Here is a 72,089-nt window from a genome sequence, read left to right as displayed (position 1 = left end):
ATCCTGCTTCTAATTGGCCTTCAATCCATGCAGAAAAACCTCAATCCAGATCCCAGCCTCTCTTTACAGCTCTCTTCTTGGATGCTTCTGTTCATGCCAAACTCCTGATCTCTTCCGTATACTTGGCAGGTATCTCTAAGAAGGGCGGATATTTGTTGGCAAACCTATGTAGTCCAAAACACTGAGGAACCACTGAAATAATACTAATTCTTCTCCTGTCGTATTTCCCAGACACAGCTTCCAGGAGTATTTCCAGGAGTATTTCCCATGCAACATGATTTACTTCCCAATGAACCTTGACTCCCAGAGTGTGCAGCACATGTGTTTCATGGGTGGAAAACCATGTGAGCATCTCAGACACACATAGTAAAATTGTGTCTACATAAGTAGAACATGAACACTGCCTGCTGAATATAAGGATATATATGTTCAAATGGCACTTCCTCACTGTAGGCTCTCGTTGTAATACTTTGCACTACTACACTGAAAGTGGAGGAACCATCCCAGTAATGGCAGGTATGTCTCTTTCAGTGACCCCAAAATCTGCAAAGCCAATGCTATTCCCACAATGACCCACATCTGTGATATGGGCTGGCAGCTGACTGACACAGGTAGAAGCCTCAGTTGCTTGAATGAGGGACAGGGGAAAGGGCTTGGTCTTGTTCCTGCCACCATTGCCATTTAGATTAGATTCTTCTCTGACCCAGGAGGCTGATCAACTGCTGTATAGGTCAGAGAGCAAGGTTTCCTCCAGAACAAGAGAGCTGCCCAAGCAGATTATGCAAAGCTGAGATGTTGCATCAACTATGGGGCATCAGCAGGGCCTATATCCAGGGCGTGTATGGGCTGTAGTTTCTTGCTGTTGAAGAGGGATCAGGGGAAGTAGGCCTTGAAATTCCAAAAAAGCCTTCAGGTGTGGACCTCTGCTCAGACCCACACTCTGCTGCCTGTGCTTCTGGTGACAATTTTATATAAGAAGAACTTGGGATGAGTCAGGATGTAATGGGAGCCCTGAACCTCTCAATTTTCCAAGTGATGGACTTCTATGAGTGGTGATCTCAGGAAGCTTCTCCATTTCCAGTGACTCCCCTTGACCCTCAGACTCACTAACACTAGCAATGGGGGTCTTCCGCCTCTGATGAAGTCTCCCCTGACTCTGGCTCTTGTCCTGGTAAATGAAGCTGCTTGGTGCATCTGCTCCACTCTTGGATTGTTACAAGGATACAACCTAACCGGAGAACTTGCCTTTGGAAGTTCAACAACAATATTCTCTGACCATTTCTTCCAAAAGACTTCACTGTATCAACTAGCCTACTTGTACTATTAAAATTGAAGTTGTCATGAGTCATTTACAATGGCCTTTGTTTAGTTTTTCTGAGGAACTAGGAGTGATGGTTTGCTATCCATAGAAGGTTAAAAAATGTACTTCAATAGCCGGTTGGATTTCAGCTAGCTGGTTCTTGGCATCTCTCATCGCTGATTAATGATGCTAAGAACAAAGTAATCAGAGGAGCCAAGAGTAACGCAACTGTGAACAAATGAAGTAGGCCAGAAAATGTTTCAGAGTCTAAGGACTTCTATTTACTTTTCCCCTTCATTGTCATAATCGGCCAGCTTCTTGTGTGATGTATACAAATAATGAGTTTCCTTTGATATAAACAAAGTCTGATGTAAACAAAAACTAAATTAAAAATAGCTAAGCCAAAATGAGGAGGATGAGTTGTGATACAGATAAAGACATTCATACACTAAAAATGAAAGTTGTCATTTCTGTAAACATGGAGCTTGGTGAATGAATTACGGACATGAAAAGAGATGTTATGGAAAGGAAACTTTAAATCCGTGATTCCAAGGACAAGCATTTGTGTCTTAAAGCTGTCAGGGAAAGAAGGATGTGCCCTGAATTTTCTGAAGAATTAGCAGGGACTCTTTATTAGGCAATGCTGACTGCCATGAAGCGGCCTATATTAACAGATTACTAACGAAAAGCAAGCTGTGCTCAATTTCTATACAAATGTAAATTTCTCTGGAAATACAGCTCTCTAATTTGAAAGTCCTTCCTCTAATCCCTGATGGGCAAGAATTCCCTGTAGATATCGGCTGGTGACAAAAATGTGCTCTGTGTCTCTCAGAAGGAATTTAATATATTTTTATGTGAGGTATTCTAGCAGGAGGTCAACTTAGGCCCTAAATGCAAGGCTATATACTCCATGTAGCTGCTTGCCATGGTGCAGGATGCTGTGTCCATCCAACACTAATGTGGATTGAGACAACTAAGGACCTTCTTATTCCTGACCAGATGGTCTGAAGGAGAATGGAGCTAAGATGGACATTTACCCGTCAACAAAAAAGAACTAGAGGAGACATATAAATATACTAGATACAAATCTTTATTTAGTGTAATTACTTCACCTTACTGTGTGGCTGTTCAGTCTGCAGCCTTCCCATATGGTCACCAATAGGATCTTTGGCTGCATTCCTCTACCCACTCCCCTGAGTTCTAGTGTTGCAGAAGAGAGAAAAGTGTATCTCCACTATGCATAGACCGCCCCAAAGCTTCATTTAAAATAGAGGGGTGGGAGAGAGAGGGGGAGAGGGAGAGGGAGAGGGAGAGAGAACATAAACCCTCTCCCAACATCTTTCATCATTGCTTGCAGAAAAGGGGCCTCACCCCTTTGGTTATTTTAATTGTCTCTTTTTGCTTATTTTTCAGCTCCATGAAGTTCTAGTTTCAGATGTAGTAGCAATGCACACCCATCAAGGAAATGTGATCAGGATCTCTCTATATCCTAGTCAATCCCTCAGTAATGTTTTGCAGTAAAGCCGAGAGAGTCATTTCCAGTTGCATTTGCAATATGAAGGTTTGCTGGCCCCATAAGCACAATTCCACACTATATGAGAATTCCTTCTCATCCCTTTCCTATTGCTTGGCTCTGACAATATATTATTTTCTTCATCTTTTTCTGGGTTATATAGCATATGCTGAGCGCAAAATCTGTCCTTCCTTGCTGTCCACATGCACAAATGATGAAATATGTCAGGTTTTCTTCTATTTCCCCCCTTTTCCTAACATTATTGATGTGTGAGGCATATGGGGTACCTAATTCTTTCCCAAGAGAATCAAGGCCCCTTCCAGGTGTCCTTTTCATAGCTGCCAAGTTTTCCCTTTTCTCACGAGGAAGCCTATTCAGCATAAGGGAAAATCCCTTAAAATAAGGGATAACTTGGCAGCTATGGTCCTTTTTATTGTGCATTCATGATCATTTGTGGTCATCAGGTGGTTATACGCAGTCCACTTCTGATAATGTTTGTGCTTGCGAACGTTTTGTTGTGGTTGTAATGTTCCAGATGATTTTTTGTCCTGCTTTTGTGATGCCCCTCCCAATGGCAACAATGCATTAACATTCAGGAAGCATCACACTGAGGAAACAACTAATAAGGTGGAATGATGTGCGGTCCAGTATATATCTGCCACAAATGCACTAATATCGCGTCATTGACATGTTGCAGAACACAACCACAAATATTTAAAGAACCCACAACTTTAATTCTAGGACAGAATCATCATCAATCCTGCTTTTGCAGAATAGGAAGTGAGGCTAAGACTGCGTACTAATTACTGGTTTGAAACACAGTGAGCTCTTTCTTTTTATCAATTTGGATTGAAACTGTTTTATGAGAAAGCACATCAAAGTGCAATATTTCTCAAAGAACGACAGGAACAGGATAGATATGAATTGTGGCTAATGTATGTACACTGCTTCCCAAACCAGCAGTGGGAGGGCAGTGGATGGAGTGTAAATAGGAGGAAGGATAAAAAGAAAATAATAGAAAGTAATTTAATGAATGACTACTCCACTTAACTGCTCAGAAATGCACAGAAATACTGCACCCTTAGTATCACTTGATGCAAAAAGAAAAAAGTATCAGTTTGGTTTATTCAAACTTTTAAATCCCTGCTAGCATCATTTATTTGTAAGTGCTGAATAAGGACCTAAATCCACCAATATTAACAAGGGACAAGCAAACATTATTCTGACCAGGCCCACGCGCCTCCGGAGAGCAGCCTGAACAGATGAGAGGCACGTCTAGGGCATCTGGCGCGCCTGGGGCGGCCTCCGCCGCACCTCTCAGCATTTGTAAGTGCTGAATAAGGACCTAAATCCACCAATATTAACAAGGGACAAGCAAACATTATTCTGACATATTGCATGTGTAATGTCATCCCCCCAGCAAGACCATACATTTTTAAATGATGCCTGTAATCTCTAATGTGTTAATGTATTATTTGCTTTGGTGTCTACCCAAATTATGGAGGTTTTAATATGTTCATTCACTGCTAATTACTCCCAGTAGTGCCTGATAACAAAATGGAACCATAACCACTATTTCCCTTCACGATACTTGAATAAGTAAAATAAATATTACTGTACATTTAAATGGATCTGTGGAAATATTTATGAACTGTGCATGGACATATTCAGTCGCAGGTTATTTTACACTGTAATCCTGATCATGACTCAACCCTCTCTCACTTCTCCTCCTGTTATTCTTTGTTCTTGTTCCATTGGGAACATTAGAGGTTATACTAGAATTGAACACAAGCTTCTACCCAGTGTTTGCAATAAGAACACCAGACATATTCTCATTCTCTCTTTCTCTCTCCATACTACAAAGGCTATGTACACATCATATATTTAAAGCATACAACTTGCCCCAAATAATTTTGGGAACTGTAGTTTACCCATCACAGTTACAATTCCCAGAACCCTTAAACCCCTTAACAAATTACAGTCCCCAGATTTGGGGGAAGTCATGTGCTTGAAATGTATGTTGCATAGACAGCCGTAGTTTTAGGCAAAATGGATACCTATTGGAAAAGGATAGGTACATTTCACAAATGTATATCCCCAAGAAACAAGAGAACAGGGGGAAAGTCCAGCTTCCTTTTTTAGAGTAAGCCGCCCCCAGACAAACCCTACATCAACCTTCTCCATCCCGATGCTGTCTAGATATTTGGGGCCACAACTCCCATCTGAACTTTAGACCAGAGCATGCCCTACATAATCACCTTACCTCTTGCTCTGGAGATACATTTGGAGAACTGGAGAAGGCCAAAGGCAGGAACAAAGAACATGTAATCTATGCTACAACAAAGGCATGTAGAATTGCTTTCCCTTCTACCTTCTGCCTGTGTTTTGTTGCTGCAGGAAGAAATAGTGCATTCCCGGCAGTTCTGGGGTTGGTCAGAGGGCAGTGTTATACAATATAAGCTATATGAAAAAGGGAAATTCTTTTGTGGAAGTTGTACTGCGCAAGAAAAGAGTTCCAATCCTGGTTGCTGGGCTTATGTGAACTGTCCAGTCAGGCTAGGTAAAGGTAAAGGGACCCCTGACCATTAGGTCCAGTCGTGACCGACTCTGGGGTTGTAGCACTCATCTCGCTTTATTGGCCAAGGGAGCTTCCAGTTCATGTGGCTAGCATGACTAAGCTGCTTCTGGCGAACCAGAGCAGCACACGGAAATGCCGTTTACCTTCCCGCCGGAGCAGTACCTATTTATCTACTTGCATTTTGACGTGCTTTCGAACTGCTAGGTTGGCAGGAGCTGGGACTGAGCAACAGGAGCTCACCCCGTCGCGGGGATTTGAACCGCCGACCTTCTGATCGGCAAGCCCTAGGCTCAGCGCCACCCATGTCCCTTTCAGGCTAGGAGGGAGTTAAACGCCTGTGTACCACTGGGATCCAGTTGTGAGGATTACAGCTGCCAAGAAAGGAAGAGCATCTTCAGCCAAAGCAGCCTGCTTGGGCAAGCGTCACTTATGGACATAAGTAAAGACCTGCTGAATCAGGCCAAGGCCTCTCTATTCTCCAGCAATCTGTTTTTACAGTGGCCAACCAATTCCCTTGGGAAGCTCACAAGCTAGGCATCAGGGGGAAAGCACTCTCCACAGCTAAGATTCACAGCAACTGGTATTCAGGGACATACTGTCCCCAGCAGTGGAGACTGATCATAGGCATCTTGGCTAGTAGTCATTGGTAGCCTTATCTTGCATATAACTTGTATGGCTGCATGTGAATTACAAATAATTCTTTCCCTAGTTAATACTTTGGCAGAATTGAACTATATTTTGTTCCTGTGGAGTCCAACACCCATCTTTCCCCTTATTAGGGGTGCAAGCACAGCCCATACAGCAGCCCATACACCCCATTGTGTCATCAGAGGACAATCCACGAAACATTACTATACTTATGGATTTATGAATACTGTAAGTGTGAATACGTTGTAAAACCTTCTCTCCTAACTCAATTGCTTTAGATTGGGAAGATATTTTGTTGTTACTGCATTACACTGAGGGAAACACATGGACATGCAGGCTTTAAACAAAATAACTTTCTACATTTTTCTCAAAGCTGGGTCTCTCTGGAATATCTCTTGTGTAACTATTTCATGAAAGCAGTTTTATGACTGTTTATAAATAATAGATTTTGAATAAAACTATTTGTTCCCCGATGAAAAGAATGGGAAAAATTAAATAAGGAGTGCATTCCTAGCATATATCAATATTATTTCTTAGAAGACCTTTCAAAAAGTTGTCCCAGTTTGTCTGGATGAGGACAGAAAGCTTTAAATCTGTGATGTAAGAAGTGTGTATTTTAATGATATTATCTCTAAAGTGATTAGCAAGTTTATGGGATAGAAAATATGAGGAAAGTTCCTTGGTTTTTGAGTATAAATCACATTTAGCACGTGCTCTTCTGTATCCTGGTGCTAGAACTGAACAAGATTATCCTATTTAATATGCCCAATAAATCTAAACTGGAACAGTTATACAATCTTGCGTCTATATTCTGATTTGTTAGCTTTTTGTGCTCGGGGTGAAATCAATATTGAAAATATGTCACTGCATTTTGTTGGCACTCTGGTATTTTGCCAAGCAATTTTAACAATAAAAAGGAACCAACTGTTAATCTGAAAACTGAATGTATAGAGTGTGATTTGTACTGACAAAATAATGACCTTATAGACTGGAAGACTATGTAATGGAAAAGATCACTAATTTATCCATATGATTGTACAGCCATACCTTGGGTTGCGATCGCTGTGGGTTGCGCGTTTCTGGGTTACAGACATGCCGAACCCGGAAGTACCGGAACAGGTTACTTCCAGGTTTCAGCACTTGCGCATGCGCAAAAGCACTAAATTGCGCTTTGCGCAGACGCAGCACTGCAGGTTGCGAATGCTGCAGGTTGCGAACGTGCCTCCCGCATGGATCACATTCTCAACCAAAGGTTCCACTGTATAGAGAACCCTAATGCAGAGCTGGTTTTATTTTCCTGATGAACACCTCAGTGTATGTTCATCCACAGAACTAGCAGGCCCTCCTGTTGATTCTTTTTGTGCATCCTTGACTGAGCACATCCCATATGCAATATGCATGCTGCCAGAATAGTGGTAGCATATCTCTGACCCCAATGTAATTGACATATGAGATTGCTCTACCTATTGCCTAACCAAAAAGATGATAAAGCGAGCTGCCTTGGAAATTATAATGATGGGGAGTGTATGTGTGTTTGTGGGAGGGTCAATATTAACAACCACATGTATGTCACAAAGTAAACTTGATACACAGATTTGTATTTAAATTAAGAACAAGGCAAAGAGAAAGGACTTCTCTTAGCAACAGAGCAAATATGAGCATTGGAAAAAAATATTCCTTCAGTCCAAAAGTAACATATTTTAAATAAAAGCAATGCAATTTTTACAACCACCATCAAATACCACAGGGTTAAATGATCCTGAAGCTAAAGTTCACCTGGAAGCAATATGAACGGCCTCACCCTTTGCCAAATTCAATTTTGCTGCTTCAGAAACCTGCTGGCCAGCCAACTGCACATTTCTCAACAACACTCCAACCGTACCTAAGGGATACATTTCAAATAGCAAGCTGAGTGTTTTTGGCACTCTGCTGGGAACTTGCATTGTTCAGGCAAATCGCTATCCAAGAGGCAGCAGGCAGGATCAAGAGGCACAATTAAAAAGAAATAGGCAGGCAGCTGAGAAAAAGTGCTGAAGGCCACAACCTGGCTGTATCCCAGAAAATAGAAAATAACTGGAACTGTATCTTCAAAAAGAATGGTAAGTGCTTATTGCAATGTGCATTCTGCAAAGCAAGAAGAAAATTTCCCTTGCATTGTGTTTATCACTAGCCATTGGTATCTTTTAGAGAGTAATAATCTGTGATGACCAGTTGAAGAAAAGCATGTCCACATGGTTGTAAGTTATGGGGCTATAAAGCCTTCTGGTACCTGCAGACCATATGTGAACGATACACCAGCTAACTGACCTCTTGCTGGTCCAACAGACCCAGTTCCAGGTGGTAGGATATCCTACACACAATTTGGAAAAGCAGAACCTTTTGGCTATAGACAATAAACACTAACTAAGGACCTAACTGAACATTACATTAGTGCTGTGATTGGCCATCACATCAAAAGTTTTTTTAAAAAAAATACCAGACCAGAGTGAAATGGGAAGGCATAGCTATCACTGCAACACATGAGTCTCTCTCTCTCCCCCACCCCATGCTAAATGATCACAGATGGCAAGGGAAGATGTAAAGTGTCCCTTCCTGGGCACTTTGGGCCCAGTGGCTACTGTGGCAACGATCACAAGCAAATGCACTTGGCATTTTATTTTTTGAAGCCTATGATGTGATTGCTGATCATACAGTGGTGCCTCGCTTAACGAATGCCCTGAACGAAATTTCTGCTTAACGAAATGATTTTTCGAGCGGAGCTTGCCTCGCTAGACGAATGCGGTTTACGAAAAAGTCGTCTAGCGAATCGTGGTTTCCCATAGGAATGCATTGAAATTCAATTAATGTGTTCCTATGGGCAAAAAAAAATTCAGAAAAAATTCAATGCATTCCTATGGGATTCGCTAGACGAATTTTTTTGCTATAAGAAAAGACCCGTGGAACGAATTAATTTCGTCTAGCGAGGCACCACTGTATTGTTAATGTAACATGTTAAGATCTGATCAGCACACTTTGTGTAGAGGTGCATGTCTCTCAGAGTGCCTTGTTTTCTCTAGGAAAAGCTGCTGCTCCAACGACGGAGGAAGTCAAAAAGAGAGAGATGGCTGCTTGCCTTGTCCTTTTGTGTTACCTGGACAGGTAAGGTCACACCCACATCTAGTCACATGCAAAGGAAGTATGTCCTAGCCAGGAGGAAACAGGAAGTTTTTTTACTGGATGGACCAAACATTCCCTCGCATGTCCACTCTAGGAAAACAAGGAATGTTGTACTTGACTGCTACTTATGTATCACATCCCACACAAATGGTATGACTCGGGACAAGGAAGCTCTTATGATTTTCCTCAGAACTGAAGCAGGGAAAGAAAGAGTTAAATCCCTCTCTTTGTCTGGTGTGATTCCCTGGCCCCTGCCAGCAGATGCACTTTTGCACTAGATCTACACTTTCTGTAGAAGGCAACCAGCATCTATTCTATTTCAGGCAAGCTATTGTGGCTTTAAGGACTAGGAAGGAAGGAAGGAAAAGTTCTACAATGATGCTGTTATGCATCATTTCTCTCAGCAAGCTTGGAATAGCAGAGTGGGGAGCTGCCAAGGCACGGGAGAATCCAAACTGTCCAACAGCAATGAACATTGGAAGACAAACATCAGGTGAAAACAGATAAGCACCTGTCATTGTCATCCATTTATTTGTCACTTTTCCAACAAAAATGGTGCTCACAAAATTATCTAGTGGTATTTCCCACAAAACCATTTGATTACCGGTATTCCAGGTTGCCAGGTTTGGACCAAAGAGACTGACTTATCTATCAGGTGGTTACATGAACGCAGGTAAATGGCATCTGTACTCATCCATAGAGTTCCGGATAATAACTGGGATGTCAGAAAACAGAGATTTTGTTCCACTTACTGTATGCTTCTGTGTGAGTGTGCTCATGTGTTAAAAGTCTTTAGATTTGGGAACACACTGAAATTTGAATAATTTCACCCTTTCAATAAAAACCTTTCCACATTCCTGCCAAAGAAGGGAGTCTTCTTTAGAACATAAAGTATCCTTGGCTTGACTGTGATCTTGATGACAGCTGACCTCCCCATACATGAGCAGGGGAGTTTGTTCCATTGCCTGGAATCTTCCCACTTTTTTTGAAGTTTGTATGTTTTATGTCAGTACTGGAGCTTATTTGAATAGCCCAGATAATCAAAGCCAGTCTTTGATCATTGGAAGGACCACATTGTGGTTTGTTCGGTCTAATATTAATGAGTACAGTGGTACTTCGGTTTAAGTACACAATTGGTTCCAGAAGTCTGTATTTAACCTGAAGCGTACTTAACCTGAAGCGAACTTTCCCACTGAAAGTAATGGAAAGTGGATTAATCTGTTCCAGACGGTCCGCAGAGTACTTAAACTGAAGCGTACTTAACCTGAAGCAAACTTTCCCATTGAAAGTAATGGAAAGTGGATTAATCCGTTCCAGACGGGGCCACGGAGTACTCAACCTGAAGCGTACTTAACCCGAAGTATGAGTATAATTGGTTCTGGAAGTACGTACTTAACCTGATGCATACTTAACCTGAAGCAAACTTTCCCATTGAGAGTAATGGAAAGTGGATTAATCCGTTCCAGACGGGTCCGCGGAATACTTAAACTGAAAGTACTCAAACCGAAGCATACTTAAACCGAGGTATGACTGTAATTAGACTGTAATTAGATCCCTGAACAAACGTGTGTTAAATTTCTTTACCAGCTAATCTAAATGACCTCAAAGTAGTTTCATGACAGCTATCCAGTTAAAGAAGAGCAACATTATATATTAACAATCTTATTTTATTTATTGGGGAAGCCAGGGAGACACATTTTAATAAGAATTTTATAAAATACAGTGTCATTTACAAAAGGTTATATAGGTATATAGACCTAAAGAAAGAACACCATGTAGATCTGGAAAGCTGGGATTTTCATGTAACCAATATTATTATTTATTTATTTATTTATTTATTTATTTATTTAATCCCATTTATGAATCGCTTCCTGTGACACATCTTAAAGTGAATTAACATGCAGCTCTATTTCTCCATAACATTTGAGTCACAAATGATTAAGCATGATCTGGACCGTCATGTGGATGCAGTGGTGGACTGGATGAGTGCCAATCAACTGAGCTGGAACAGTGGGAAGAGGGAGGCACTATGTGATAAGTAACAGGAGGGAATTTCAGAGGGTAGGTGCAGCCAGACCACTCAAATTCAAATGGAAAGATTGTATTGTTTCATTGATTCAATATATATTTTAGTTGCATCAGTTTCAAACTTTCACTTTCCTAGCAATTTATTTTATTTTATTTTCTGTATGTACCCTGCTAACTTGACACTTAATTCATTCTCACATGAGCCCACTTAAAGTTAGCATTTTCCTACCTATGCAATATTTTATTTTTCCCTACATATAATAGACATAATTTAAAATAGCTGTTGTTGTTGTTTATTGCTGATTTGTCATGTCTACTGTGAGCTGGCTTTCAAAAATTGGCTATATATATCCACACTCTACCGATTAACTAATAATAATGTGAAAGGGGCAAACCTGTGCACACTTGCAGTACAAGTGTATGTACACAAGTGTCTGCTCAAAAGCAAGTCCACTGTATTGAAAAGGACTTAAACTGTATGTATAGTATGTCTCAGTGGACAAAATGGCTTTCATTGGCATGCATAGCATCAAACTACAAAAATAAAATTTTAAAATGAAAGACTGTTGTTGACAACATAAGGTAGCATTTAACTAGACCTATTGAAAGTAATAGACCTAACTTAACTATGTTCATTAATTTCGGTGGGAATACTCTGAGTAACACCACCCAATGAGTCCATTTTCAGAGCAGTAATTTGTCCACCCACTCAGTAAGATTCAAAATGTTCATTACTTTATCTATAAACCAGAAAAACTCAGCAGTTATAGTTACAGGGCAACCCTATGCCTGTTTACTAAGAAGAAAGTCCCACTGACTTTAGGTAAACGTGTATAAGGAATGCAGCCCTAATCTCATTGCAGTCAAGAAAACTTTAAGGACTCTATCAAGGCCACACAACAATTCAGCATAAACAGTGTATTCCAGTAATATTGGTATTAGTTTATGATGCCAATCCTTCTCAAAAGGCTCATGGCCTGCTTAGGTACCAGCTAGTATTGAAGATGAAACTAAGGAGACATTGATCTTTCCACCCATTTTTAAGATTTTAAAAGATCTTTGGTGCCTTCATAAGCTGAGGAATTGATTTCCCTACTATTTTCATGAGACATGCAGGAAGATGGAGCCATTAGCTTTGTGCATTAGAAGGCTAGCTCAATCAATATAAAGGGGCAATATGAGTGGAGAGAGGAGACTTCCTGGTGAGAAAGACAATGCTGGTTTAAGAAAGGGATTGCCTGTAAAAGAGCTGAGAAATTATTTTCAATTCTTAAATGGGAGTGAATGTTTGCCTAAGTCTCTGATAACCATCGAACCATAATAAACTGGAAAGATAAGACTCCATACAGTTGCTAAGACACAGTCAGGTTTATTATGTTTAATGCTTCCATTTAATGCCTCTCTCTCTAGTTTTCTAAAGTAATAAGCGTTACTTTTCATTTATTTCACGTGGTTACTAAAGCAACGCCAGCAAACTGCCTTTGTTAAATTTTAAAAAAAAGAAAGATGGGAAAGAAATTTTAAACAGAGATTGAATTTCAGGCCTCTAGGCCTGGACATTTGTGGCCTTTCGCATAGAATCAGAAAAGTGCTAATGAACTGGGCATTGACAACTGGCACATATGGCAAGCTGAAAAATGGTCAGGTGGCCTGCATATAGAAAGAATGACATTGGGGTTCAAGCTGCAGTTCATCCTTTACTGTGCCCACATTTCTCTCTTCCTTTGAAAAAAACACTTGTATATAATAATAATAATAATAATAATAATAATAATAATAATAATAATAATATATTATTATTATTAATAATAATAATAATAATAATACCCCGCCCTTCTGGCTGGGTTCCCCCAGCCACTCTGGGTGGCTTCCAACTGAATATTAAAAACAGTACAGCATCAAACATTAAAATCTTCCCTAAACAGGGCTGCCTTCAGTTGTCTTCTAAAAGTAAAATAGTTACTTATTGCCTTGACATCTGCTGGGAGGGTGTTCCACAGGGCGGGTGCCACTACCGAGACCGCCCTCTGTCTGGTTCCCTGTAACCTCACTTCTCGCAATGAGGGAACCGCCAGAAGGCCCTCAGTGCTGGATCTCACTGTCTGGGCTGAATGGTGGGGGTGGATACGCTCCTTCAGGTATACAGGACCGAGGCCGTTTAGGGCTTTAAAGGTCAACACCAACACTTTGAATTGTGCTCGGAAACGTACTGGGAGCCAGTGTAGATCTCTCAGGACCGGTGTTATGTGGTCCCAGCGGCCACTCCCAGTCACTAGTCTAGCTGTCGCATTCTGGATTAATTGCAGTTTCCGGGTCACCTTCAAAGGTAGCCCCACGTAGAGCGCATTGCAGTAGTCCAAGCGGGAGATAACCAGAGCATGCACCACTCTGGCGAGACAGTCTGCGGGCAGGTAGGGTCTCAGCCTGCGTACCAGATGGAGCTGGTAGACAGCCGCCCTGGACACAGAATTAACCTGTGCCTCCGTGGACAGCTGTGAGTCCAAAATGACTCCCAGGCTGTGCACCTGGTCCTTCAGGGGCACAGTTACCCCATTCAAGACCAGGGAGCCCTCCACATCTGCCCATCTCCTGTCCCCCCAAAACAGTACTTCTGTCTTGTCAGGATTCAACTGGTACTTCCCTGTGCTTCTATAAATACGAGTTTTAGAAATGTTTATGGCAGGGGTTCCCAACAAAATTTTCTCGAGGACCCCTCATTGAGCCGCTATTGTGACAAGGACCCCCATTAATTCCTAATCCTAAAATTAAAAAGTGAGAGCCAAATTAAGAGTCTTTTTATATTTTATATTTATACGTTTTTTACAGTTCTTCCTCTTCATCTGTAGGCCTTTGTCGTTTTAACGAACCACTTTTTAACCAACGGTCCATTTTTAACTACGCGAACTGTAGCTTACGCGAAAAACGCTTTGTTTACAAACACTACTGTTTTGCAAAGAGGCAGCGCGCGCCAGGAAGGAGGGAGGGGAATGCAGAAGACAGGGTACCTGCGCAGTAGCACACAAATGAAGCTGACGCGCGCAAAGCATCTTGGGGAGGTGAGCTATAGTAGAATGCGCACGCTACCTCTTTGCAAATCAGTAGTGTTTGTAAAGCGCCACCTAACGGCATACAGCAGAACTACTGCCTCTATCTAATTCTAGTTTTGCGCTAGACTCTGCTCATGCAGGAAGCGGCCAAAACAAAAAATCTGTTATCATATGAAATATATTTAATATATTTTTTATTCTAATAGCATCTTGCGGACCCCTCTGGCATAGCTCGCGAACCCCTGGGTGTCCGCGGACCACCTGTTGGGAACCACTGGTTTATGGTGGGTTTTTTTGCAAATGCTGGAAGCTGCAGCTGCAGGTAATTATTAAATGCAATCCCTTCCCACTTAATTTATATGTCCTTAATCGGGCCATATGTTTCATTGAATCAACTCCTAGAGAACATATCTATAATAATAAAAGGGTAATGACTCCTACTTCACTGGAAAAGATGGAGCAAAAGGGAGGGAGATTACCGGTATTTATCTCTATGAATAGATGTTAAGAACATGTGTGTGAGAGAGAGGGGGAGGTAGAGTGAATTATTGCTTGTAGATGCTATTTAACTGTGGCTCAAACATGTTTCCTTCACATTATTCTCTAAAGCATTGGTTCCCAATTAGCTAAGTACTATGTACCCCGTTTTTCAAACGCCAAGACATGGACCCCCTACTTTTGAGAATATTTATAGCTCTATGGTAGTATTTGTTATCTGAATGGTGCAGGGGGTCTGCATAACACCAGTTGGCAACTACTGCTCTAAACCAATGACAGTACTTAGAGCTTAAAACTGTCTCTGGACATTTTTGTGGCAATGTGGTTTGAACTAGGAAGCAATCTCTAGCCCTTTCTGCTTGTATGTGCTCATAACGTTACACACAGCTAAGCTGTGGCCCCAAAACTGCCCTACTGGTTAAATATAGGATTGCTAACTTTGTGTGTGTGTGGCAGGCCTCTTGTGCTACTACCCTGGCCTATGAAAAATGAGTTGGGAACTATAAATAAGTAGGTTAAGTGCCTTGCAGCAAGGCAACAATCCAACATAGAGTTAAGCATTATGTACCCCATTTAAACCAAAGGTTTTAAAAGTCTATCTAATTCTGTCTTGGAATACGACAAGTGCCCACAACAAACCCATAGCTAGATATGTTGTGGTGTGTTCAGAAAGCCTAGGCTAAACTGGGGGTAGCTATCCAGTGTCCATGTGGAATAGGAAAAGCCCGACTGTAAGAAGTCTATTATGGTTAATCCTTTACACTCAGGCCCCTCTTTCGACCAGCATCCCTCAGCAGGCTACACCAGTCACAAGTTCTGCCCTATAGGCTACCCTCACTGCGTGCTTTTGACTGGCTGGAAGGTGTCCTTCACCTGTTTCTTGCCTGTGTAGACTATTGCTTGCCTGTTTTCCCTTAACTGCGGAAGAAAGAGCTAGAGATGTCCTTAAAGATATCTGAAAGTTCAAGGAAGAAACTTGGAACAGTCCATGAAACACTCCTCAGCAAGTGCAATCTAGAACATTGTTAAATGCTAAAGACCTATTGGTGTCAAAGGGAGTTAGACATCCGTACCATTTCCAGCAACCTGTCCAATGGATTACCGTATGTCAGGGGTGTCAAACTCAAATTCATCGGGGGCCGCATCAGCAGTTTGGTCACCCTCAAAGGGCCGGTTGTATCTGTAGGACTATGTGTCCACTCTTTATTATCATAAATTATTGTCACTGCATTCAATTATTACTGTTTTTTTGTAATAATGTAAGTAATAACTAGCTCTGAAAGCAGAAACATAGTCAGAATAATGGCAAGTAGATATTCAAATGTACAATTATTGTACAATTTATTGAAAAATGATTTTTGGTAACTGCACTGGGTGGTGGAGGCTCGCTAGGGTTTCATGCAGGAGCTTTGCAGAGCTACTGGTACCTGGAGATGCTGGGGTCCTTCTGCATGCAGGACAAATGTTCTGCCAGTGAGCCACCACCCTTCACCAAAGGGACTGGCTGAGGTTGACTCACTGGAGCTGCTCTCCTGGTTCCAGGGTTTAAGGGTCAGAAGTATAAAGCAGCATCCTATGTTTCTGAGGAGAGGGAGAGGGAGAGGGAGAGGGAGAGGGAGAGGGAGAGGGAGGGGAGGGGAGGGAGGGAGGGAGGAAGAAAAGAGGGAGTGGGAGGGAGAGAGGAAGGAAGGAAAGAGGGGAGAGAAAGAAGAGTAGGAAATAAGGAAGGGAATAAAGAAGGAAAGAAAAAGAAAGAGGGAGAAAAGACGGAAAGGGAGAAAGAAGGAAGGAAGTAGAGAGGGAAAGAAAGAATAAGAATGAGGGAGAGGAAGAAAGATGGGAAGGACGGAAGGAAGAAAGGAAGGAAGGAAGAAAGAAAGAAAGAAAGAAAGAAAAGAGGGAGCAGGAGGGAGAGAGGAAGGAAAGAAAAAGAAAGAGGGAGAGAAGACGGAAAGGGAGAAAGAAGGAAGGAAGTAGAGAGGGAAAGAAAGAATAAGAATGAGGGAGAGGAAGGAAGATGGGAAGGAAGGAAGGAAGGAAGGAAGGAAGGAAGGAAGGAAGGAAGGAAGGAAGGAAGGAAGGAAGGAGTGGGAGGGAGAGGGGAAGGAAGGAAAGAGGGGAGAGAAAGAAGAGTAGGAAAGAAGGAAGGGAATAAAGAAGGAAAGAAAAAGAAAGAGGGAGATAAGATGGAAAGGGAGAAAGAAGGAAGGAAGTAGAGAGGGAAAGAAAGAATAAGAATGAGGGAGAGGAAGAAAGATGGGAGGGAAGGAAGGAAGGAAGGAAGGAAGGAAGGAAGGAAGGAAGGAAGGAAGGAAGGAAGGAAGGAAGAAAAGAGGGAGTAGGAGGGAGAGAGGAAGGAAAGAGGGGAGAGAAAAAAGAGTAGGAAAGAAGGAAGGGAATAAAGAAGGAAAGAAAAAGAAAGAGGGAGAGAAGATGGAAAGGGAGAAAGGAAGGAAGGAAGGAGAGGGAAAGAAAGAATAAGAATGAGGGAGAGGAAGAAAGAAAGGGAAGGGGGGGTCGCCGCCTTGATTCAGCGCCAGAAAAGAGCGCGAAGGGACCCAGGGGCAAAAAGCATTTCCCGTGCAGCGTGAGGCAGCAGGTGTCCGTTTTAGCAGACGTGCGTAAAGCCTCAGAGTTGCACGTTCATGAGGCTGAGCCGCTGCTGAGCTCACGTTCATGAGGCTGAGCCGCGGCAGGAGGAGGAGGAGGTGAGGCAAGAGGAGGAGGCGGCTTGTCGGGTCGGTGCCCGGCAGCACCGTACGGAGAGTGCTGAGCCTCTGGGACGCAGCAGTGCTCTGTAGCACTTTGAATCCTCCTCCTCCTCCACGCGGCGCTGCTGGGTGCTTTGTCTGTGATTCAGCAGCAGCAGCAGCCGTTTCCAGACGCCGAGCCGTGGCAGGAGGAGGAGGATTCAAAGTGCTACAGAGCACTGCTGCGTCGCAGAGGCTCGGGACTCTCCGTGCGGCGTTGCCGGACGCTGACCCGGCAAGCTGCCTCCTCCTTGTCCTGCTGTGGCTCGGGGCGCTCCACGCAGCGCTGCTCCGGCCGCCTTTCTACCTCCTCCAGGCCCCAGCTGTTTGTTGGTGCTTTGTCGGCGCGGCGCTTCAGCAGCAAGGTCCCGCTGCTGGGTCCCGCTGGCTGGGGCGCTCGGCGGGCCACATGACGAGGGCTGGCGGGCCGGATTTGGCCCCCGGGCCTTGAGTTTGACACCCGTGCCGTATGTGATTCACCACCACTAATGACTTGGGTAAGGGTGCACGGTTGCTTAAACAAAAGTTCTATGGCAAATAATGTAAATAATGGGAATTTATGGGACACAAGGGTGTCCCATCAATCAGAGTAAAAGCATGTTGTACCACACTCTGCAGGCAAGCCCTTTCAAATGAAAATACACTCAGCAGGGTTTTGTTTGATAAGGGTCATAAATATAGGAATGCTGTTATCTTAAAACTTTATAGAAACATTTCCCGTGCTAAAAGAAATAACAATGCATGTGTCTAATGGAATAAAATTATTCTCAATTCTCTGTTTTCATAAGATGTAGAGAATTTCAAAACCTTGTTGTATTTGGGTATTGGTGGGGGGGGGGCAATGCTGAATCTTTGTTCATTTTAAATCCTTTAAACAACTTGAAGTTTCAAAAATTAACTCTCCAAAAGTCATGGATGTCAAATTAAAGATCAGGGTTAATGTCAGATTTTGCCATTTCTGCCAAAGTCAGAAGGGTCTGCAGAAAAAGAAATGATTAACTGGATCTGTAGTGTTAACACTCTCAGAAGTATCCCTTGAATAAAGTCCTTGAAACTCATAAGAAAACCATTGAAAATTAATTGGCTCATTCTTTTCAGTTTGGTATAAAATGTGGATTCATGAAACACTATCCAGACATGCCTTTCCCTTGTCTCCCACTAGAGAATGATGCCTAACAGTGATAGGTATATTTGAAAAATGAAATAGCTTCTAGCAAATTAGCCCTTGACCTATCAAAAGTTCATATGAGTGCCTCCATACTCTGCTAAAAGAACATTAGGTCATCCTTATCTAATGTGGAAAAATGAGAGCAGGGCTAAGCTAGAGCTCGAGTTTTTCTTCCCAGTTTTCTACCCAACTCTTCTGTGGTTTTATCCACACCCAAACAAAAACACACAGGTCTATGTGACACACACAGTAGTGTGCCACAGATATATGTTGAGTATTAACCACAAAAATTATTTACCACTATTTACCATGTCCTAGTAAGAATAGAATGTAATTATATAGGGCTCGTTATTTACTAAAGGTAAACTAATACATATTTCTAACTCATGTGTTAGCCTAGTACAGTCGTGTTTCTAGCATTTGTTAAGCCTCAGACTTCTGTATACAAAATGTGGAGGTATGTGAACTTGTGCTCTTCATGCTATGCCTAATTTCCTGTGATATGGAACTGTCACGTCACTTTGACAGCCTGGAGCCTGACCTCAAATAACGCATAATGAAAGGGTTCTCAGCTCAGAAGCTTACATTACTACATAGCTAGAGAACCTATCATTTAAGCATTCAGAGATGTTAGCCAGCACCCACTTGGCACATCTCTGCCTAATATACTGTAATAATGAAGAATAATCCAGCCCTTCTACATGAAAGAAAATGGACTGGTGAGCAAATTGCTGGGCTTTGTCTGCAAAGCATCCCTGGAAGGGGCTTAAATTTAACTGAAATCACTGAGCATGTGCTCTCAAATGCTGCTCTCACTAGCAACAAACGTATCTGGGATTAAGTGCTTTGTGCAGTCTGGAAGCCACTATATGACTAAAGCCAGATTGAGGATGATATCCTATGCAAATTTACTTGGGAGTAAATCCCATTGAACATAAGAGGACTCAACTTTAGCGTGGACATGTGTAGGACTGGCTGCATAGGCCAAACTTTATGATGCTTTCAGAAAACAAGATGTGTAGTTTATAGACAATTCATGCTGCTTTTTAGTTGTGCTTCTAGATGCCGAGCCCATTGTGCAAAAAATATATATATGGTGCAATGTGTAGAACTCAGCACAAATCAGCCTCATGAAAACTGTTTAAAACAACAACACCACGAGTCCATTGTACAGAGGCCATGTTGCAAGCTTGGGATATGGCTACAGCGCAGCTGAAAGTCACCACCCATTGAATAGAAACTGAAGTTGCCATGAATTAAGCAGTTTGTGAGAATGTCCGCAAGCGTAAGCAGTTGCATGGATATACTGTACAATGGTCCTTCCTCCATGAGATGAAATCCAGGGCTGAATGAAATGTAATATGGGGAGAAATATGATGATCATCCACAGTTTTCCATTTTTAAAAAAGCAGCTGTAGAGCACCTGAACTAGATAGGGTGCTGGGTGGAGGTGTCTATCTGCCCAGTCATGCCAGTGTAATAAAAATGTTAAGGTCTCATATATATATATATAATACCTAAGTGTTCATAAACATACCAAGCAAACACGTACATACATACATACATACATACATACATACATACATACATACAGTATATAAAACACATGTCTGAAGCAGCACAGCTACACAGTCCTGAAAACATTTTGACTTCCAAACTGGCCAAATGTTTCTCTGCAAGGAGGGAGGGGGTGAGGGAACCTTCCCATTGTCTCAGGAATTAAGTGATTACCATATCAAAGGAATGGCCAGACTACCAGGAAAGGCAATCAGATAAGGCATTATCAGATAAGGAGATAAAAATCACACTCAGATTTCTGTTGTCAACCGCCCTTTCTATGAGGTAGGTATGATGTTTCTGGGGTGGTCTTATATGTCTATATAAGGGCAGGTACACCTTTGTTCTGGGTCCTCCTCCTTTCTCCTGCGTGTGGGGGGAGCACCCTGTTGCAACAGCTTTTATAAAGATAAGGCTTACTAGCTGCTTTGCTTCTCAACATTCTCTGGTTGGCCTCTGTTATTTTCTCCTACTGATGGAGAACCTACAAAGGACTCTATAAGGGCTCTTGTGTACCCCATAAGGGAATAAGGGCAGATTTTGTTTACAACACCAGATAGTCTCCTCCAGCTTCTGCCTGTGGAGTGATACTAGTGTTGCTCCATTGGTGCAGATCCCTCTGTTCTGCCTACCAAATGGGCGAGTAGAAGTGTTCCCTCTGGGCAGCAGCTAGCAGAAAATTCTGAAATGGGGCATTCATGTGACAGCATCAGGTCTGATTTGGGCTCAATTGCTGTGCATGCTTCAGGGTGTTCCTGGGTCACTCCCCTCTACTTTCCACCCTGGCTTGTATGCACAAAAAGGTGACAGATTTGACAGTGGCCCTGTGGTTTTGTTAAGCCCTATTGGGCAGTGGCCAGATTTAGGATTGTACCCTGGCATGTTGATAGAGAATACAAAAGAGCCAATGTGCATACCAGATTTTACTCATGATGGCAAAATCCTTATGAATGCATTTTTTGGTGCTTTAGTAGCTGTGTGAACTACCCTTTCAATGTTCAAACTTCCCATTCACTTCCTGTGGCTGTCGGTGCCTCTGTGAAAGATTTGCTCGTCTCACAAAGAGATGGAGTGAACCTTATTATTGGTATGTAATGATTTTCACAAGAAAGCTAATTTGCCACTGATTGCAATTGCTAAAATAGCCAGCGAGGAATACTGAATGACCATGTTTATATTGCAGCTTTAATACCAACCAACTGCCTATTCTTCATGGAAGTTCAATATTTCTAATTACGATTCAACAGGACAGAATTTTAGTATTTGCAAAAAGTAATAAACTGCATGTTAACCTTGTGTGTTCATTACTTGTTGAAAGAAAGTCAATGGTATACAGCAGAAAATAGATATAGATTTGGTATTCTCAGTGCATTTATAATCTGATGCATTACTATTTACATTTTTTACTCTCATATATAATCCTTTATTCTCACAGTGCTGTGAGGTAAGTTAGACTGAAATATAACAACTGTCCCTGATAATCCAGTAAAATGTTTGGTTTACTGAATTTGAACCCATTTCTCACTGGTGTAAATCCAACACTCCTAACTGCGGTGTTCCTTAATTAATGATAAGCAGGTTAGAGAAGTTGAACAAGAAATAGATTTATTAAAGAACTACATACAACAAATCTTCTCTCCTTTAGCTGCTTTCTCTCTCTAGTTTCTAGCCTTGCCTCCTGCTTGGGTCTAATCTCTTAAACTAGATGTGGGAGGTGCTCTTAAAGTTTAAGATGGAATTCTAAACTACTACAATTGTTACATCAGTGCAAGCATTTCGGCTTACCTGATGGAACAATCTCCCCTCTCATCCCCTGCATCATATTCTGGAGGTTCTCCTCAACCCCCAACAGCCAATTTGAGGGGAGATACAGGGGCATGTACCCGGTAGGCATGATAAAGAGCAAGTCACATTACACTAGGGGGACTTGTTGCACTGGTTCCCGCTAATGCAACTGTTTTGTTGAATCTGACCCATGGTTGCATTTATCCTGACACTAACTACAACGTCACACGTAGTATTATTAAATTTATATCTTGCTTTTTATCCAAATACAGTGGTACCTCGGGTTACAAACGCTTCAGGTTACAAACTCCGCTAATCCAGAAGTAGTACCTTGGGTTACGAACTTTGCCGCAGGATGAGAACAGAAATCGCACGCCGGTGGTGCGGCGGCAGCGGGAGGCCCCATTAGCGAAAGTGCACCTCTGGTTAAGAACGGTTTCGGGTTAAGAATGGACCTCCGGAATTAAGTTCGTAACCCAAGGTACCACTGTAAATCAAGGTAGCATACATGGTTTTCCACACTCTTTTTACCTTCACATTAACCCCATCCGATGGTAACCCAGAGAGATTCATTGCTGCCTGGGGATTTGAACTTGGGTCTCCCGCAGTCTTATAATTGTCCATTGTTTTCACATGGACATTTTAATTTTTCTTATATCCCAACTTTCTTCTTTCTTCCATTGCGGCTCCCAGGTGGTTAGCCATCCAGGTACCAACCAGACTCAGACTTGCAAAGTCTTTAGCAAAATGGTGGTCCCATATACCTTCAGAACAAACCCTAGGATCGTGTCTTCTACATGCATTGCCATCTGTATATACCTGGTCTTGAATAAATTTATATTTCAAGAGTTTTCATAGGGAATGTTTAAACTCAGACCTTACCATATTTGGGGGGGGGGAGTGGGTTGAGAATGCAATCAGAAGAAATATATCTTATGCTGAAAATATCCAGGAAAATGTCATCCTATGGAAGTGAAAATCTGGGCAGTGATTGATGGGCAGCAGCACAGTAATGTGTATGGTGGGAGATGGGAGAAAATATCCATGCTACTTTAGTGTAGGTTTTGCTAGTCAATGGATATCTGGCTCTTAAGTGCTCTTCCACATTTTTATTTATTAATTGAGCATTCATCCTGATTCGTTTGCAGGAAAATTGGACAACACTGGCTATTTCATGAGTATTCATTTCGATTTGTTTGCAGATAGGTTAGAAGACATGGCATAAATTGCAAGTGTTATCCCTCAGTTTCCAGTTAACTCCCCATCACTTTCCTTACTGCAACTTCCTATGGAAGTGAAAATCTGGCCAGTGATTCATGGCCAGTCCAACCTTTTGCAGCCACAGGAAGTGGGCTTGTTAGGTAAGACGACTGCCAATCAACTATAATTGCACAACCTGGATTTGCTTGTATGTAGTTGAACCCCACCCCAAAATAGCAACAGTGTGGAAGTGCCCTAAAATAGTATATGACATACAGTGAGCCACTGAATGATACAAGATGCTGGAGGAGATAGACCTCTCATCTCATCCAACAGGAGTCTTCCTAAATTAGGCTGGGAAAAACAGAGCCAATAATTTTTCACCTGAGAGCTGGAAGGATTGTGGGGCCCCCACTTTATCACTGTATTTTGGAAAGCCTTGGTCTGGGTTCCCAGTAGAAATTGCTAGTAAGCGGTAGAGCAGATGCAACTGATTTTACTGTCTCTGAGAGCATGCATTGTCAGAGGAGTCTTTAAAGAACTGACACCTGCATGTAACGCTGACAAGTGTCTAATCCCATTGCCAGCTGCTTCCTATGACTGGCAGCGGAATATGCAGTGGTGATATTTCTTCCCTGCCTATGGCCTGCCAGAAAGAATTGGTCAAGGGGATGATCTTACACAGAGGAACCAAAAAAGTACAACACAAGGAATACTTTGCAGAAAGTCAATATAAAGAGCACATCTGTGCAAGATTACTTAGCAGGCCTAAGGCACTCAAATCCATACTCTGGCGTCAGCGCTGGGCATTTTAGTTGACAAGGCTTGCAATTTTCCAGACTCTTCTACCTTATAGCTGCTCATTAATTACCTTCATTTGTCAGCTGGCAGTGCAAACAGGGTACAAATGTTTAGTCTGCATCTTGGGTTAATATCTGGGAGCAGCAGCAGTGGATGGAAGGCTTCCAGAACTCTGCTACATAACTGCCTTCTGCTCAGATTGCTTAGCTCTGAAACCAAGCAGCCACCTCAACAACATGTTTTCCCTTCTTAATAATGTGCCAGCTGAACTTCCTTTGAAGTTGTTGCAATATCATTCCTGTTGGCATTCATAAATAATATTTGAGAAAAACCACACAACGTTTATTACTAATGGAGTTTGTTTTGTTCACAAAATCATTCTAGCACTCAGCTTGGGAGCAGTGTTGTGAGCTGGAGAGAGCAAGCTTCTTGGCACATGAATACTCAAGGCTTCTTCCCAGTGCCACCTGAATTGCCAGTAGCAGTAGGGGGAGGCAGATTGCCCCCCCCAAAAAAACTGCTTCTTTGTAGTTGTTACAAACACATGCATTTCCTGCCCTTCTTGGAAGAAATTCAGACTGATTCCAGTATTCATCCTCATAACCCTGTGAGGCATGCTAAGCGAAGCAACAGTAACCTACGGTATGCATGGCCACCAGAGAGATACTTCACACTGTATGAGACAACTGGGTTCCACCAGCTGTTCCCATGCCAAACACATTTGTCCCTAAATATGATTACAAGCATGCTGTGTATCACAACCAATTGTGGCTCTCCAGTGTCCTTTCCTGCTTTGCCCCTTGCCCAAAGTTTAGAGTTGGGCCTCCCTGTCACCCTTGTTTGTTTACATACAGTGGTACCTCGGTTTAAGAACGATTTGGTTTACAAACCTCGCAAAATCGGAAATAGTGTCTTGGTTTGAGAACTTTACCTCGGTCTAAGAATGGAATCCAAACGGTGGAAAGGCACCGGCGGTGGGAGGCCTCATTAGGGAAAGCACGCCTCGGTTTAAGAACGGTTCTGGTTTAAGACCGGACTTCCGGAATGGATTAAGTTCGTAAACCAAGGTACCATTGTACTATGGAAAATGCCAGGTACAGTGGGAGCAGAATTAGCTGGTGCTAGATGCAATTCCATGATAAAGATCTAGGTAGAAAATAAGTAAAACCAAACTACTGTAGATTTCTCTCATTATTTTGACTCTCAGACCCTTTGCTTGAAGGTATTCTCTGAAATCGGTGGTGCTGTGGTTTAAACCACTGAGCCTAGGGCTTGCCGATCAGAAGGTTGGCAGTTCGAATCCCTGTGTCGGGGTGAGCTCCCGTTGCTCAGTCTCTGCTCCTGCCAACCTAGCAGTTCGAAAGCACATCGAAGTGCAAGTAGATAAATAGGTACCGCTCCAAGCGGGAAGGTAAACGGTGTTTCCGTGTGCTGCTCTGGTTCGCCAGAAGCGGCTTAGTCATGCTGGCCACATGACCCGCAAGCTGTATGCCGGCTCCCTCGGCTAATAATGCGAGATGAGCACCGCAACCCCAGAGTCGGTCACGACTGGACCTAATGATCAGGGTCCCTTTACCTTACTCTCTGAATCAGTACACTGCTTAAACATTTCCTCCCTTTCCCCCTGATCTTCCAAAGTTTAATTAGGAATACTGATCACATTTAAATCAATGCATCCTTGAATGGGAGCTTCCTCATCTTTCATCTTGATCAGAACAAATATCCAGAATAATTCATGTCAGTGAAAAACAACAACAATTACATATGTTAAATGTAATGGGAGCACTTTCCATAATTAATTCAGTTAAGAATGGCCTATTTCACTCTAACACAAATTGGGACAGACAAAGGTTCAGCTCTATTTTCTCTGCAGTTCCTTACAATGAAAGTTTCCTCATTTCTTTGTCTAATACGAATGATGGTCTACAAGAGATGGCATATTTCTGGAACTCTATATTCCATAAACCTGGGAGGAAACTGCTGAAAATCCATGATACTCAGCACTATCGCTAATGAATTCTGGCTCATTCCCATTCATTACTCAATTTACAGTGATGAAGGTGTTTTTTAATTATTCAATAAACTCTGCCCTGTTTTAAACAATGTACTACTGGCATATTGGGCAACCCAGTCCTATAGCCTGGTATGAAAGGGTCAGATAAGAATGAGCAAAAGGGGTCCTTCCTCAATGGCACAAACAGGGTCAAATTCAGCAACCTGGCCTAGGAGAACCCCTCAGTTGTTCACAACTGAGAGAAAAAACTGAAACCCTGTATTATCACTAGAAGGGGGGAGAAATTTGTCAATTTCATTTTCTCTTAATTTCTCATTTTTGTAAGCCTAAATCCAGTTATCCACATTTCTACATAACTTGGCAATTAAAAAAAAATCTTATGAAAATTCACCTGCATTTCCCTGTGAATTTTTCTTAAAGTAACACATTCGTATACAGTTGAGGCAACTCCCAATTTATGCAGGCCTGATATTCCAAGGCACCGCACGGTGTCAGCAAAATTGCATATATTTGAAACACCGTTAGAAAAAGCTTGCAAACACCCTTTAAACCTCTGGAAACCCTTAAAAAAACCAGCAGCACTTACCAGTCACCAAACTCCACCAGAGCCACTCCCTCCAAAACTCTCTGCTCAAATTCAACTCTCCTCAGGCCTCAATGGTTGGTGCAAGGGCTCCTGGGATTGCATTTGCAAAGGCTCATGGGATTGCTAGGTGCTATTTTCGTGCTGGTTTTGCCCTTTCTGGGCTCTTTTAGGGCCGTTTTAAAAGTCACTTCTGGGTTCTGCGTGGCCGCACGTCAATTGGTCGTTTCCTGTATGCAATTCTGCCTAATATACACATTTCTGCAAACCAATCTCCCTTAATGGAACACATTAGGGTTCCCATACAACTGGGATTTCACAGCAGCAGTGTCTGCAGAAATTAGTAAAATGCGACTTTCGCCATGCCACACCCCAAAAAAGCTCAACACCTTTCCTGTCCAGATTTTTGTGGTTTGAAATGTGGCAATCCTAATTTAGCAAGCCATTTAATTTACTATTGATTTCAGAATCTGTATTGTGAAGCAACGCAGCATTGCAACATACTAACCTCGCACAGAGAGTTAAGGGAGGTTTTTGGATTGCCGGAAGAAATATCAACAACCTCAGATATGCAGATGACACAACCTTGATGGCAGAAAGTGAGGAGGAATTAAAGAACCTTTTAATGAGGGTGAAAGAGGAGAGCGCAAAATATGGTCTGAAGCTCAACATCAAAAAAACCAAGATCATGGCCACTGGTCCCATCACCTCCTGGCAAATAGAAGGGGAAGAAATGGAGGCAGTGAGAGATTTTACTTTCTTGGGCTCCTTGATCACTGCAGATGGTGACAGCAGTCACGAAATTAAAAGACGCCTGCTTCTTGGGAGAAAAGCAATGACAAACCTAGACAGCATCTTAAAAAGCAGAGACATCACCTTGCCGACAAAGGTCCGTATAGTTAAAGCTATGGTTTTCCCAGTAGTGATATATGGAAGTGAGAGCTGGACCATAAAGAAGGCTGATCGCCGAAGAATTGATGCTTTTGAATTATGGTGCTGGAGGAGACTCTTGAGAGTCCCATGGACTGCTAGAAGATCAAACCTATCCATTCTTAAGGAAATCAGCCCTGAGTGCTCCCTGGAAGGACAGATCGTGAAGCTGAGGCTCCAATACTTTGGCCACCTCATGAGAAGAGAAGAATCCTTGGAAAAGACCTTGATGCTGGGAAAGATGGAGGGCACAAGGAGAAGGGGACGACAGAGGACAAGATGGTTGGACAGTGTTCTCGAAGCTACGAACATGAGTTTGACCAAACTGCGGGAGGCAGTGCAAGACAGGAGTGCCTGGCGTGCTATGGTCCATGGGGTCACGAAGAGTCGGACACGACTAAACGACTAAACAACAACAAAAAAGCTTATCTGTTCCACGTGAGTTTAATGTCCCTTGATCAGAAAGGAAAGATCGCCCAACAGCAAGCACTGCTAGCTTGGCTTAACCAGGCAGTAAATTTCATGGTGGTCTTGAGGCACCTGTTCACACTTAATTGAATTGCCCTTAATTTGACCTTCCCCTGACATCTGTTTTTGTGTAACAGCCAAGTAAAGTATGACACAGTTTCAAATAGACCAGTGTCTGGCACCTGTTATTTTATTATTTATCACTGAGATTGTGTCAGCGTTCACTTCCATGTGCTCACTGCTGTCCAAACATGGAAAGATGATCTGCCCAAAATATCTTTTTAAAAAGCTGAAATATAAATATATTGGAGTGCCTAGCAATAGTTTAAGAAAATAGTCACTTTCTCCAAGCTCAACACGCTCACCCCATCTGAAGGGATTTAAAACCAAAAATATACGTGAACAGGATCACTGGCTATGATCCAGTCTGAACCCACAGGAAAAGGACTGCCTGCACACACACTCACACACAGCTTCAGCAGTTTCTCTGTTTCTTGTCTTGCAAAATAGATTCAGGAATATTGCCGGAATAGGAAAAAGCAGAATCAATTCATTAGGACAACTTTATTAGGACAACTCAGGGGTAGGCAACCTAAGGCCCGGGGGCCGGATACGACCCAATAGTCTTCTCAATCCGGCCCTCGGACAGTCCGGGAATCAGTGTGATTTTACATGAGTAGAATGTGTCCTTTTATTTAAAATGCATCTCTGGGTTATTTGTGGAGTGTGCCTGGTGTTTTTACATGAGTAGAATGTGTGCTTTTATTTAAAATACATTTCTGGGTTATTTGTGGGGCATAGGAATTCATTCATATTTTTTTTCCAAAATATAGTCCGGCCCCCCACAAGGTCTGAGGGACGGTGGACCGGCCCACAGCTGAAAAAGGTTGCTGCCCCCTGGGATAACTGCTGAGGCAGAGCAAGAGACTGATATGAAGGCAGGCAAGGAATTATAGCAATGAGCTAAGCTGTAGTAGCTACAGGTGGGGCAATAGTGACTTCTTGCAGTTGTCAGACTTTAACTGCAAACCTTCTAAATAGCTGTGGCCAGTTCACTTTTTCTTTACATGTGGAGAACCAGCCCTTATTTGCATGCCCAGGCCAAGACCCCCCTGACCCCAGGGGACACCCGAGTGTAATAATGACTCATGACAACGTGTTATGGGATTAAAATTGGCCACAACTTTATTAAACTTTCAGACGTTGCAAGACTTCGGCTTAGGCATTGGGCATTTATTCCTCCCAGTCCCTGGCCGGGGATCTGGGGCACATCAGGGTTAACCAATCTGTCTGGGGATTGGGCTGGCTCTGGAAGATGTATGTTTAAGCAGAGAGTCCGCCCCCCTCCCATTTCACCGCAACACAGGGGAGTGCATTGATAACCTTTCAGCGTATGGCCAGTAACTCCCCTCAAAACAACCCCTTTAACCTTGGGATCTCCGCTGCAGGGGGCCCTGTGTCACCACTTCACCCCCCCCCCCCATTTAGGGAAGATAGACTAAAGGATTCTGCCCAAGGCCTAAAACTGCCAAAGTTGTGACATTTTGCTACGGGGAAGGCGAAACTTGTCAATGCAGGGAAAATTCCTTCCTGGTCCTTTAACAGCAACCATCATAAGACTGTAGCTGTGCCTGCATACCTGTAAAAAAGAACTTAGTTGGTCTCTAAGGTGCTGCTGGAAGGATTTTTTTTTTTTTTTGTAAAAAAGAAGTTACCCCGCAATAAAAGGCCTAAACAAAGGGAGGGTAGGGAGGGTGAAGCTCTGGAGCCGACTGAGAGCTCCCAGGTAGGCTCCACCCGCTTTAATGCTTAAAGAGTGGATCCTACCCTTACCTGGTCCGTTCCCTTGCCTCTGCCTCCATAGTCGCAATTGGTTATTTAAACTGAGGTTTGGTGGGAACCTCAAGGTTCATGACTGGGGGAGGTGGTCCAGGATTGGGGGTGCTGCGCAAAGGGCGCCCACCGTTTGATGTGGAGAGCGGTCATTACCACAGATAACTGCTCCCACCAAATACCTATACAATACTGTTTACTAGCACCTTTAACGATAACTCAGTAGCTGTGGTATTTTATACATGGTACAAAACCAGCCAGACACACTTTTATAATTAAATAAAAGTAGCATTACATTTTTATTATAATGATGTGATAAGGTAAATACTATACTTTAGTCAATTACTGTTTATTTAAGACTTATGTTTTACTGTGGTGAGGTTGCTTTATCTTTAAATGACAGTTACAGAAGTTTACTTTTTTTAAAAAAAGTTATGGTTCTATTCTTTTCGTAAACGGTTTTGAGATTTTATGACAGACAAGTAGTATATAAATCTTGTGAAATAAATAAAAATAAGTAATAAACACATTTTAAAAGGTGATCCCCCACCAACAGTAGCTGAAAGAACTTGCACTGTTCTGTCTTTCTCCCCTACTGTTCAGAAACTGGGACAACTTGCCAAAGTGAATTATATAAAGTAAGCGAATGACATCATCAAAGCTTTTAAGTTAAAACTCAAGTTTTCAAAGGAGTTAATTACACACACACACACACACACACACACACACACACACACACACACATATATATATATATATATATATATATATATATATATATATATATATATATATATAAGGTTTAAGGGCTCACACCTGCCTGAAATGTGCCTGCTGACTTCTCTTTTTGGCCCAGTTTAAATGAGGCACTGGCAAAGTGCTTGCCCACGTAGGCAGATGTGGTCATGTTTAATGGCATTTGATCCTGTGCGCAGACCAACGTGAGTGTAGTGTCTGCATGCTGCCGCAGCATCTGCTGAAACTGCAGTTCACTCGGAGTCAAATTATGGGGTAGCTGCACACAGGAAAATCACTTTTTAAAAATGTTATGCCAATCGCAATAACTGCCCACACAAATAAACATTTTTGCCCTGCTAATGTCTCATTTAAATCATGCCTTCTTTCATCCCAGATGTTTACTCAACACTGAGGAAACTTCACTCAATATACACTCAGTGGTGGTGCCCCCTCCTCCTTTATTAGTAGCTCACCTGTTTAAGAGCTGTGCCTTGGGCACTGAAAAAAGACCCTGGGGCTGAGCTTTGATGACACCAGGCTTAAAATAGCCTTTCAGTACACATTAAGAAAACAAAACAAAACAGAATCTTCAAGAGGTAAATTTGGACTGCGAGGGCTCCTAGCTGCCTGTGCATTTCGCATGCAGCTTAGTCAGCTATTTTTTAAGCATTGAAGCTCTGCTGGGAGAGCTGCTTTTTCTATGAACTCAGCCCATGGCATTCCTGTAAAACTGAAAGGTCCCCGAACCAAGGTGGTGGCATAGGTCATCGACAAGAAATCAGCCTCCAGCCGGGGTAGGGAGAGAGGATTTCCTGTTAAGGATCCACCTGATTACGGATCTTTAAACTTTATGAGAGGAATGGGGAAAGTGTGACCAGCTCCCATCAGCCTCAGACAGCCTGGCCAGTGGTGAGGGGGAGGGTTGTAAGGAGGCAGTGATTTTTATCCTGCGCTCATCACACTTCTGCTAAAATCTACATCGCGAGTCTCACTATCTGCAATGGCCGGCAACCGACTTCAATGCATTTCAATGGAAGGCAAATGTCAAAAACAATAGTGAATATCACTTTTATTCACTTGCATGATTTCCATTCCTGTCCTTGGACAAATATGCTAATTGCAGCCATTTTCACTTTTGTTTCGGTCAGAATTCTCCTGTGTCTTTAGTGAGGGGTGGAGGGAATTGGAGTCCAGCAACGCGTGGAGGCAGACAGCTTCCACACTTCTGCTCTCACAGCAGACTTCCCCAACCTGGTACCTTCCAGATGTTTTGGACTTCAACTCCCATCATCCCCAGCCAACCACAAACTGGGATGAAACCAGGAAAATTGCCCCCCCCCCCGTGTGCATTTGCAATATTTCAAAGGTGCCTCAGCTGTGCAACCTCTGTGTACACCGCTCTCAAATGTATCCAAGCTTATGGACTGTCTGGTTGCTTTGGATGAGCCCCAGGCTGTTTAGATAAGAGGGGGATGTACTGTACCCATATTTGATTCATGCACTGGAATAGCGCTATTCATTTCAGCAGAGCTCTATGTCTAGTTTTAGCGAAACTGTCTCCCTGAAACCCTTTGCTGGCTGTTTCTTCCAGTGTTCACAGCTGCTGACTGTTTTATAAATGTTTGGGTCTGATCAGCACTCGTGTTCCTAACTGTTGTCAGCACCAATGGGACTGCTGCAACAAAGAGAGATTCTCAAACTTGGTGGAAGAGGAACACTTAGTTGAGAAATATATACCATTGAAGCACGCCGTGTGAAAAATGGCAGAGCTTTCTTTGTAGTGGCACCACTGTTGAAATAGAACTTCAACTGTTGTGGCCATAGAATTATATAATTGTAGGAAGGGAGCTAGAGGTCATCTAGCCCAACTCCCTGCAATGCAGGAATCTCAACTAAAGCTTCCATGATAGATGGCCATCCATCCTCTGCTTAAAAATCTCCAAGGAAGGAGAGTCCACAACCCACCAAGGGAGACTGTTCCACTGTCGAAACAAAATAAAAAAATTCTTCCAGTAGCACCTTAGAGACCAACTAAGTTTGTTATTGGTATGAGCTTTCGTGTGCATGCACACTTCAGATATGAAAGTTCATACCAATAACAAACATAGTTGGTCTCTAAGGTGCTACTGGAAGGAATTTTTTTATTTTTATTTTGTTTCTACTACGGCAGACCAGCACGGCTACCTACCTGTTCCACTGTCGAACAGCTCTTACTGTCAGAATGTTTTCCCATATGTTTAGTCAGAAATCTCCTTTCTTGTAACTTGAAGCCATTGGTTCGAGTCCCACCCTCTAGAGAAGGAGAAAACTAAATTATACTCAGGACAGACCCATTGAAAACAATAGCTAAGATAGGGCTAACACTGGATAATATGCCTACCACCCTTAGTGGTAGGCATATTATTAAACCCTTTGGATATCCCCAGGTATCTTAAATGGGAGACTCCCCCCCCCCCCCTGGAGATAGGGATGCTTTAAAAAATGCTACTGATACTTAACTTTACATTTGTTCCATAATGCTTTTCTATTTTGGGGACTTTGGTAAAGGTAAAGGGACCCCTGACCGTTAGGTCCAGTCACGGACGACTCTGGGGTTGCGGTGCTCATCTCACTTTACTGGCCAGGTCTTGTCCTACAGCTCCCAGGTCGTGTGGCCAGCATGACTAAGCAGCTTCTGGCAAACCAGAGCAGTGCACGGAATCGCTGTTTACCTTTCCGCTGGAGTGGTACCTATTGATCTACTTGCACTTTGACGTGCTTTCAAACTGCTAGGTGGGCAGGAGCTGGGACCAAGCAACGGGAGCTCACCCCATTGCAGGGATTCAAACCGCCAACCTTCCGATCGGCAAGCCCTAGGCTCAGTGGTTTAGACCACAGTGCCACCTGCATCTTAATTTGCTGCAAATCACCTTGAGCATCTTTTGACCAGCACCAGTTCTGCCATTAGGCAGAGTGAAATTGCCCAAGGCAATAGATAGAAGGGGGCATCAGCAGAAGCCGCCTTACCTATTCCTCCTGAACCCCCTGGCCATTCCACTATGCTACAGATCAGAGCCACACTCTGTCATGCAGATAGAGAGGCTTTGAAGGCCTCATTGGCCACTGAGCTTAAGGCTAACCACCCCTCTTCTACCCTAAACAAAGATGCTGGTTCTTTTGTTAAGTTTGCCACATACAAAATCCTTGCATACAAACTGATGCTGTGTATGAAGTTTTGTGGAATTAGCTTGTAATGCTGGCAATGTAGGGTTGTTAGATATCTTTTTAAAACTGCACGCAAGTAACTATGAGAACAATGCAGCCACTCTTCCTGAACTTCCTTTCCCCCAACATATAGGGTAGATTCCTCCGTCTAGGGAAATTCAGCCTTCAACTATTGAACCTGGAGGAGGAGAAGCTGTTTCAGGATCCTATTCCTCCTTAGGACCCTACTGCTTTCCAGGTGTTCCACAACCCCACCCAGATGCATGCTACACTGTTTGAGAACCACTGGATTACAAGTGTTATAAACGTTTTAAAAGGAAAGTGTTAACAGAAAGTGAACCTTCAGATATGGTTGAAAATAAAAGTCAGTGAAACAACCAGGACCATAGAACTTATGAATGCTTTTGCCAAGAGTGGTAATAAATTATTTCAAAGTAATTTAGGTTTTCTGCAGCAAACATAAGGCAGTGTAGAAGAGCAGGGTCAGAATGCAGATATCTCATTTAAAACTCTTTCTGGTTATCTATGGTTAGCAGCTAGACTTGTTATAGCCCAGTTTTGGAAAGACTTGAAAGAGGCACCCTTATCGAATGGTCTTAAAAGCGTTTGGCAATTGGCCCTAATAGCGAAATAGACCAACAAAATATGACTCCATAAAAGACAAAGATACAAAGACTAATTTCCAACTGACAGATACTGTTTTTACTGATTGCATGAAGAAGAAAAACCATCCTGAACTCTCACTAACAACCAGGCTCCCCCCCCCAGGTTAAATGATATTCTATGCGTTAGTCTTCTGACTGTGTATTCTTACGCTGTTTCTTTTTTTGGGGGGGAGCACCAAAATTTTATTTTTGAAAGAGAAGAGCAGGGCCACACCTACTGGCTCTGCCCCCCATGCCCTCTGTCAGCCATCTATGTATTGAGGGAAGATGTTGAGGGTTGTGTGTTTTACATGTGTAGGGTCCCCATACTGGGCACATGGTTGGAAGGGGATACAATGACAGGGATGGAGTTGAAATAGAATGAATAGAGCTGAATGCCCATGGATACATTTCTGTATTCTTATTCTGTTACCACTTACAGCCATTTTGCATCACAGCACATCGTTAAACTATAGAACTCACTGCCACAGGAGGCAGTGGTAGCCACTAATTTGGAGGGCTTTAAAAGAGGATCCAGGTGGCGCTGTGAGCCTAGGCTTGCCGATCAGAAGGTTGGTGGTTCGAATCCCTGTGACGGGGTGAGCTCCCGTTGCTTGGTCCCAGCTCCTGCCAACCTAGCAGTTCGAAAGCACATCAAAATGCAAGTAGATAAATAGGAACCGCTATAGCGGGAAGGTAAACGGCGTTTCCATGTGCTGCTCTGGTTTGTCAGAAGCGGCTTTGTTATGCTGGCCACATGACCTGGAAGCTATACGCCGGCTCCCTTGGCCAATAATGCGAGATGAGCGTGCAACCCCAGAGTCGGTCACAACTGGACCTAATGGGCAGGGGTCCCTTTACCTTTACCTTTACCTAAAAGAGGATTAGACAAATTCATGGAGGAGATGGCTATTGAATGCTACTAGCCATGATGGCTATGCTCTGCCTCCACGGTTAGAGGCAGCAATGATTCTGAATACCAGCTGCTGGAAATCACAGGAGGGCAGAGTGCTCTTGTGCCCAACTTCTGCTTGCAAGTTTCCCACACGCATCTGGCTGGCCACTGTGAGAACAGGATGCTGAATTGCATGGGCTGTTGACCTGATCCAACAAGGTCTTCTTATGGTTTCATGTACCATGCAACCTGGTCCTATGCAGTGTTACCTGGAGTTGTCTTGCTAAGCTCAGTGGCATTTACTCTCAGTGAGGTGTGAACAGGATTGACGTCGTAACATTTCCCCATCTTTTCTCTTTAGAGTGAATCCCAGAGAATGTGCCTTGCTTAGTTTTGCCTCCCGTTTAATTTAGTGACACACTGGGCCAGAGTTTGGAATTTAATGGGATGGTGGGTGCCGCCACTATTCAACCCGAGCTGCTACAGCTTATATATTTTCCCTCTCTACTTTCTTTCCTCTGTCCCTTCCTTCTGAGTTTTCCCATGGAAGCGAGTAACCCAAGCTTGCCATCCATCATAAAGTGTCAGTGGGATTCTCAATAGAGCCTGTGGCAATAGAATGATGGAAAGTGGTGTCATGCAAATTGTCCAATTAATTGTTTAATGAAAACCATGCACACTTCTCTAACTCTCTCAGTTTAACTATATTTAGTTAAGTTGCACATAGCGCAACTGAATGACTCTCTGTTATTCTTCTAGTGGAATTGTTTATGCAGTACACTGAGGACTGCTTCCTATCTTGGTGATTTTCTACTTACGGCAATAACAAGTAAGTCGCATATTAAAACTCAGTCTTCACCAAATATTTACCAGATGATGTGTACTCTGAAATCAGCAAAAGGATCTTTTTACACAGCCAAAATTAGTCCAGGGGTAGCACTAGGATCACTACTGTGATGCTGCTATGCAGCAATATTATGAGTCATTATTGCCTGTTCACTACCTTTTCACCTTTTTATTTTTTTAAAAAGGAGGCATTAGGAGTGGGACCCTGATGCCAACTCATCTTCAGAAATGACTGAGCCACTAAATACGATATTGTCCACATTACATTTTGACAAGCTAGATTTAGATTTGGTCCTAGAGACGCGGGTGGCGCTGTGGGTTAAACCACAGAGCCTAGGGGCATGCTGATCAGAAGGTCGGCAGTTTGGATCCCCACGGCGGGGTGAGCTCCTGTTGCTCGGTCCCAGCTCCTGCCAACCTAGAAGTTCGAAAGCACGTCAAAGTGCAAGTAGATAAATAGGTACCACTAAAGAGGGAAGGTAAACGGCATTTCTGTGTGCTGCTCTGGTTCGCCAGAAGTGGCTTTGTCATGCTGGCCACATGACCTGGAAGTTGTACGCTGGCTCCCTCGGCCAATAACGCAAGATGAGCACCGCAACCCCAAAGTCGGTCACGACTGGACCTAATGGTCAGGGGTCCCTTTACCCTTTACCTTTTTATGCCCCGTATCAGGGATTCCAGAAATGCTTTTGAGGGAATGGAGGTGGTCCAATATTAAATTTAAAATCAAAACAGGGTCCAAACAGTTCAGTAATGTTTTAGAATGATAGAAGAACTACCGGCACACTGTTCAGGGCCCAGCCTCTTCACCCCCAACCCCAGCTCTGCCCTTCTCTTCCCACACATCAATTCTCAGCTCTGTTGGACTCCTCCCTCCACAGCAAAAGCTCAGTGCCCAGGGCACAGCAAACCAAGTCCTGCAGTGGTTCCTGCATGCTATAAAACAGGCTGCACCTCCCTCTTTCATCAATTAACCTTCAATACAACAGTTATCTTCCCCTTGAACATCTGCAACAGGGAGCACTAGTCCCCGCCCCTCCTCTTATTTGTGTTCCTGACCTTGATTAAATTAACTGAAGTGTTAACCATGTGGAAATGCAGAAATCCTCTTTTATTTTTGTGATATCTGTCAATTCAGGGGGGGGGGGAGTTTTGATCATCACAGTTTAGAAATAAGTTTTTATTGGGACATTTTAATTTTTGGAAGAAAACACAAAACAAGACTTTTAACAGTTCTGATTGCTGGGTGGAAACCTCCAAAATGGCGCCAATGTAAGATGTGCTTATCAGAGCTCCATGGATTCCTTTTTTAAATCTTTTAATTACATGGCAAGGATTGCTTGCTGGCTCCCCACCCCCTTTTAATCGGAGGCAATGTTGTTTTAAGTGCTCCAGCAACCTCAAGGAATTTGTATCATAGAACTTTGTGAAGCTGGCATTGTAAATTAGTTTTAATGAAGCCAACAGCATTACAGCCACCGAACTAGCTTCCTGGTGGTTATATCCTGCACATTATAAAAAAAAAATTTAAGTTCTGATTGCTCAAAATATCCCACCTAGCCCCAGAACCAATTAAACAACTTTTTTTATATACGGTATATAAAGGGAGTGGAAGGAAAAGGATACAAATTAAGTGAGGCAAGTAGGAAGAGTACACAAACCGGGAGAGATTTCTGATTCCAATAGGTCCAAAAATTCAGATCAGATACAAATAAATGTCGTGCTTGTACACACCTGTTCAATGTTGCGCAACACTGGTTAAATGTTCCTTGTCCTTGTGATTGCCAGTTATAGAAGATCCTCAGTCCAAGATTCAAGATGTGGCTGAATCGATGCTTTCCAGTAATTTAGGTACCATGGCATTTTTATGGAAAGTGCTAAGGATTAAATTGAGGCATCAGGGTATTATGGCTGAACCAGGAGATTCTGATATTAATGCTGGAATGGGGCAATAACGGGACAATACTATAACATAGGGGCTGAAGTTCCTCCAGGTGCCAGCAGGATTTTGATTTGTAAATCACAATAGAAGAGATCTATCCAGGGCTCAAACAAACATGCAAGGATCTTAAGATAGACTAAAATAGACTTCCACTGTGACGATTTGTGCCTTTAGTCGTATTCCTACTGAAGGAAAAATATAAGATACTGTGTGCCTGTATAAGCTTTTATAATGATTTCAAATTGTGGAGGAAACATTAGGAACGTCAGATGAAGCCAAAGCTCCAGAGTTAAGTTTAGCACTGAAGCAATAGCAGAACTGCAGATATTGACAAAATGCAGAGAAGGGTAACTTTAATTCCAATTTTTAATTCTCAAAAGGTTTAAAAGTACTACCACTATCCTTTGGGACAAATACTCAATATTCCACTAGAACCAGGTATCCCAAGTTATCACATATATTTTAAACCTTTTTTAAATAATAATAATAATCATCATCTATGATAATTTCTGGGTTACCAAAAGTGAACCAAGTTTAAAAATCACAAAACCTAGTGAGGGTCTCAAGTTCTTTCATATCTCATGGTGCTCTAGATCTGAATGTTAAAATCGACACATTCCCTGATCTGATGTTAAAAAGTCAAAGTTCTGCATTTTAAAACTCCATTGATTTTAATGGGGGAGGTCTAAGCATGTGTTCCACTTTCTCACTGAAACCGATGTGTTATAAGCGTGCTTCATTTCGGTTGGATTGTGCCCCATATGTTATGCCAGAAAACCTTGAAAGGGATGTTTGTATTAGCAAATGAGATTTATCATAAACTTTCTCCCTATCTTGTGGTTTTAAAACAGCACTATCTGCTTTCTATTGAGAACTTTCCCTGGAATAGTCTACTGCTGTGAAAATGGCCAGGATCTCATAAAGTCAGCATTCTGATTTGATGAGCTCAAGTAGGAGAGATTACTATTTAAACAACAATCTTCGCTGTCCAGTGAAGTGGCAAGGGGAATAATTAAAGAACACAAAACACAGAAGGATATTATCTTAATTGTAAGATTAGCTGATATATTTCCCTAGTGGGAGATCTCTTTCAAAAGAATAGCGTTTTCTTAAAGGTAACTTAAGAGACTGACTCTAACTCAGAAAGCTTAATTCAGCCAAAAACATCAGACTTCTGGTCAGCACAGGTCCTGGAAAATTGCACTTTCTGATTCCACTAAAGTGTTGCCCTTACTAGAAAGCGAGTAGCCCTGCCAAAGATGAAACCATTTTCTCATACCCCCAACACCTTCCAAACATATATTTGCTGACTTGACAGAAGGTGGAAAGTTCACGGTTATTGAATTCATCTGTGCTAATACTTGGTCCTTCCTTTCTGCTCTCTGGTAATCAGAACTGCTAGTAGCACCAAGCAGTGAAAGATACAAGAGAACATCTTTCCTAAACTTTAGGTAAAGGTAAAGGTAAAGGGACCCCTGACCATTAGGTCCAGTCGTGACCGACTCTGGGGTTGCGGCGCTCATCTTGCATTATTGGCCGAGGGAGCCGGCATACAGCTTGCGGGTCATGTGGCCAGCATGACTAAGCCCCTTCTGGCGAACCAGAGCAGCACACAGAAACACCGTTTACCTTCCCGCTTGGAGCGGTACCGATTTATCTACTTGCACTTTGATGTGCTTTCAAACTGCTAGGTTGGCAGGAGCAGAGACCGAGCAACGGGAGCTAACCCCATCACAGGGATTCGAACTGCCAACCTTCTGATCGGCAAGCCCTAGGCTGAGTGGTTTAAACCACAGCACCACCGATTTCAGAGAGTACCTTCAAGCAAAGGGTCTGAGAGTCAAAATAATGAGAGAAATCTAGAGTAGTTTGGTTTTACTTATTTTCTACCTAGATCTTTATCATGGAATTGCATCTAGCACCAGCTAATTCTGCTCCCACTGTACCTGGCATTTTCCATAGTACAGTATGTAAACAAACAATGGTGACAGGGAGGCCCAACTCTAAACTTTGGGCAAGGGGCAAAGCAGGAAAGGACACTGGAGAGCCACAATTGGTTGTGATGCACAGCATGCTTGTAATCATATTTAGGGACAAATGTGGCCAGCATGACAAAGCCGCTTATGGCGAACCAGAGCAGCACACGGAAACACTGTTTACCTTCCTGCCAGAGCGATACTTTTATATCTAGTTGCACTTTGACGTGCTTTCAAACTGCTAGGTTGGCAGGAGCTGGGACCGAGCAACAGGAGCTCACCCCGTTGCGGGGATTCAAACTGCCAACCTTCTGACCGGCAAGCCCTAGGCTCTGTGGTTTAACCCACAGTGCCACCTGCGTCCCTTGGGTATACTTCTTTAATTCCATATATGAAAACATGGCCCAGTTCAAATATTTGCTTACTCCACTTGTGAGGAAGTTCACAGAAGAGCTCCATCAGCTCACTATAACACAAGGGGCTCCAAATTAGGATGAATGAATTTTGCAAAATCTGTGTGGGCAAGTTGTGGCACAGAGCAATTAAAGTACGAAAGTTATTTTACTCTTGGCACTACTGAAGCACAGAACTAGTAAAACGTAATGGGAAAGCACAGTAAGTGGGTTTCAACTGCATCTTGAAATAAGACTCTTCTTCACAAAGTGTAATTCAGATACAGAAACATGATTTTCTACATTAATTCTTTACTCTTTATTGTATTGCACAAAGTATTAAAACATTGCAGGGACATCACTATATTCCCTGACGTACCATCTGTTGCAGCACAGTCTCCTTTGAGCTTCCCTCTAAAATCATGAAATAACCCATTGCAAAATTTCAAAGATTTGTGTGTCAATGTCAGTAACTGAAAGGAACAAAGCTAAAGGATCAAATACGTATTTTCCATAAATGCACACAAATATACAGTTTATACAATGGCTCTCCAAATAAAATGCCAAGCGACAGCTCACTGGTGCAAGTGTGTGTGTGTGTGTGTTGTGTTGTGTGATGTGAATCTGATGTGAATGTGCATAAAAACAGATTTCAGCTCATAAAATAATGCAGTGAGTGTAATTCATCTCTTTAAAAATTGGATTGTCTAAGATTGAATACGTATTGGCATAAGAGCTCACATGAGAGGCTCCAGTAACTTCAATGGCACCAGTTTGTATTGGCTACATATATTTCCCATAACAGTTGAACAGAAGAAAGCCATTCCCATTTGAACACAGAGCTATGCATTAACACTCAACAATAACAGTGCAGCCAGAATGAAAAACATCGCTAATAATAAAAAAAAACACCCTACTATCATTCTGGGAAAGTTTTACATATTAAGTAATGCTGAACTAATTAACATTTAACCTTCACTTCATAAATCTTCTGCCTGGCACACACAGGGTCCTTGAGAACCAAAGGGTTCCTGAAAATGAATTAATTGTCCTAACTTGCAGAATCAACCCAAATATTATGTTGACTCTTGGTTCTTAGAAAACAGTTTAATTGGCTGAAAATTGTGTTGTTAAAATACGTCCTCTTGTTATCCGACATTTGCCATGTTAGAAAAATCATGGAAATTAAGTAAAAAAATAGTTTAAAGTCATTTGTTTTAGAAAAATTGTCTACTGCAAAGGGAGCTGGTTTTGTATATAAACACGCAAATCACAATCCATCTAAAGTTAAGCACACTTAAATCCCATTCATCCTCAAAAGGTGCACCCAATGCTTTACTGAGAAGTAAGGCTCACTGAGTTCAGTGAGGCTTATTCCCAAAGAAGCGTACAGAGGATTGCAGCCTCAATTGCTTAACCTTAGTTGGATGGGGCCCATACATTTCAGTTGTGTTTGTATGAATGACTGAGGCAAAAAAGCAGCAAGTTCTATGTTTTGTTTTTGTCCATTACGTTGAGCACTTCATCCAAAAGTGATGGCCCGAGGTCAAGTTGCAAAGAAAGAAGAGGCTCTGCCAGATCTGAAAGGGAGTCTTCTGATTTAGGCTGAGTCTTGGTTAGATCACATGAAAGATGGCCATTGTCAAATAACTCCTCTGTTTGCCATTCAGCGTATTGCTCCGAAAGGCTGGATGAATGACTGTCTCTCCCATTAGTATAATGCGATGTTGGGACGTTCCGCTCCCATGTGATGTCATCTTTGTATATTTTCCCATTCTCCAAGTGTTTGCTCTTCCCCTGCAACTTTTCTTCCATTACGGGCTCGCAGCTATGCCTGGGATTCCTTAAAGGCCCCAAAGAGTCCTGCTTTGAATTAAACGTCACCGGTGACAACAAGGGCAGCATGAGGGCTTGAGAACCACCGATGGCAGGAAGTGATATGGCATTTTTGAGCACCGGAGAAGGCGTTTCGGCAAACACAGAGTCAGAGGTGCTGTTTGCCCTTAGGAACTCATTGTGGCCTTCACACTGGCTGGCTGTCTCTCCCTCGTTCCCAGGTAAGAGCTCATAATTCCCTTGCAGGAAGGAGATGTCTCCAAAAACATCGTGCTGTCCTTCTTTCCCGATATGAATTGTGTGGCGAAAATCACCAAGAGGTGGGCTGATCATATCAGGAGACAAAATGTCTCTCAGCTTGAATTTCTTCCCTTTCTTATTGTTGCCGGCTTTCAGGTAGATGGGTGTCTTGGCTGGCATCTTTTAGCAGTGTTTGAGCGGCGGCAGGGGGGATTTTTGGTACAAAGGAAGGAATAAAAATAGTCAGCAAGTCTGAGTAGCTCTTCTCCAGCAAATCCTTCTTGTTATCTATGCCATATTATTGACTCCGGCATTGGTTATAAACAGGCATTCACACGCCACCACTGCTGCCTTCCCCACCTTCCAAAATTCTGTGCCCCAGAACTTCAGTGTAAGCTTCCCTCCTCAAAGTGACACTTCGCTAGGCTTACAAGAATGCTCACTTTCCTCCAGGACTTCAGCAACCTGCATGAGAAATAAAAGAGGTTGTTATTAACTTGCTTTTCATGGTTCATTCAATCTGATATTTGCACAAAAAACCCCCAAAACAAAGCAGCGACATAATTAATAGCACTCTTGACAGCTCCAGCATGGAGATTAGTTGTATGAAGTTGCTTCCCTTCATTAAGCAGGATAAAAGGATTCCTCTAACGAGAGGCTAGCCAACCTTTCCCCTGACTTTGTACATTTTGAAAGCCAGAACTCCTTAGACATGGTTGCCAAATCCAACTCTCTTAATAAACTTACTATATTGGTTTCTCTTGGTTTTCTTATTTTGTCAATCATCTTCCATCTTAGTGCCAGGCAAAGCCCACACCTTTGGACATTCCAGAGGCACTTCTAAACATCTGTACCAAAAAGTTTCTTCCTCATTAAAAACAGAGATTTATAAACATAGCTTTGTAGGCCTTTGAAACTGAAGCTGGAATATCTTTGTATGTGTAGTTTGAAAGATCAAAGCTGAAATTGTTTTAACAGATGCCTACAAATTTTAGGGTTTATCTGGGCAATCAGTTCAAAGAATGCCCTTCCTTGCCCCTCAGTTTCAGTTGCATAATCTGACAAGGGTTGATTCACAGGCTAAATAGTATGATATCCAGGCTACTCATAATGGATTGGGGGTTGGAATAACCTCGCTGCAAGGAGGAATATCCATGCTACTTCCACCTTTATTTGCCTTTTAAACTGTAGGGGGTTATTGTTTTTGTTTGTTATTATGTTATGTATTTTTGTGTTTTTATATTATAAACTGCCCTGTGATCTTTGGATGAATGGCAGTTTGGAATTTAATAAATAAATGATGATGATAATAATTTTTTAAAGGCTATATTGTATATACCCTTGTGCATCCCAGGGGAAAAGCAGGGACCTGCACATGTGTTCAAATTGTAGTCTCAGTTTTCAATGCATCAAAACCAACAAGTTTACTAGTTTCAATAGAACTCAATAGAACTTACCGGTACTCCTAAATAGACATGAATAGGATTGCATTTAGGGACTAATCAGGAGGAAGGGGTTCACTTAAATTTGCATTCTCTTTGCTAGAGCAATGACATGTGATTTCCAAATGGTAAAGCTGATTTTGATTAAGGATTCCATCAGCTTTACAATTTTGAAATTTAATTTATTTCCTAACAGCCATGCATATTAACTGGTTGCTATAATAATTAATACACAGATATGTTTTTTTAAAACAACAACAACAACAACACATAAATATAAAAGGCAGGGTAAAAAGGACAACAACCCTATAAATGATTTTATATTACAAACTATGTTCAACCGGGAACACAGAAATAGAATCAGTACAGTATACAAATGAAATCAATGTAGTACCCAAGACCATTAAAGCTGAAGTCTGGTTTTTTAGGGGCAAAAGGCAGGTCGTGCTTTTTTAAAAAAAAAGAAAGAAAGAAAGAGCTAAAGGCTAACAAGAGGGAGAGTGTTGAAAGGAACCTGCTCAGCAGCTGATTGCAAGAGATGGAGAGGGAGATAAGGGACACTAGCTGCCTTCCCGCCCGCCCAGGCCCCTTGCCCAGGCCTCAATTGTTGTCTGCAGAGGGAGGCTGTTTGTTTCCAAAGGACATGTGACTGGCTGATTAGATTATCTGTCTGGAAACTAGAAATGGGTCCATTTCCTTTCCTAGAGAAGCTGCAGAACTGTGAGTTGAACCCCATAAAAATAGGATCTTTTCCCTTTGCAAGGAAACTCAACAACTTCCAGCTGATCCTCAAAAATGGAGCTTTCCCCCTTTGCAAAAAAGTTGCACAACTGTGAGCTGGACCCCCCCCCCAAATGGGCCTTTCCCCATTTGCAAAAAAAAGTTGCACAACTTTGAGCTGATCCTCAAATAAATGGAGCTTTCCCCCTTTGCAAAAGAAGCTTCCTTAAATATTTTTTGGGGGGAGGGCAAGGGCACCTAGGCCTCTAGGAGTTGGCTGCTATGCCTAGGACAATTCAAGAAAGTAAATTTTTTTCTTGTTTTCCTCCTCTAAAAACTAAGTGCGTCACATGGAGCAAAAAATACAGTAGTTTTACTTTACATAGGAAAGCAGCCTTTAATTTGCTATCTTATATTAAGATTTCTATTTCTTTCTTACTTTCTTTATTGCATTTATATCCAGCCTTTCCTCTGATGAGCTCTAGATGGCATATATGGTTCTCTTCCTCCCCATTTTATCTTTACAACAACCCTATGAGGTAGGTTAGGCTGAAACTGTAACTGACCCAGACTCACCAAGTTCTAGTCCAATACTCTTACTACTACACCACACGGGCTAATTTTGGCTGTTCTTCTTTTTAATCATTTTTATTTTATTTTATTTTCAGATGGTGAAAGCATGAAATGAGGAGAGCTTGCTGGTGTTATTATAGACACTATTCAATGTTTCAATTCATTTACCAAATCAAAAGAAAAGACATATGCAGGCAAAAAAAGAAAAAACTTACCTTCAATTCTATTTGTAATCCTGTGGAAAATTCTGTAGCTGTGGCAGAGTGTGGTTTCTGGAAAAGAAGAGCGGAGGAGAATGAATGTTGCCTGAAAACACTCTCTTTTATACTTCTGAAATCCCATCATGCCCCTCAACTAGTTAGTTATGATTGGGTGGCTCCTGTCATTGGCTTATCTGTAAACATCCTGCCTGGAATTCTTGAAATGCTCCCTGAAAGAATGTGCATCAAAGTAACTTCATTTAATTGTATTAAAGCACTAACCCCCACTTTCACTGATTTAATCATCCTATAGATTGAATTACTTCATACCTCAGTTCAGTAACTTCAAATAATCCTATAATGTCACAGATTACTCAATGTGAACTTTTGTTTCTGAAACAGAATTTTCAAGCCTAAGGAATTTTGTACACATTCCTCGGGGCATATGTTTTTCAATATTCTGTTTTCCACCTAACATCTTAGTTACTGTCTAACCTGACAGTAGATTTTTTTGGTTGATTTTAAAAAAATATTTCTGCAATCTGCCTTGTTTGAAGTGTCTTCTCCCCTCAGCACCACAGTCATATGATTTATTACTAAATCTGATGTCTCAGCCACAGCTTATGTTGGAAGAAGAAGACATTTTAATCTCTGTATTGAGAGTAGTTAAATGTTGCAAAATAAAAATGTTTGCTAGAAGAGTTCAGATGTTGCACTGTCAGGCCACTTCACATAGTCATCTATTTCTGACCATTATGTGAGAGGGGCACCATAAACTATTTCAGTAGATTTTAATTTGATTTTAGTAAAGATTTCACATTACATCCAACCAGCAAAACACTGTTTGGGGTACAAGGTAAAGCTGAACAAGTCCACCACTAGCTGTCCTTGAAGGTAGGCACTTGGTGAGTGTCCAGCTTATCACTTTAAAATACTGACTATAAAATTATGACAGCCATTTTAGCTTGCAGAGTTAATAAATTCCTTGAAGAATAAATAAAAAAGGATCAAACAAGATTCATGGCAGGCAGACAATTGTAATGAATTGTATGCAAATTGGTCGACTTATTAGAGGTGAAAGAGAAGCAAAACACAGATAGGTAGCCGTGTTGGTCTGAGTCGAAACAAAATTTAAAAATTCCTTCAGTAGCACCTTAAAGACGAACTAAGTTTTTATTTTGGTATGAGTTTTCGTGTGCATGCACACGAAAGCTCATACCAAAATAAAAACTTAGTTGGTCTTTATTCTTTTAGTTTGCAGATACAGAAAAAGCATTTGACTCTATAGAATGGAGGTCTATGCTGTAAAATGGTGAAGAAATTTGGACAGAACTTAGACTTCTGCAATTTTGTTGGAGCAATATATACAAAATTGTGGATGGAATTTTGATTAATGGAATCATGCATCCCATAATACAATTGCAAAGATGTGTCAGACAGGAATGTACTTTCTCATCATTGTTGCTTAATTTACATTTTGAAATTTTAGCACAACAAATCAGGGACAACAAAAACATAAAAGAGATTACCCTACCATGATCCAAATTAAAATTATGCATTATGCAGATGATACAGCATTTACATGGCAAGGATGTATAGATTCAGTTAAATTTCTTAAGAATAAGTTGGAGGAATGTGATAGAGTATCTTCTAGCTATGAAATTAATGCAGAAAAATAAGAAATTACTTATGAATGCTGAATAACAATATAAAGCTGATACTGAATTTTCAACAGGTTTCTAGATACAAGAAGTATTAGAGCAATGATACCCTAACTCCCCACCCCACCCCGGACCACTTGAAAATTGTTGATATGGTGTGCTAGATGCTTTATTATTTTTAATTATATTTTTATTTCTTCTCTTATTTCTTTTATATTGTATTTTATTGTATTCCATGGGATTCATATTGTAATACAATAAGACACAATGCAAGAAATAAGAGAAGCAACTAAAATACAATTCACATCAATACATATTTAATGCGATGGATGTGCCATCTCCTGTCTTTAACCAGAAATCCAGACATTCTGCAGACCTGAAAGCCATTTGGACTGTGGTTTGGGAACCTACGTACGTAGTCAAACTGTTTTCAGATGATAAAACTGCTTGCTGCTTGCTCCAATTCACTGGTAAAACATGGATTTCTCTGGGGGAGGCCCCATGACAAAAAAAATCTGATCAGAAATTGAGCTTTAAAGCCCTGACCTATGCCTAGAAAAGCGGCACAAAAAGAAGTCTGAATGATAAAGCCCTTAGATAAAGGAAGCCCTTAGATAAAGATAATTTGGAGAAATTTAAGCAGAGTGTGAGAAAGTGTGCCAAGCTACCATTATCATGGCTAGAAAGAATGGTGGTCCTAAAGAGAGAGAGAAATACCTAAATTGGAATTTCTTTTTCTAACACTACCTAGAAGGATTATACAAAAATTACACAGCAAAATCCAATCTAAAATTAAAAAGTATAAAGTATATATGGAAGTTCAGATAGGGAGACTATATTCTCTGGGGGTACTCCCAGATCCATTTGTGTCACTTGAGGCTTAAGTAGCCTCAGTGGCTGGGAGGACCTTTTATGGCTGGTACACCAACTGCAGCTGTTTTTGGACAGGAATAGCCTGGCCATAGTGAGTCATGCACTGGGAACCTCAAGACTTGATTACTGCAATGCATTCTTTGTGGGCCTTGGGCCTGGTCTGGAAGCTCCAACTGGTGCAAAATTCTGCAGCAAGACACTTGCTGGGAGCAGACTACTGCCCTTAACAACATGGGTCCAGCATACCTCAAGGGCTGTCTGATCCCTTATATCTCTGCCCAATCACAGAAGTTTGGAGGAGTCTCTGTTAGAGGTTTCTCAAGGCTCAGATGCCATGTATCTACAGTGGAACCTCGGTTTACGAATTTTCGGTTTACGAACGCCGTGGACCCATCTGGAACAGATTAATTCACTTTCCATTACTTTCAATGGCAAAGTTCGCTTCAGTTTATGAACGCTTCAGTTTATGAACAGACTTCCGGAACCAATTGTGTTCATAAACCGAGGTACCACTGTATCAGAAACTGTGCATTCAGTATTGTGGCCTCAAGTCTGTAGAACTCCCAGCTGAAATTAGGTAAAAACCGCTCTCTTCTCCCAGGCATTTGACAGATAATGATGGATGTTCTGTTGTTTATTGATAACTGTTTTCCGCTGCTGAAGTTTTATTGTGTCTGTTTATTGATCATAGTAATGGTTTTATTGTATTTTTTGTTTTTATGCTATGCATTTGGATCTTAATTTTCTTTTCTGTTACATTGCTCAAAGGCTCTTTCACAGTGAGTGGCTGATAAGTCTAAAAAATGCACAAATAAATAAATAAGAGTATCTAAGTAGGACTGAGGAGACTTGGGTTCAAATCTTCACTCTGCCATAAAGCACTCTGCCATAAAACACTCGGCTATGCCGAGAGAGACTGTCTCACAGTGTGGGTGGGATGATAAAATAGACAGATTTATTTATCTCAGCAGTGAGATTCATAAGAAGTACCATGGTATATATTTTAAAAAATAATGTTTAGATCACATTTACACCCAGACATATACTTCAAGTGTGGGTTCTCTGAAAACAAGTCAGCCAATCTACTACATCTGTTCTGATTTTGCCTTTGCATTGTCAACACCTCTAGTATGAAGTAGGATGGTGGATTAAGTTGGTTCTGTCAGTCTGCATAAATTTTGCTTTTAACTATCTCATTTTAAGAATAGAGCAACTCTATTCTTCTCATGAGAAGAGAACTCCCTGGAAAAGACCCTGATGTTGGGAAAGATGGAGGGCACAAGGGGACGACAGAGGACGAGATGGTTCGACAGTGTTCTCGAAGCTACCAACATGAGTCTGACCAAAGTGCGGGAGGCAGTGGAAGACAGGAGTGCTCTGGTCCATGGGGTCACGAAGTCGGACACGACTAAATCACTAAACAACAACAACAACAAAGTGGCAAAACATATTGTTCTACAATCCTGAATATCTCTTAAAAATTAAAGACAAGAGGACATGTTACATTTAGGAAGAAATGGGGGGGAAAGTGAATGCAATTGTCATAAATCCTGAATAAGCATGATCAAACCTGGGAGAAATTTTGGGCGTTGTTTGAAGGGACCAAAGCTTTTGACTCATTGCTCCAGCCTTGAGCTTTGATCTTGATTTATCATCACAAATGCCTTCCTTACCTACCCGTCTTCACTTTTCTCTCTTTTTTTCTTTCTTTTTAAAAATGTGGATAATGGGCTGCTGACTCAAGGTGGGCAAGGAAAGCATAGAGCAGATTTGACCTCTGTATTTAGGGTTTATACCGTAGTTGCTTTACTGTACTCTGCTGCCATTTTGAAAATAAAGTCTCCAAACAGAAAGAGAGATTACACTTGAGTCTGGATTTCCCACATTCAAACCCAGGGTAAGCCAATGTGATGCCCCTCAGATGTTGTTTGACTACAGTTCCCATCACCCCAGACTCTTGGTCATGTTGCCTGGGTCTGATGGTAGTTCAACAACATCTGGAGGGCACCAAGTTGGCTATCCCTGCCCTAACTATTCTACCACACTGACTCTTAAACAACTGAGTACCGGTATTTATATAGTGCTTTTTCCTAACTGCTTCATATACCTTATCTCAGTAATCTTCACAACCCCCCTGTAAGACCAGTGTGATTAGTTCCATATTGTAGCCACCCAGTAAGTTAGTGGCCAAGCCAGGATTTGAACTTCTGGCTTCTGTTCATAGCTAATACTCTTAACTGCTATGCTAAATGAACCCCATCTTAGTCGTGGACCAGATGCTGAAATTCATACAATTTAAATGGTTTCTGCAGTTCATACAATTTAAATGGTTTCTGCAGTTCACAGATACTACTAGAATTATGGTATTCTTTTCTGCTGTATTTGCTATTTTTGTTGGAAACAGGAGAAATGCAAGAAATGCGTTTTTGATGCTGAAAAAAAGAGCAGCACAGCTTTAGTCGTGTTTCCAAGCAAAGGTTTATGTCTCCCTTTCTTCTTTCAAATGAGCAATTTTAAAGCACTATGGCCCTGGAGAGGATAGATATTCTTTATTTTATAAGCTGTAAGTATAGGACAATGAATATGCTACAAAAAGAACCTCTGGATATTAGTCATAATGACGTTTTTGAGCATTTTGCATTATGCTGACTTTGCAATTTAAATGTTCACAAGTCAATTTATCTAATGGCATTCTACTTTCAGATACCAAACTGGTCAAAATGAAAGGTGTGAAATGCTTTAATCAGTTCTCAGATAATTTTGTTTGGATAGGATACACTCAAGATTTTGAGAACAAAAGAGGGTGTGTGAGCATGCAAGGATCTGAGTCATAGATGAGTCATTGATAGTGTTAAGATAACCATTCCAGAAGAAAACAGAGCTGTTTTGGATTAAATACTTTAGGAAGGATATTGAATTCCAAAAAGACCATAGGGATCACAAGGTACGTGGATCAAAAGCCATAGGTTCTATTCAACATAACACTAAGATATGTTTCCGTCCTTCCCCTTTCTTCCCCTTGCACAACTCCTAAGTCTCTTCTGGACTTCCCCTAACCCTTTGAAGCAGATCTGAGGACTATGCGGAGTTTAAAAAGTACCACTACACTAGTGGTGATCCTTGTATGCATGAGCACAACTATTTTGCTGAATACTCTCCTATGTATTTATTTATGAGATTTAAATCCCACCCTGCAAAAGTGGTTGTGTAAAGAAAAGTCTAAGAACTAAGATCAGGCAAAATCTCATTTTGCATCATAGGGTCCAATGGGCTGGGGACCACTTCTCCTATAAAGTTCCCCAACTGGCTTGTGTTTCTGTGATTACTAGTGGTTTTTAGAAAATAAATTTGACTAAGAACTTGGTATGTTAAATCTAGAAAATTCCATTAATTTCAGTACTTGAGAATGGTTGGATTCTGTTCCCATGGTGGCCCATCAGGTATTTATGGGAAGCTCAAATGCAGGACATGAGTGCAATAGCACTCTCCCACTCATGTTCCCCAGCCCCTGGTATTCAGAGACATAAAACCACTGACACTGGAGGTAATACGTAAACATTATTACTGCTTGCTATTGATAGCCTTATCCTCCTTCAAGGTAGCTATGGTGAGAATAGCTTTCAACATATCTCCCACTGCAACCAATGGAACTGAAAAATCATTAACTTTTCCTGGATCATACACTTAATGTTGTTAGAAGGAAGAGAGTGAATGATTGTTGGATGGATACAACAAGGATAATCTAAGAAACTAGGAGGCTGAATTACAAAAAAAATTAGGCAAAATGTCTATGAACACTGAAGCAAGTGACTGAACCAGATGGCCAATTGTATGCCTTCTTGCTCCACATTTTGTGTCCCAAGTGAAACAGAACAATAGTATATAGCAGATATATCATCTACTTTCCTTCTAATGCATTTAAAAGTGTCAGTTGCCCATGTTGTAGTCCTTAAGCTTTTTACAACACCCCCACGCACGCACGCACACACACACACACGTATACCATGGAATTTTCTATAAGCATAGAAATGGCATGAAATAGGATGTATGAACTGTTCTCTTGCATATATCTCACTGAAAGATTTGTGTGCAATTAATACATACATACATTATTCCTGCCAACCTAGCAGTTTGAAAGCACGTCAAAGTGCAAGTAGATAAATAGGTACCACTACAGCGGGAAGGTAAACGGCATTTCCATGTGCTGCTCTGGTTTGCCAGAAGCGGCTTTGTCATGCTGGCCACATGACCTGGAAGCTAAACGCCAGCTCCCTCGGCCAATAACACGAGATGAGCGCCGCAACCCCAGAGTCGGTCATGACTGGACCTAATGGTCAGGGGTCCCTTTACCTTTAATACATACATTGGGAGGATGTTTCTTAAAATGTGGGTCATGGATATGAAAAATAAACAGGAGCAAAATGTCTTATAAATGCTTTTTTTTGGTGGGAAGTGATTTTTTTTCAGTGGGCATGTGTGTTTTCATACATCCAAGTTCAAATTCAGTCTTGGGTCAAACCTGGAAAATATGGCTTTGTGGTGCCTACTGATCCAACAGTAATATTTGTTCCTCAACTAAAATCACTATAAATGGTTACATAATGGTTACTAACAACCCATTAGTACAGATGGACAGGAGACTAATACTCTGGGAGTGTTGTGTAAATCTGTTTGGATGTAATTTCCCAGAAGCTTTTGCATAAATGCCCAGTGTGATGCATGAAAGCAGTCTTTGTACCATACTAAAACTGCAAAAAGAAGAAATTAAAACTCACCAGATCCATAGCACTGTTGAAGGCTAATGACTAGTCACACATGCACGCAGCTCACTTGATTTCTCTATACTTGATGACTGGCAACAGAATAGTGTGGCCTTTTAGATATTCAGTGTAAAATTTATATCACTGGGGTTTGATATGTGATTGTCATGGGTGATCTTAGGTACTGGGAATCAACAATAACAATGTTAATATGAGACAGTGTGGAAAGCTGCACACAGATGGGGCACTGCTGGTGCATGGCTTGTCTGAAGAGGCAAGGCACATAGGAATTGTTCTCTCTTTAACATCACATAGTGTCAAACCTGCCAACTAAGATGTTTCCACTCAGGTTTTGGATGTTGTGATGCAGCATAGCCTATCTCTGCAACTGCACAGTCTACACAGTAGATACGGGAAATTATAGCATCGGTGTGGATGGATCACACAGTGCAGTAAAATGTTGTGTGTGTGTGTGTGTGTGTGTGTGTGTGTGTGTGTGTGTGTGTGTGTGTATGTGGCCCCTCCCCAATACTTATTCTAAAATTTGCTTCCACCAAATCTAGCATACTGGTCTTTAGTTCTCTTCAAGGGGTCAAAGCACTTGTGGGGGCACAAAAGTCAGGAGAAGATACACATGCAAGCTCTGTCCTTAACATTCCCACATGGGCTTTTCTTGTTCAGCTATGAAGAAAGTGCTTAAACATCTGAATCCCTTAAATGTAGGAAGTTTAATGGAATGGGGATAAGCCATCTAGCTTTATCTTCAGGAGAGAGAAGAATTTTGTGAAAAGCTATGTGGCAACATTTTCAAACAAGTGATTCCACAAATGAATTGCAAGGTGATACGAGGACTCCACCATATGCCCTCTTGAATGTTTGAATAGGCGCTTGGTAACTTTGAGGGTGTTCTGTGGGAGCATGGATTTCTGGACATGCATGTTGGGAATGGTCCCTGAAAGCATCATTACATGACCCATGAATTAAGGATATCCTAAACCCATTGTTATGATAGCTTACACAAGATACCTCCCAGTGGCCTTTGAATGATTCCCCCCCATGTGCTACTGGAGCGATCTTCCTGATTTTGAGAAGCCCACCCCAAAGCAAAGCTTTGCACAAAAATACTAAAACTCCACTTAAGTGCGCTAACCCCTAATGATACAAATAGGCATTATATTTATGGCCAACCTCTTCCTACTGTCATGTTAATGTTACTCAAACAATCTTAACAATTACGTAGTAAGAGCAGCTTTACTTTCTGCTGTGGCATTTTCCTATCAGTAAGCTGAAGGGAAATCCTAGGTGGCAGTGACATTCTACAGCCTTATGCATAGCTTTCACCTCTGACTAGCAGGAGAGACATGCCAAGACTTGCTTCAACCTTCCTTTTAGAATCCTCCTTCACATTTAACCCTTCTTGAGGCCATCTGTGCATTAAGGGTCATTAAAAAAAACAACCTTATTGCCTTGGCTCTTGTCTAGTGTAACAGGAAAACAAATGACTGTGTGTAATGTTGAACTGTGCATGGCTTTAGTTAAAAGGAAGTCCTAGGAAATGCTTGATGTGGTTCGTGAAATTTGCTGGACAGCAACAATTATTTGTTACGTTGCTCTCTCTGGGTCTACATGGGAATCTCTGACTACTATTCTCAAGCCATGTGCATCGGTGCAGCCCCACTAAGTCAACTGAAACAGGTGCAGTTGTATTGTGACTTATGTTTAAGTCAACATTAGGCAGTAATAGCTACTCATAAGCAGGGTAGAAATAACCACACAGTTTGCCTATTCTACAGGTTTTGGCCTGGTGTCATTTATTTCAAAAGCAAAGTAAAAGCGAGCACTTATATTTCAGCAGTGATGTAAATTAAGGGTTTACTTGAAAGCAAGTCCCATTGATTTTAACTAAAATACTTTAAAACAAGTATATTTTGAAGTCCTTGCAAATGGACATCCAGAAGAAAATAGCCTCCCTTCTTTCCCGCTCCTAAGGTCTGCACACTGACTAGCTAAAAGAGAGGGGGAGGGGGAATAAATCAGCTGTTCTAGTTTAGGAAGGCTTCCTTCTCCAGCTCTTAGCCAGAGGGTGGGGTAGTTTTTACTTACCACAGGTAATCAGATGAGTTGCTATTTATGATGCTGTACTGTTTTTAATATTCGGTTGGAAGCCGCCCAGAGTATACCCAGGGCAGGGTATAAATAAATAAATAAATAATAATTAAATGGGTTTTAGGACACTTCTAGGCTTACATACCCTTCAACTGAAAAGAACATCTTCCAAAATAAGAAAAAGTGTTGGTGTGATAAATTCATTAACCTTTAAATATTTCACACACAATCTCTCTTAGTTTTTGGATGGTGGTATAATTAGGGGAAATGGCCTGTTGAAAAAGAGTTGTGTATTAAAATAGATAATTTGCAGAGTGTCATCTGATCTAAGGGCACCAGCTCTGATATCATTTTAGGGCAAGGCAAAGACCTATTTATCTGCCTGGGTTTTTGAACTGAAAGCCTAACTGTGGTTTCATGCATTCCGTTGTATTTTATGGTTGGTTTTTAACTGTTTGACGATTTCTGTTTTCTGCTGTTTGTTGATTGTGCAGTATGATTATCGCTGCTGGTGTTTATTTGTTGTTGTTATGCTTCTGTGTTGTTGCTGCTGGCATCCCTCTGTCTCGAGAGACAACAGATTATTCCATGGTAACTCAACCTGAAAGTTTCATTGAAGGGCCACATAGAAACATTTTAAATAATAAATACAAAAGTAAGCCAGCAGTGCAGTGGGTTGAAGAAAGTGAAAAATCTTAGTGCAGTGCTTCCTTACACATGTATAAAATAGTCCTTCTCCCACTTTGGGCGTTACATCACTACTGATAAAGATGACAAGGGCTTTTTCTTTGATGCTGGAGTGAGTTGAACACTTTTTTCTACTTTGGCCAAGGTAACATTCAACAAGAGTTGTGTGGGAATCTGAGATAACAAAGGTGTGGCTTAGGATTCTGATTACATTCACTCTTAAAAGTGCTCACAACCATTGGGAGGGAAAAGCTCTGGCAAATCATTCCCAGTATAACCCCAAGTTATTTTCCAGCTATTAGTATCGGGGGGTGGGTGGTTTTCTAGGGTGTAAGTAGACACATTCAGTTTCTATCAGCTGACTTTGTGTAAGCTTCTAATTTTAAAATATGGGTCAGAGCTACTAATGGATTGCTAGATCTTTGTAGGACATTTGGCAAATGGCTGGCAAGAGGAACTGGCTACAATTTGGCATAAGATGCTAAAATCAACTGAAAGTAAGTAACTTGTTCAATGACAAGTGCAAGGTCAAAACTGAGTTAAGAGCTGCAGAAGGGGAGATAGAGCTGTGGCTGGGTGGTGGGATGCAGCAGCCCAGCGTGCTGGGAGCCGAACCCCAGGCTGCACTGATTTTGGGAGCAGCGCCACCCAGGACACCCCCCTCTCTCCCCCTTAGGTACACTACTGGGAAAGAGTAGTGTACAAAGAACAAGAAAGAACAAAAACTTCATCACACACACAAAAGACTAAAGAGAGCAAATCTTTTCATAATATTTGCATGCATTAATTTATAACTAAAAATGCATTTTTAGAAATAATTATTACAATTTAAATAAGAAATATAATACTATGCATCTCACCATAGTGAAGAAAACTATTATCAGATAACTTGTAGTAGTATCAACAGTAACAGTAATAATAATAATGCTGTTATTAATTAATTACATTTTTATTCTGCTCTGCTTCCAAGAAGCTCACCATGGCTCGCAGGAATTCTGGATCCAGCCCAAAGAATTTTAAGCCTTCCAAATTTCTGCAGTTAAAACTACAAAACACTTAATTTCCATTTGCTCAAAATGGAAGTTAATGTCCATATAGTAGCATGGAAACTACCTGAGAGGTCCCGTGGGAACCTAATGCCCAATCCAAAATTATTGCTTCACCCTAAATTTCTGTGATGCAAAATCAGTGTGGGCTAAGTTCCGAAAAGATACATGCTACTGCAAACTTAGTGCACAAAATTGTAGAATGAAGGATGGAATAAGTCCCCGAGTTCTCAGAGCACTTCTAAACTGTTGCTATTTTGGGGTGGGATTCGACCAGCAAATTCTGGTTCCACAATTATGGTTGATTGGGAGGTCTTACACAACAGATCTCCTTCCTCCTGTCCCTTCTCTAAAACATAAATATTTTTACTTTGCTTACAAGGCAGCTGGGCGCACTATGAACCACATTGCTGGTAAGACCCCAGCCACCACTGCCTTAACTCAGGCTTGCCATCCGTCAGGAAAATTCCTGACATGTCCTGGTTTTCCAGTGAAAAAATGGTGTCAGGGGGAATTTTGCCGAAACAGCAAAATGTCAGGGAAAACCTGGGTGTATGGCAACGCAATGGGAAAAGCAGCAGAAACAGCTCAGAAAGCTTAAAGAATTTTACTTTTTGAAATATGGCAACCCTAGCCTTAACTTCCCAGATATCTATGAAAATTTGTGTCTGGGCCTGTGTCCCAGGTCTTTTAAGTCCTTGCAATGCCATGTCTGCATTTGCTTTTGAGGGACCTAGAGTCCTTAGGACTGGATAGAGAACCCTGTAAGGCAACACTGGGGACATAGGCAGGAGGTTCCTCACCCCTGCTCTAGATAATACTACACCAACTCCAAAGATATGGGTTGAGATCTAGACTCTTTTTGAAGCATAAGAAGAGTCCTGTCTCCCACTTTCTAGCAGGCCTTTGCTCAAGAGATAATCACACAGATGTCATGTTGCACCTTCATCCAGCAGATAAGAAGTGGGAACTTCTTTCCTGTCAAGGGATTTCTTCAAGGGTTCTGCTGGGGTTGTAGGCCAGTAGTGGGTGGGAGTAGTCTGTGTGGGCAGTACTAGAGCCAAAGGTGCATGTTCCCCTTTTCAGTGTGACCAGAAACAAGTGGGAGGGCTGCCCCTCCTTCCTTCCTTCCTTCCTTCCTTCCTTCCTTCCTTCCTTCCTTCCTTCCTTCCTTCCTTCCTTCCTTCCTTCCTTCCTTTCTTTCTGCCATACTGTTGTTTTCTGTCTACCAAACCCTTTCCGTTGTTTTTTCTATTCCTCCCACCCACAGGAAACGAGGCTGCTCACCCCTGCAGTAGATACATATCTACATATCACAAACACCCCCTATTTTAGGAAAATGAGACAAGCTGGGATATTGTTCTCTTTGATGTGTAACTTAATACTATCTTTCAAGCTATGCAGATGGCTCTCTCTGCCTACTGTAGGTGTGGGCTCTGCCTAACTACAACTGCCTCACTCCATTCAGCAGACGAAAATAAACAGTAATTAGACCGTGTTTCAGTCACAACCTCTAAAATAGTATGCTAGACCTCCATTTTATACAGTGGGGGGGGGAATACGGAGAAAAGGCATTAAGTGATTGACTGAACAGTGTTCTTCATCCAATTACTCTTTCAGAAGCTGATTTTCAGGAGATAGTTTGCTGGACCACTCTAAAATGACAGTCGCAGTCCAAGAGAAGGGGTGTCCACTCGATCCCCAAACGCATGGAGACTGTGCCTCCAGTCTTCAGCACCAATCCTGCATACCTTGCCTCAATATCTGCATGTTCTGTTGGATGTCTAAAAGCACAGCCCAAACCCTGATTATGTGGAGTACTTGAAGGCAGATATTGAGGGTACAGAAGTAGACTGAGTAAACACCATAGAATTAGTCATTAAGCTGAAATGGTTGGTTTTAGATTATAGTCCTGAACATGCTTACTTATGAATAACCCCCATGAATTCAATGGGACTAAGTTCTAAATATATATGCATACGATTGCACTTCATGCCAATGTAAGTCTATAGCTGACTAAACAAAAGTATGGATATTTCTATGCATGTTAATGAAGAAGCAGGGTTTCTCTGAGGGAAATTATTTCAGTTTTTGTCTGATCTCATCTTAATAACATTTACCATTTCACTGATTTGATCTTATCTATGGACTTTCCCAACAATGATCTAGCTGGCATGCAACACTAAACCATGGCTTAGCATTACAAGGGTGAGCAACAGTGAGGCTGGTTCCAAATGCCTCTCTGTGTCCTCCAGCACTTCTGCAGTGACACTGGAAGCTTCTGCTTCAGATTATCCACACATCCAAACCCTAAACAGTAGTTAATCATAACTATGCTTTGTTGAAACAAGTCATCTTCATACATTGTAGAGTGTAAAGTGTGTTGGATTTGGACAGCATGGCAAGCTTTGGCTAATCTATAATAGAACCCAAAGCTTCTGAACCCTTATTTGTAGCCTACTATAGGAGAAAGGAGTTTGCCTAGGCTTGTTCTCATAACACTAAAGCATGGTTTAGCATTAAATCCAAACCTGCACAATATGAACAAAAGAACATTAAATTTCTAATACTGGAAACATAAACATTCACAAGCAACAAGGTGTATCCAATCAAATATTTGATCTTGGGTGTGTCAGGCCAGGGATTCCATGGCAAATAGATATAGCTGCCAAGTTTTGGTAGACTCCCAAATGCAAAAGACTTTGCTTTAGTCTTAAGCCAAACTAAATAAGACAGCAAACGACACTGCAGGATTTTAGGCTCAGACACTATCAACTGACAAAACACCAAATTGATTTGGCATGTAATTCCCATAGCTAATGTCTCAGGACTGGATTTATGCTGGTTAATTGAGTCGATTTTCCATGGTAAATTAAGAAAAGGTTCCCCATATATATATATATATACACACACACACACACACACACAGTATTACCACTAGCTACATGCAAGGGCTGATGTAAAAAGTCTGAGTGAAAGCATATGATTTAAACATTTTTAATGTATTTTAAATTAGCTGAGGTTAACTGAGTTGAAATTAAAGCTCTTCCAGTGACCCCTGTGGAACTGCAATTCATCTCGATGCCAACAATCCCATATATTTAGCTTAAAGAAACTCCATACTCCTCAAAGTATTCGAGACTCATTATTTTCATCAGATACTACCCAAAGAATTAGGCCCTGAGAAAGTATAAAATTGATAAACTAGTAAGGGATATGATCCATGGACAAATTCTTCTGCACATGCACCATGGAGAAGAATCATCATAGTAGTTCAAGAACACTTTTGCTTCTTTATGGATTATATCCAACTTTTCTCTGCTCAGTGTTAGGTCTGAGACTTTCCCATGGAGTGGGCTTTTAGGAGTAAGTTGTGTAGAAATACATAGCTTTACCTCTTTTGCAAGCTATATCTAAAAGGCCCCATTGCAGATTTAGAACCAGGAAAGCCTTCCTGAAGAGAACATTCCACAGAGTGAATGTCACGATTAAGAAAATTCTCTTTCCAGGTAAACATCATTCTAAGGCAGTGCCATAAAGTAGGAACCCCTCAGCATATTCAGGCAAGGTGATGCTGCTACCCTACTCCTGTCCTTAACATCCTTAACACTGAGGAAAGTATTTTCGAATGCCATTTGAAGTATGGAATTATCACAGAATCTTAGAGTTGGAAGGAACCCAAGGGTCATCTAGTCCAACGCCCTACAATGCAGGGATTATTATTACTGTCCATTCTTACTGTGAAAACATTATAAAAGCAAATGCTGAAATGGGTCTATCATGTATTGCATATCTTTATGGGATACAATTCTCCTACATCCTTACTATTCTGTCACATTTAAGAGCAACTCCTTTTTAAATATAAATTTTTTTCTACCATGATGCAATGGGATTGGATATAATTATAGTCAGATGTTTGCATAATTGACATGTCACATTGTTATATTATTCTTATCATCGTTCTTATCATCCTTGCCTCCTCAGAATCAGGATCATTGTGCACAAGGCACATTTTTTTCTAGCACTTACATGTTTAAATCGTCATCTGCCCCCACAGAGCTCCATGTGCTCAGCGAAACCACTATGAAACTTGAGACCACAGCCATCATCTGTAAAAGGTAAAGGACCCCTGGATGGTTAAGTCCAGTCAAAGGCAACTATGGGGTTGCGGCGCTCATCTCGCTTTCAGGCCAAGGGAGCCAGCGTTTGTCCACAGACAGCTTTCCGGGTCATGTGGCCAGCATGACTAAACCGCTTCTGGTGCAATCGAACACTGTGACGTAAACCAGAGCGCATGGAAACGCAGTTTACCTTCCCGTTTATCTACTTGCACTGGCATGCTTTCAAACTGCTACGTTGGCAGGAGCTGGGGCAGAGCAATTGGAGCTCACCCTGTCGCGGGGATTCGAACTGCCGACCTTCTGATTGGCAAGCCCAAGAGGCTCAGTGGTTTAGACCACAGCATCAACCGTGTCCCTCTAGCCATCATTTGTGGAAGCATATTGTCACAACCACCTCCCTTATGGTGGCCACAAGGGATACTAACTGCTGGCTGCATGCACAGTGAGGGTCACTTATGGTTTTTGCATACTACTCTTGAGCACTTAACAAGCCATACCAGCAGCCTGTCAATGCAAACTCAACATCAACGAGGATGAAGCCATGCCATTGGCCTTCACGTAGTCATGCCTGCATGTGGGAGTCAGTTCATGCAGCAGCTGCCATGGTTGATATGGCTTTGAGAGTGGGCCGGAATGGGAAGTGATCACCACTACCTACAAAGTTATGAGCAGAATAGAATAGAATTTTATTGGGGGTGGGGGTGAGAATATAGTAACCAAAGCCCCGCAATGGATTGTTTGCCCAAAGTAGAGCTCATTATCAGAATTTGAAAACGTAAATGGTAAACCGACAGCAAAGACAACTCCCTACTGGGAATTTATCATTAGTAACACTGGCAGCAGGCATTCTTCAGTTCTTGGTATCTGTAACTGAAAACAGACCCTTCACTGTGTATATGGAATGTGCATCCTGAAAAACATAGACAAAATAATAGTATATGTCTCTTGTCTTCCACAACATCCCAGCTCTAGCTTGTTCACCTCAGAGAATAAATTGAATTAAAGGGAGTTTAGGAATCTAACTTAAACCATATTATCCTCAACAGTTAATTTGATTTTATAGCAAAGCTAGAGGGGGTTATATCAAATGCAAAATGATAGTCAATGACTAATTGTGGTAGGCAATTTAAAGTGATTTTAGTCTAAATTAACTCTGCCCTAGATGAGAAGATCCAGTTACTCCCATACAAACAATATGTGAAAAATGCATGAAGAGAGAGAGAAAATTTGCCTCTTCTGTAAAACATAATATAGTTTACAAAACGCATGTAAAATGCCAGCTTGGTAATAGAGAGTGACATTTGAGAATTCCTTTTAAGAGCCAAATATCCAGATGTGTCTGGATATGTGTATCAGATATATGTCAGACTCTGTTCCAAAATCAGAATTCTAGTGCTGGTTTGTATCTGAAGTTCAGACAGCATAACTCCCTGAACGAAGAAGTGCATTCTTCCATGCCTACCAGCAAGAGGGTGGGGTGGGGGAGGCGCATTGTGCCACAGCTGCTGCCTGTAGGATAAAGAATAGGTTTAGGAAAATAAACCCTTTCAAGCAATTTGCCACATGCAGGGATCGCCAGGGTTCAATGCAAGAATATATTTGCAATACGAGGCAGAGAATATGCTAAGTATAAACGCCAAGCCTCTGAATATGTAGAGAATTCTTTCCCTTACCACCAAGGAACCACAGCTCTGTCTGCACATCCGTAGGATTGAGAATAAGGACTTCCATGACAGGTGGGCATAAAAGCCTAAATCGAGTTCTTTCACTTAAGACAGCGATGGCCAAACTCATCATCCCTGACCACTGGTCCTGTTAGCTAGGGATGATGAGAGTTGTAGTCCAAAAACAGCTGGAGGGCCAAGTTTGGACATCACTGACTTAAGATAATAAGCACTAGCCACATGCCAAAGGCAGGGAGGGGGACCCCTGGAAGCAGTTTATTCGTTCGTGTATCTAGCCACATTTCTCCTCTCTAGTAGAGCATCAACCCAAACAATCAACCTTCTTCTTTCTAGGACAGCATCAGCCCAAACAAATCAACCTTCCAGCAATTCAACATGGCAACTGGGCTCGGATTTTGATGGGTTTTAAAGGGAGCAGATTTTTACAATTACAGAGCAGCTACCTGCAATGGCTCTCTATGTGCCCTTGATGACTGAAGCTGGCACATGAATGGTACCGTCAAGAAGGTGCATGAGGTTGACCTGAAAAGTCAGGATGGAAGCAAGGAACAAATGGCGTGGTGAGCATTGAAACCTACTAAGATTTTATAGGGCACCTTATGCCCAGAAGCCAAAAAGGAGCCAATGCAGATTTGGTTCCTCCCCATTTCCAGACTGGGTGGCTGGTAGCCATAATCTGAAATGCAACTTTACACCATACACATAAACAGTATTTATACCAGTTTAATTGTCACACCTTGCTTCAGGGAATCCTGGAAAATGAAGTTATTTGAGACTGCTTGTAAGTCTTTGCAAGGGATCCCCAAAGAAACCTTACAATTCCTTGAGCAGAGGAAACTAAGATAATTGAATAGGTTCTAACTTATCAGAAAAGATATAAACCCATCATAAGTGATAGCTAATATGTAATGCGAATATTCAATTTTGAGGTAACAGCTTGAATGAACAAGGGGATGGTAGCAGTTTCACACTTTTCTGGTTATGAACTTATATTATAGCATATGTGAAATCATCCTTAGCATGAACATAAATTGTATCCAAGAAATCCTCTGAAGAGAAAGGTATCTTAGCGCCAATTGTACTTTCTGATACCCCATCTTTACTTTTTGTGACTGATGTCTCTCAGTCTCTTCCCACAAAGATAAACTACTCTGAGGTGAAATTTCTCACCACAGGGTAGCTTTGTCATCTATATCATCTTGCTGAGCGGCATGAAGAATTTTACTATCCCTCATGTGCAGATGTGTGACAATCTGGAAGCAATTTCTACAGAAATTAGTGAGACTCGCATCAAATCACTGAAGAAAGGAAGACAACACCACAATCCCAAGCACACTTTCTTGGAAACAAAACCTCTGAAATCAATGGACTTACTTATTTCACGGAAACATGTTTAGAATCAAGATGAAAATAATACTAGGGAAACAATAATTATCTACCCTACAGTAGGCCATGATGAAGGCATCAGATTAAAACATATTATATTCACTCCATTTCCGTTGTTTAGCTGGGGTTTATAATCACTTCCTCTTCTATACTGCTCTTTTTGAATAACTTGTTTGTTTGTTTGTTGTTACCAGAGCAGGTACAATGCTGGCTGTCTCTTAAACATGATTAAACAGGGCCACTAAATTGTACATTGTGTGAGGATACCAGAAATAAACAGGAAAGACACAAGGCGTGAGTTTAAATACAGACCATTTTATTAATGACAAGTTGTAACCTTATGATACTCATAGGGGAAGGAAGCCAATGTGTGGGAAATATTCCATATTATCTATCAGTCTGATAGGCATCTTGTGATTGGGTGAGTCTGTGCTGCAGGAAAAGAAGTTGGCCTTAATTCTGGGTCTTCCCTGCACTAGACCCCCTTCAGCTGAAGCAGGAGGGTTTCCTGACTCACACCCCCTTAGACCCCACAACTCCAAATAGGTTAGCCTAAAAACTGATCTATAACCTGCCCCATGAATCACACAACCTGAAAAGTGAGTCTCTGGAATAACTATAAACCCGAAAAGTGTCTCAGGGTGCTCTTTGTGCCAGCCTCTTCCCTTTCTCACACACACTTGACAAGTGACCAAACCAATGAAGCTATTTATTCAGCTCCCACCTCTAAGTGCTCCAACCATGTTCTTCTACAGTATGGAGTAGGCAAAAAAAAGTGACTGCCAATCAATTGCAGCTGATCAAAAAATCCCTACTCACCCCCATCACAACATTCAGCTAAACCCAATCTGTAAATAGGAAAGGGAGGCTGGGCACTAGTTTTAAGACCAGGAGGAGGAAGGGAATGGGTGGGGAGGCTTTTTACGTTTCCACACACTCCTCCTAAGCACTTGAATGTGTCTGCTGGTGCGCAATAAGTGGCCTTTTTGCCCTGGCTCCATCACAAATGTGCTCCCACCTGGACTACTTTAGAGGACAGATGGAGGAGTGGTGTTCCCTCACTGGGAAAATTCCTCTCCCCTGCCATAACTACAATAAATGGCTATAAGAGCACTGTTCTTGAAACACATTTAATGCAAGTTAGGCATCCTGCTTCACCAGGATTTAAAAACTGGCTTTGTAGCTGGTTAAGAAACCCTGCTCAAGAGGGAACCTGGTTAGCTTCAACCATGGTTAACGGACACTCTTGCTGTGCCCTTTAGCTGTGATTTAGGCGGGATGAAGGATTTGGTCCATATGAGGAAGGAGCTAAAGGGGGAAAGGGCAATGAAACCCTAATTTTCCAGCTGGCTGGTTGAGAAAGAGCCATTATTGCATCTGCACCAGCCCTGAGCAAGAGGTTTTAAATGCACAATCTAATAGTTATCCCCTATACTTCAAGAATGTGCTATCCTAATTTAGGACAAGGATTGTTAAACAAAAATAAAGTAGATACACTTGGAACAAGAAACGAAATTGACTGTAAAATCACCTAAGGCTGCTATCTCAAATACACTTATTTTAAAAGGATGTTCCATTTAGATGAGCAGGGCTTACCTACAAGTTAATGTTTTTAAATTCATGTTAATTGCTTTGCCTACTGCTATAATTGATAGTACCTCCTAAGCTTTAAAATGACTGTAAACTCCTTTTCCTTTCATCTCCTGTTGTAATAGACCCTGTCATATGAAAATGATGAAGAGTCATGGAAGGAGTCACCCTCCCCTAGCACTGAATAAACAGCCTAACTAGAATGAAGAAAACATTTTCATCCCTGAAACTAATCCACTTTACCCAGTGGCAAGGAAGGGCATTTTTTACTCAGTTGTCTGGCCTTCTCATCATCAGTGTTGCAAACATCATCTTGTGATCTGATGTCCAGTGCTAGCATGCAGGATTTGGTGTAAGAGTCCACAAAAGTTATTTGCCTGTACTGTAATATATTTTACTAGCCTGCCTGCTAAGAGCCTGCTAGCATTCTGGATTTTCATGGATCCCTTTCCTCCATGTCCAGCACGAATATCCAGGTCACTGGCCTCTTAACAGCCTAGCAAAAAAGAAAGCAAGCAAAAGGTGTATTCTCCCAAGTGAGCTGGCAGAGAAGGGACTGCACTGAGGGATTCACTTTTCTTCCCTGCTCAACCAAGCAACCCGGAGGAGGAAAATGGAGTCTCATGTCTTGCCAGCTCATTCAGTGCTTGTGCAGAATTCCTGCTGGCCTCTGGCTAGCAGATGAGTTGCTAAATTAAAAGGCTGTCTCCCAGACTGAGTGCAAACTTTCCCCCTTGTTCCAACAAGCACATAAAATTCAATCCGTGCCCCACTTGACCTCAGCTTTATGACCTTGACCTTCCTTTATGGAGGTTCTGGGCTCATCCCAAGATTCCTAGTAGGAAGGGGGTTGCTATGAAAGTAGGGTGGTTCTACATCCACTTTTGCAAAGCATATGATTTGTGTAGTGCCGCCTTCACCAACCAGGCGCTCTCCAGATGTTCTGGCCTACAACTTCCACCAGCCCTAGCCAAAGTCCAAAACATCAGGAGGGCACAGGCTGGTGAAGGTTGCTGTAGTGTGAGAGTTTTGGACCACCTGTACTTGATTGATGTATTTCAAAGAATCTAGCTTCCTGGAGGTAGCAGAAATATGATGAAGTTTGCTGATCAAAGGGGTTGTTAAATTAATAATGCTGGCCATATCTGCACTACAGTCTCAAGAAAGCTCTGGGAATTGTAGTACTGTGTGGGAACCTCCTTCCTGTACTTCCCGGCACACACACCGAGCTACAGTTGCCAAGATTCTTTGGGGGAAGTAATGATACTTAAGACATCTATAAGCTTGTAGTGTAGAGATATGCTCCAGTTCTTCTGGCTTCACACAGAGCATTTGCCATACATTCCTAGCTTTACAACTGCTACTCCTCTCCTGCTTTTTATATGTTACACTTGCAGAAAGGTATGCAGGAAGGCAGCTTGTGGTTATTATTGCAACATGTCTCAATAACTGCAAATTGTATGAACCTCCTGGTTTTCTAACAGCAGTGTTCTGTATTCAAAATTGCAACCTGAGAATACTACACACAGCATCTTGTGAGGGGCTGATGACCTCTATTCCAAGCAAATGTGTTTAGGATCAAAGCGTAAAAAAGACTGGGAGTTGGTGAGAACAAGTAATCCAAATGGCATCAATTTAGAGTACAGTACTAGACAATAACCAGTGAAAGTCACACAGACAACGATAGCCTTCCCTGCTGAAGCAGCAAGAAACTAAGAGACTTCTTAAAGCTTCTTATTGTTCTCTATGAACAATATCCTGTTTCCTTGGTACAGTGGACAATGATGAATTTTGGACAAATGGGTACAACAAATGACTCCAGTTTTTGCACAATCCCTGCCCAAGTATTCCTTTAAAAGCCCATTTCTAGCTGCGTCTAACTAAATGCCACTCCCTGATTGCACCAAATATATTTGCCATCTCTCTATAAATGGAAGCCCTACTAGTAGAGTGTGAAGAATAGAGAGTGAATGTAGGAAAATTGCCAAAGGGAATGGAATGAATGAAATTAACACACACTCTGACAAGAAGACACCCTGACAACTTAATAGCTGTATCCCAACTGTAATTAACATAGTAAAGAACATAGCATCTAAAAGGAGCTGTGTATTTGTGGAGAGAATGAGGCTAAACCTCGTTTTTAAGGGAAATCACAATATTCACATGTGACACTAAAAAGGACTAATAAAGGGAAATAAGTAGTCCACCTCAACCCATATTTAACCTACAGGATTCACTAAGTGGTCAGGGCCCCACAAAGCTAGGAAACTATCTGCAGTCTTATGTCCTACCCTTTCCTCCAAGACTAATCAGGAACTCTCTCTAAAATACACCAAGTGCCAAACTTGGCCTACAAAAGTCACACTAAGGCATGCCACACAACTTTGGGATCATCCTCTAAAGAAGGCTCACCAAACTCTGAACTGAAGTGGTGTAAGGTTGAAAGCTTTATTCACATTGGGTTTGGGTGGACAGGGATATGGATGGATAGATTACATTAATATAATTATTGACGCTGAGTCCTTGAGATTGACTGGGCTCTAAATCCAGCAAGCAAACAAGCTAGAGTGATGCTATGGTACCACTCTAGCTTAATATCACCACCAGCTTAATATTTCTAAAGGAGCCCACAAATCCATGGGGTGAGAGGTCTATCAATGGCTATTACACCCAACAGCAAAACAGAAACTGGGATCAAACAGTAGAGACCATCTTGCCCTCTTGGTGAGATTCCCAGGAACATCTGGCTGGCTGCTGTTGAAGACTGAACACAGGGCTTCTGCTCTGATCCAGAAAGGCACTACTTAAGTTTTACGAGACCCTTCAGTACTATTTGTATACCACATACGAATGTTGCTATTCTATCCTACATTAAGGAAGGTAAATCAAGTGTACATTATAGCTAATGTTTTACATTAATATTAGAAGCCAATTTGAGCACAACCTGATTTAAGCTTCAGATGCAAAAACGCCCATAAGCTACAGCTGACAGAACAGCAAACAGGGAAGCAAAGACCTAATTAAGGATTCTGTGAAAAGGGCAGAGCAAGCACAGCAGAGTTAAGGTAACACCCCTTTTCATTTAACATGTCCTCTCAAATTAATGTCCACCTCCACAGCATGGCTAGAAAAATAAATGTCAGCTGATTTAACAGAAATATGGTAGTTGTGCATGTGTAAGGGCTACTTCTAGCCTATCTTCCAGGATTTGTGCACTCACTTCAGGTTTTCTGTTGTCTCTCCTTTAAGGCAATTAAGGTCACAGCTGCTTGACTATGCAGTAATTCAGTAAGAGGGCAACTTTTTATTTTTAAATTGGTTCGTCCAAAAGTGCAGAATTGAAAATATTGGTTTTTGGGTTTTTTAAAATAAAATAAAATACAACTGACTCCTGAAGCAAAGACTTGCCATTTACATTTGGATACAGTTCAGAGAAAACGAAATCTGCAGGGTTTTAAAATAATTAAAAAAGAAACAACCAGCATACACCATTAGTTTTGCAGCTACGCTACTACCATGAAAGAAGCCAGGTCCCTGTTTGAGCTCCTCCTTTAACATGTGCTAATGAATGACAACATTGGTGCATGCAAATGGGTTGCATGCCTGCCTGCCTGGCTTTTGCTAAAGAGGGATCTGCACATGGATTTTTATTCATTCGATGAATGTAAAAGCCTACAAAACAGGGCAGCTACTGGTCAATGTACCTGGTATCAAGCTTGATTATGTGAACTGTCACAGCATTAAAAATAATAATCAGAAAAGCAAAACTGGCATAGTGGTGGTTAGAATGTCAGGTGAGGACTAGCAAGAGCTAGGTTCAAATCCATACTAAGCCCTGAAATACATAAGCACCCTTTGACAGCGCACCACCATCCTTCAACCTAAACTACCTTGCAGGGTTGTTGTGAGGATAAAAGGAGAGGGACAAGAGAACCATGTACATCTTCCTGGGCTCTTTAGAGAAAGAGTGGTATGAGAAGTGTAATAAATAATCATGCAGTGTGTGGGTTTCAGTATATCAGCTTTAGAATTTCATATCTGGTTATGCACTGATTCTGCTCACCGACAGCAGGCACAATTCACTGTAAAGCTCCGCCTGGAAATTACAGGCAATTTCTACACAGGAGAGAATTTGTAAGAAGGTGGCTTGGGAAATTTCCTGCCCGTTAGCACACAAGAGACACAGACGCACAACCCCATTTCTCTTCCCCTCATTCTCAAAGACGCCGCATTAAAATTATGTGCAGATCGCGCAGAATCTCTCCCTAGAGGGCCCCATTTGCATTGCGGGACGGGGGTGTCCATTCTGCGAGGCTATCCAGGCTGGACTGCGCCTGTTCTCTGCGTTGCAGCCGCTATACGCGCTTCAGAGCCTGCCCTGTCAGTGGCCCCTGTGTCACCTTAACACCCCTCCCCCCTTTACCTCTCCCCACCATTCGCAAAATCCTCCCGTTATATCTCCGACTCTGCCTTTCACTGGCATCATACACAAAGCAGGAGCCATCCTACAGCGCTGGGCGGCTCCCCGCGCAATCCTTACTCCCCGTTGCATGCGCCAAAAGAAAAGAAAAAAAGACCAAAGGCAGGGGGGCTGCGCGTGTCGAAGCAGAGAGCAGCCGGCCGCCGTTGCCGTGGCCTCGCAACAACCCCTTCCGCGGCTCCAGCCCGGGCCGATCCAAGCCCGCATTTGGCTCTGCATGCAACGCGCCGCTCCTGCCCTCCCCACGATTTCACGGGGCGAGGAGATGCAAAATAAAACATTAAGTAAGCAGATCGCCGCGGCTGCAAAGACAGAGCCAGCCGTTCCCCTGCTCTTGCTGCAAACAGCGGCTCGCAGGAGCAGCAACTTACTGGTTTCTGCCAGGCATGAGTCTCTCTCTCTCCCCGGCTCCCTCGCGCGCAGCTGCTCGGCTCGTGCTGCCCTTCCTGCACGCGCCGCCTCGGAAGAGCTGCCCTTGGCTGACGGCTGAAGCAGCAGCAGCAGCGCGTAGGGTGGAGGGAGGGGAGCAGCGGCAGCAGCTGGTTGGGGCGCGGAGGCGCCTCTCATCCGACTCAAGAGGCGGCCGCGGCACCTGTGACCGCCTGTCACCCATAGCACCCGCCCCTCCGTGCTGCTGCTGCCTCCTCCTCCTCCTCACGTCGCCCCCTGACGGGAAAATGCTGCCTCTTCCAGCACGACGCCAGCCAGGCGAGGACGAAAGGGAGACAGCCAGCAGCAAGCGGGCGACGGTGAGTGGCTTTTCCAGCCCCGTCAGCCCGAAAGGACCAGGAAGAGTTCCCGCTCAGAGGCTCTTTTCAGGGCTCCCTCCACCTCCATCCCCCTTGCACAAATCCGCCGCCGCCTCTGAGGGGCGGCGGGAGGTCCGGCGGTGCGCGCGTTTTAGGGGCTACCTGGGCAGCGGGCAAGGGGCGCCGCGCGCCAATGCGCTCGTGGGCAATTGGGATGGTGTCATTGGCCACGCAGCGGTGGGCTAGTGACGTCATTCGTTCCTGGCGAATGGTAAATCCATGCACTTGTGGGCAATGCGACAGTGAGGGCAAAACCTGCCACCTACCCACTCTAGGAGTGACTAGTTGTGCCCTTGCTAACAAGGGTACCAGAATCATAGAATTGTAGGGTTGGAAGGGGACCCCTGAGGGTCATCTAGTAAAATCCCTTGCAATGCTGGAGCCTCAACTAAAGCTTCCATGACAGTGGGCCATCCATCTTGTAGGGCCTATGACTATGTGTTGCCCACCTTAAGTGAAATCTGTCTTCTGGATTTTCTGCACACCTGATAAGATCTGAATCAGTGGATTTCTTAGGTTTCATAACCCCATCCATTCTGCCATTTGCTATTTGATAGTGTTGAATAACAGATGTCGACGAACTACAATTTCCATCAGCCCCAGCAAGCATGGCCCATGACCAGGAATGATTTGAGTTCAGCAACATGTGGGGGGCAAAGGTGCCTCACACTTTGCTCCTAGGCTTATATACCACACAATAAGCAAAGTGTCTAGGACAATGTAATACAGTACACTCATAAAACAGCAAAAAATATTTAGCATCTCAACAATAAAACACAATTAACAATGGTTGTGCTATAGCACAGAAAAGCTCTGTGCAAACTGAAGCATCCTAAGCAGGCGTCTGAACAGCATGCCAGCGGCACTTGCTTAACGGTAGTGGGCCACAACTTAGCTGTTGAGGGGTTTATATATCAACAGGTGATATGTAATGAAGTATAGTGAAATTGCTTGATGGGTGACATGTAATTGTGTTTACTGCTTAACACAAAAAGCATGAGTTTTTTTTTATTGGTGCCCTCTTAAAATGTCCAAGAGATGTGAGGTTAATATCTGATATTTTACATTTTTCATGTGCTGTAAGCCGCCCAGAGTGGCTGGGGAAACGGGCATACGTCTTCCTGTTCTGCAGAAGTCTCTTCTTCTGCAGTGATGCAAATTGCAAATTAAAATGGATTAGAGGGAGGGAAAGTTTAGTAAACCTGCTTGTCCTGACACATTATCCCATGACAATTTAAGGATTCCTTCTAGCTGACTCCTGACAATCAAACAGGAATCAGTCATACTGGAGACTTAGGTTTAAGCATCTTGCCCGGTTTCTCCATTTGTATTTGTGTGTGTGAAGCACCTTGAGCCTTTGCACCAACAGTATAAAAATAA

At 42.1% G+C, this 72,089-nt stretch overlaps 1 protein-coding gene across 2 annotated transcripts; it reads right to left on the bottom strand.

The window, feature by feature from the left end:
* Positions 1–40,789: 40,789 nt before the first annotated feature.
* On the bottom strand, positions 40,790–70,362 carry CDC42EP3 (CDC42 effector protein 3). Of its 2 annotated transcripts, XM_088666543.1 has the most exons (4): positions 70,272–70,362; positions 60,668–60,747; positions 45,521–45,577; positions 40,790–43,035 (listed from the first exon to the last, which is right to left on the bottom strand). In XM_088666543.1, the coding sequence occupies exon 4, from the start codon at positions 42,748–42,750 to the stop codon at positions 41,983–41,985; it is 768 nt and encodes a 255-aa protein (XP_088522669.1). In that variant the 5' UTR covers positions 42,751–43,035; positions 45,521–45,577; positions 60,668–60,747; positions 70,272–70,362; the 3' UTR covers positions 40,790–41,982. The 2 variants fall into 2 exon arrangements, with proteins under 2 accessions (XP_088522669.1, XP_034964157.1); XM_035108266.3 differs by lacking the exon at positions 60,668–60,747.
* Positions 70,363–72,089: the final 1,727 nt, after the last annotated feature.

Source organism: Zootoca vivipara, chromosome 3 (assembly GCF_965207765.1).
Source record: "Zootoca vivipara chromosome 3, rZooViv2.hap1.1, whole genome shotgun sequence".
Classification (NCBI taxonomy): domain Eukaryota; kingdom Metazoa; phylum Chordata; class Lepidosauria; order Squamata; family Lacertidae; genus Zootoca; species Zootoca vivipara.
The sequence above is the reverse complement of the archived record's forward strand: the minus strand, read 5'-3'. Positions and strand labels throughout refer to the sequence as shown.

Excerpts from the sequence above, each read along its gene's own strand:
- CDC42EP3 (XM_088666543.1), bottom strand. The coding sequence starts at position 42,750 with ATGCCAGCCAAGACACCCATCTACCTGAAAGCCGGCAACAATAAGAAA.